At 38.3% G+C, this 72,089-nt stretch overlaps 2 protein-coding genes across 4 annotated transcripts in view; one reads left to right on the forward strand and one right to left on the reverse strand.

Annotated features, from left to right (window-relative positions):
- Positions 1-11,239: 11,239 nt before the first annotated feature.
- Positions 11,240-28,167, reverse strand: LOC133645072 (transmembrane protein 144-like). Its single transcript, XM_062039857.1, has 3 exons — positions 27,975-28,167; positions 27,756-27,899; positions 11,240-11,439 (listed from the first exon to the last, which is right to left on the reverse strand). Exons 1-3 carry the CDS (start codon positions 28,054-28,056, stop codon positions 11,240-11,242), a joined length of 426 nt encoding a protein of 141 aa, XP_061895841.1. The 5' UTR covers positions 28,057-28,167.
- Positions 28,168-72,021: 43,854 nt separating this feature from the next.
- Positions 72,022-72,089, forward strand: part of LOC133645195 (relaxin receptor 1-like) — a 152,799-nt gene continuing 152,731 nt past the window's right edge. For all 3 annotated transcript variants that reach the window (XM_062040058.1, XM_062040059.1, XM_062040060.1), the window contains exon 1: positions 72,022-72,089. This exon is cut by the window's right edge and continues 58 nt beyond it. In XM_062040058.1, the coding sequence (XP_061896042.1) occupies positions 72,027-72,089 (63 nt within the window). In that variant the 5' untranslated portion in view covers positions 72,022-72,026.

The raw sequence follows: 72,089 nt of genomic DNA on the forward strand, positions 1-72,089 counted from the left end.
AGACATACCATGTTCAACCCACCAAACTTGACTAACGAGTACAAGTGACAAGACATACCACGTTCAACCCACCAAACTTGACTAACGAGTACAAGTGACAAGACATACCACGTTCAACCCACCAAACTTGACTAACGAGTACAGTACAACACCGTTCAACCCACCAAACTTGACTAACGAGTACAAGTGACAAGACATACCATGTTCAACCCACCAAACTTGACTAACGAGTACAAGTGACAAGACATACCATGTTCAACCCACCAAACTTGACTAACGAGTACAAGTGACAAGACATACCATGTTCAACCCACCAAACTTGACTAACGAGTACAAGTGACAAGACATACCATGTTCAACCCACCAAACTTGACTAACGAGTACAAGTGACAAGACATACCATGTTCAACCCACCAAACTTGACTAACGAGTACAAGTGACAAGACATACACGTTCAACCCACCAAACTTGACTAACGAGTACAAGTGACAAGACATACCAAGTTCAACCCACCAAACTTGACTAACGAGTACAAGTGACAAGACATACCACGTTCAACCCACCAAACTTGACTAACGAGACAAGTACACTACAGTTCAACCCACCAAACTTGACTAACGAGTACAAGTGACAAGACATACCATGTTCAACCCACCAAACTTGACTAACGAGTACAAGTGACAAGATATACCACGTTCAACCCACCAAACTTGACTAACGAGTACAAGTGACAAGACATACCACGTTCAACCACCAAACTTGACTAACGAGTACAAGTGACAAGACATACCACGTTCAACCCACCAAACTTGACTAACGAGTACAAGTGACAAGACATACCACGTTCAACCCACCAAACTTGACTAACGAGTACAAGTGACAAGACATTACCATGTTCAACCCACCAAACTTGACTAACAGAGTACAAGTGACAAGACATACCATGTTCAACCCACCAAACTTGACTAACGAGTACAAGTGACAATACATACCACGTTCAACCCACCAAACTTGACTAACGAGTACAAGTGACAAGACATACCACGTTCAACCCACCAAACTTGACTAACGAGTACAAGTGACAAGACATACCATGTTCAACCCACCAAACTTGACTAACGAGTACAAGTGACAAGACATACCACGTTCAACCCACCAAACTTGACTAACGAGTACAAGTGACAAGACATACCACGTTCAACCCACCAAACTTGACTAACGAGTACAAGTGACAAGACATACCATGTTCAACCCACCAAACTTGAATAACGAGTACAAGTGACAAGACATACCACGTTCAACCCACCAAACTTGACTAACGAGTACAAGTGACAAGACATACCATGTTCAACCCACCAAACTTGACTAACGAGTACAAGTGACAAGACATACCATGTTCAACCCACCAAACTTGACTAACGAGTACAAGTGACAAGACATACCACGTTCAACCCACAAACTTGACTAACGAGTACAAGTGACAAGACATACCACGTTCAACCCACCAAACTTGACTAACGAGTACAAGTGACAAGACATACCACGTTCAACCCACCAAACTTGACTAACGAGTACAAGTGACAAGACATACCACGTTCAACCCACCAAACTTGACTAACGAGTACAAGTGACAAGACATACCATGTTCAACCCACCAAACTTGACTAATGAGTACAAGTGACAAGACATACCATGTTCAACCCACCAAACTTGACTAACGAGTACAAGTGACAAGACATACCACGTTCAACCCACCAAACTTGACTAACGAGTACAAGTGACAAGACATACCATGTTCAACCACCAAACTTGACTAACGAGTACAAGTGACAAGACATACCACGTTCAACCCACCAAACTTGACTAACGAGTACAAGTGACAAGACATACCACGTTCAACCCACCAAACTTGACTAATGAGACATACCACGTTCAACCCACCAAACTTGACTAACGAGTACAAGTGACAAGACATACCACGTTCAACCCACCAAACTTGACTAACGAGTACAAGTGACAAGACATACCACGTTCAACCCACCAAACTTGACTAACGAGTACAAGTGACAAGACATACCACGTTCAACCCACCAAACTTGACTAACGAGTACAAGTGACAAGACATACCATGTTCAACCCACCAAACTTGACTAATGAGTACAAGTGACAAGACATACCATGTTCAACCCACCAAACTTGACTAACGAGTACAAGTGACAAGACATACCATGTTCAACCCACCAAACTTGACTAACGAGTACAAGTGACAAGACAGACCACGTTCAACCCACCAAACTTGACTAACGAGTACAAGTGACAAGACATACCATGTTCAACCCACCAAACTTGACTAACGAGTACAAGTGACAAGACATACCATGTTCAACCCACCAAACTTGACTAACGAGTACAAGTGACAAGACATACCATGTTCAACCCACCAAACTTGACTAACGAGTACAAGTGACAAGACATACCACGTTCAACCCACCAAACTTGACTAACGAGTACAAGTGACAAGACATACCATGTTCAACCCACCAAACTTGACTAACGAGTACAAGTGACAAGACATACCATGTTCAACCCACCAAACTTGACTAACGAGTACAAGTGACAAGACATACCACGTTCAACCCACCAAACTTGACTAACGAGTACAAGTGACAAGACATACCACGTTCAACCCACCAAACTTGACTAACGAGTACAAGTGACAAGACATACCACGTTCAACCCACCAAACTTGACTAACGAGACATACCACGTTCAACCCACCAAACTTGACTAACGAGTACAAGTGACAAGACATACCATGTTCAACCCACCAAACTTGACTAACGAGTACAAGTGACAAGACATACCATGTTCAACCCACCAAACTTGACTAACGAGTACAAGTGACAAGACATACCATGTTCAACCCACCAAACTTGAGTAACGAGTACAAGTGACAAGACATACCATGTTCAACCCACCAAACTTGACTAACGAGTACAAGTGACAAGACATACCACGTTCAACCCACCAAACTTGACTAACGAGTACAAGTGACAAGACATACCACGTTCAACCCACCAAACTTGACTAACGAGACATACCACGTTCAACCCACCAAACTTGACTAACGAGTACAAGTGACAAGACATACCATGTTCAACCCACCAAACTTGACTAACGAGTACAAGTGACAAGACATACCATGTTCAACCCACCAAACTTGACTAACGAGTACAAGTGACAAGACATACCATGTTCAACCCACCAAACTTGACTAACGAGTACAAGTGACAAGACATACCATGTTCAACCCACCAAACTTGACTAACGAGTACAAGTGACAAGACATACCATGTTCAACCCACCAAACTTGACTAACGAGTACAAGTGACAAGACATACCACGTTCAACCCACCAAACTTGACTAACGAGTACAAGTGACAAGACATACCACGTTCAACCCACCAAACTTGACTAACGAGTACAAGTGACAAGACATACCACGTTCAACCCACCAAACTTGACTAACGAGACATACCACGTTCAACCCACCAAACTTGACTAACGAGTACAAGTGACAAGACATACCATGTTCAACCCACCAAACTTGACTAACGAGTACAAGTGACAAGATATACCACGTTCAACCCACCAAACTTGACTAACGAGTACAAGTGACAAGACATACCACGTTCAACCCACCAAACTTGACTAACGAGTACAAGTGACAAGACATACCACGTTCAACCCACCAAACTTGACTAACGAGTACAAGTGACAAGACATACCACGTTCAACCCACCAAACTTGACTAACGAGTACAAGTGACAAGACATACCATGTTCAACCCACCAAACTTGACTAACAAGTACAAGTGACAAGACATACCATGTTCAACCCACCAAACTTGACTAACGAGTACAAGTGACAAGACATACCACGTTCAACCCACCAAACTTGACTAACGAGTACAAGTGACAAGACATACCACGTTCAACCCACCAAACTTGACTAACGAGTACAAGTGACAAGACATACCATGTTCAACCCACCAAACTTGACTAACGAGTACAAGTGACAAGACATACCACGTTCAACCCACCAAACTTGACTAACGAGTACAAGTGACAAGACATACCACGTTCAACCCACCAAACTTGACTAACGAGTACAAGTGACAAGACATACCATGTTCAACCCACCAAACTTGACTAACGAGTACAAGTGACAAGACATACCACGTTCAACCCACCAAACTTGACTAACGAGTACAAGTGACAAGACATACCACGTTCAACCCACCAAACTTGACTAACGAGTACAAGTGACAAGACATACCACGTTCAACCCACCAAACTTGACTAACGAGTACAAGTGACAAGACATACCACGTTCAACCCACCAAACTTGACCAACGAGTACAAGTGACAGGACATACCATGTTCAACCCACCAAACTTGACTAACGAGTACAAGTGACAAGACATACCACGTTCAACCCACCAAACTTGACTAACGAGTACAAGTGACAAGACATACCACGTTCAACCCACCAAACTTGACTAACGAGTACAAGTGACAAGACATACCATGTTCAACCCACCAAACTTGACTAACGAGTACAAGTGACAAGACATACCATGTTCAACCCACCAAACTTGACTAACGAGTACAAGTGACAAGACATACCACGTTCAACCCACCAAACTTGACTAACGAGTACAAGTGACAAGACATACCACGTTCAACCCACCAAACTTGACTAACGAGTACAAGTGACAAGACATACCACGTTCAACCCACCAAACTTGACTAACGAGTACAAGTGACAAGACATACCATGTTCAACCCACCAAACTTGACTAACGAGTACAAGTGACAAGACATACCACGTTCAACCCACCAAACTTGACTAACGAGTACAAGTGACAAGACATACCATGTTCAACCCACCAAACTTGACTAACGAGTACAAGTGACAAGACATACCACTTTCAACCCACCAAACTTGACTAACGAGTACAAGTGACAAGACATACCACGTTCAACCCACCAAACTTGACTAACGAGTACAAGTGACAAGACATACCACGTTCAACCCACCAAACTTGACTAACGAGTACAAGTGACAAGACATACCACGTTCAACCCACCAAACTTGACTAACGAGTACAAGTGACAAGACATACCACGTTCAACCCACCAAACTTGACTAACAAGTACAAGTGACAAGACATACCACGTTCAACCCACCAAACTTGACTAACGAGTACAAGTGACAAGACATACCACGTTCAACCCACCAAACTTGACTAACGAGTACAAGTGACAAGACATACCACGTTCAACACACCAAACTTGACTAACGAGTACAAGTGACAAGACATACCATGTTCAACCCACCAAACTTGACTAACGAGTACAAGTGACAAGACATACCACGTTCAACCCACCAAACTTGACTAACGAGTACAAGTGACAAGACATACCACGTTCAACCCACCAAACTTGACTAACGAGTACAAGTGACAAGACATACCATGTTCAACCCACCAAACTTGACTAACGAGTACAAGTGACAAGACATACCACGTTCAACCCACCAAACTTGACTAACGAGTACAAGTGACAAGACATACCACGTTCAACCCACCAAACTTGACTAACGAGTACAAGTGACAAGACATACCACGTTCAACCCACCAAACTTGACTAACGAGTACAAGTGACAAGACATACCATGTTCAACCCACCAAACTTGACTAACAAGTACAAGTGACAAGACATACCACGTTCAACCCACCAAACTTGACTAACGAGTACAAGTGACAAGACATACCATGTTCAACCCACCAAACTTGACTAACGAGTACAAGTGACAAGACATACCATGTTCAACCCACCAAACTTGACTAACGAGTACAAGTGACAAGACATACCATGTTCAACCCACCAAACTTGACTAACGAGTACAAGTGACAAGACATACCACGTTCAACCCACCAAACTTGACTAACGAGTACAAGTGACAAGACATACCACGTTCAACCCACCAAACTTGACTAACGAGTACAAGTGACAAGACATACCATGTTCAACCCACCAAACTTGACTAACGAGTACAAGTGACAAGACATACCATGTTCAACCCACCAAACTTGACTAACGAGTACAAGTGACAAGACATACCATCTCCGACCGGAACTCTCTAATAACTAAAGTTCCTTGGGTGAATAATGTAAAGTCACTACACCGGTATGTTTTAGTGCTTTCATGGTGAGTTTACTGACAGATATAAGTAAGAACTTTACACTACTTTATATTAGAAATGGCAACAGTGGAGGATGAATGTCACATAACAAGAAGGTAGAGAAAAAGAAGAAGCGTATCCACTACAAAGGCGGACCCGCACAGTTTTTCCTCGACTTATGCAGATCCCAAATACAGATCAGCAGGTACCAGAAGGTAAGAAAAGTTGCTTTTGCGTAATATTGCAAAACAAAACGGCACATAATACGTCTTACCTTATAAACACACCATAATAATACTCCCATGTTGAAGCACAGTACAATCCATCAAGTGGTGTGGCTTCATAGCTTACCAAAGTCCTACTAAAACATGTTGATACATTTTTGAGCACCCTGTGTAATGTTCTATATTTTCCAATGGAACATATTGTCATGTCTGTTGATCATGTTTTTGTTTTAGTCTTGTTCGGTTTTGTTTTTGGACTCTTTGTGCACTCTGGTTTGTTTTGTCACCATAGCAACCCATTAGTTGTCACCTGTCATGTCACGCACCTGTCTCACGCGTTGCACTCGCACACCTGTCACTAATCATGTCACTGCCTGTCTGTTGATCGTCCTGGTGACATTATCTATCCTATAGCTACTTCTGACACCCCTGCTACCTCGTTTTGTCTTCATGCTACCAGAGTTCCATGCCAAGTAAGTTTTTGTTTATTGTTCATAGTTTCTGCCTTTGTGCAAGTTTTGTTTCATTAGTCAAGTTTGTTCTCCGCCATTGTGCGAGCCTTTTGTTTGCTTCCTTTTTTGTAGTCTGTTAGTGTTTACCATAAAAGATGTACTTACATTCACGCCTTGCCCGCGCCAACTTACCTTTGCATGCAGGGAAAACAAAACAACCAAAGGTCCACAAATTGACACATAAAATGTTGGTGTTGTTTACTTGAGTCATATTGCCATCATAGTGCAGCCTACACCTATCTCTTATGTTTGACAGCCATCTACTGGTCACACTTATCATTACACCATATACCAAATAAAATTGCTTCTGAGGAGGGTAAGTTAAACCAAACTCTTTCCTTACATTAGACACACCGGGTTATAAGGCGCACTGTTGAGTTTTGAGGAAGAAAAATGATTTTAAGTGCGCCTTATAGTGCGTAAGATATGCTATTTTAAATCACTAAGGCTGTCAAAGTTATTGCAACAGCGCGTTAACTATAAATTACGTTAACAGCACCCTCACACACACCGTAGTGTGGAGTAAGGTATTGTAGATAAGTTAACGAGTTACAGATGAGCCACAAGCAGGAAAATAGCGAACAGTAAAGCATAAAGGGTACATTTTTTGAAAGCCCAGGTCCAAGGCCGTGGCAAGTCGTTCTCCCGACAAGACAAAACCTTTTTTGTTTTTCCAACGATCGCCGTGAAGCAACTTCAAGCTGCCGCGCTTGCATTCAGACAGGTAGGTGTAGCTTCACGTCCGTGTTTCAATGAGTTTAGTGCATTGATAAGAACAAATGTACAAACCCCGTTTCCATATGAGTTGGGAAATGGTGTTAGATGTAAATATAAACGGAATACAATGATTTACAAATCCTTTTCAAGCCATATTCAGTTGAATATGCTACAAAGACAACATATTTCATGTTCAAACTCATAAACATCTTTTTTTTTGGCAAATAATCATTAACTTTAGAATTTTATGGCAGCAACACGTGACAAAGAAGTTGGGAAAGATGGCAATAAATACTGATAAAGTTGAGGAATGCTCATCAAACACTTACTGTAATTTCCGGACTATAAGCCGCACCTGACTATAAGCCGCACCAGCTAAATTTAGGGGAAAATACAGATTGCTCCATATATAAGCCGCACCCGACTATAAGCTGCAGGGTTTTGATGTGTAATTAGCGTAGTATATAGTGTAATTAGCGTAGTCTATAGTGTAATTAGCGTAGTATATAGTGTAATTAGCGTAGTATATAGTGTAATTAGCGTAGTATATAGTGTAATTAGCGTAGTATATAGTGTAATTAGCGTAGTATGTAGTGTAATTAGCGTAGTATATAGTGTAATTAGCGTAGTATATAGGGGTTCCTGCTACCACGGAGGGGATTGTCGGGACAGAGATGACTGTTTGGGAACGCAAAGCGTCCCATTTATTAACAATAAATCTTTCAATCAAACTTTCACATCTTTGACATGGCGAACAGCATTCGTGCAGAGTACAAATAATACAACGGTGCAAAGTAATACAAAGTGCTCGCCTGTACGTTATCAAAATAAGCAGCCTACCGGTATATGAAAAGTCAGTCTTTAATCATTGTGTCATCGTCTTCCTCCTGCGTACTAAAACCACCCAAATCCTCTTCGTCGGTGTCGGAGAAGAACAGGCCGTATATAAGCCGCACCCTTGTATAAGCCGCAGGGACCAGAACGAGGAGGCAAAAGTAGCGGCTTATAGTCCGGAAATTACGGTACTTGGAACATCCCACAGGTGAGCAGGCAAATTGGGAACAGGTGGGTGCCATGATTGGTTATAAAAACAGCTTCCCAAAAAATGCTCAGTCATTCACAAGAAAGGATGGTGCGAGGTACACCACTTTGTCCACAACTGCCTGAGCAAATAGTCAAACAGTTTAAGAACAACCTTTCTCAAAGTGCAATTGCAAGGAATTTAGGGATTTCAACATCTACGCTCCATAATATCATCAAAAGGTTCAGAGAATCTGGAGAAATCACTCCACGTAAGCAGCATGGCCGGAAACCAACATTGAATGAGCGTGACCTTCCATCCCTCAGACGGCACTGTATCAAAAACCGACATCAATCTCTAAAGGAGATCACCACATGGGCTCAGGAACACTTCAGAAAACCACTGTCACTAAATACAGTTTGTCGCTACATCTGTAAGTGCAAGTTAAAACTCTACTGTGCAAAGCGAAAGCCATTTATCAACAACACCCAGAAACGACGCCGGCTTCTCTGGGCCCGAGATCATCTAGGATGGACTCATGCAAAGTGGAAAAGTGTTCTGTGGTTTGACGAGTCCACATTTCAAATTGTTTTTGGAATTATTCGACATTGTGTCATCCGGACCAAAGGGGAAGCGAACCATCCAGACTGTTATCGACGCAAAGTTCAAAAGGCAGCATGTGTGATGGTATGGGGGTGTATTAGTGGCCAAGACAATTTGTCCTCTGCATTTGAACCATCCCCTTGTTTACCCCCTGGGAACATCTATACCTGAACAACCAGCAGAGGGCACTGCAGCCAGAGCCACACATTGCACTGATAAGAGATGAGTATCTGCATCGGGACAAGGTCAGTAAACGGCATTGATACCATAAAATAAGTAGCTAGCACGGTCTTTCAGATAAACCGGATACATTAGCATTAGCTAATACAACGCTGACATTAGCTAGCTCAGGCTCGTTGTGCGTTCTCTTTGTAAAGACATGGATTGTTTTTGTGCAGAGAACTCCGGGCATTTTGCATATAATGCAATATAATGCTCTGTGACCCAGACCGCTCTGGCTGCAGTGCCCTCTGCTGGTTGTTCAGGGCAGTGTGTAGGTCACATTTATTCGTGCATCTGGTTTGTGGGAGGAATGTCTCATCGACACAAAATCAAAAAAGCGATCCACATATGCAAATTCAATACAAAAACAAATACAAAATCAAGCATATTTATATTCAAATCTCAAAAATATATTTATAAATACACATTTATTCATAAAAATTCTTGATTTATTTTTATGTCACATTTTTATATTTATATACATTTTATTTGTATATATTTTCAAATATCAAAAATATATTTATAAATATGCGTTTATTTATACAAATTATGTATTTATTTGTATATCACGTTTGTATATTTGTAAATATATGCATATGTATTAATATCATATTGATATATACAAGTTGATGTGAGACAATTCTACTTCCATAAATGAGCGGTCCTGATCAACATTTTTGGCCTCCAAATTGACCTAAACTTCGAGTCCCGATCCGATACTTCAACAGTAGTTTATAGAACTGAAAATGCTTTGGAGAAAGTAACTAAAAAGTTATATATTTTAGAAAGCGCATACTATTACATTTATAAGTTGCTAGTATTGTTGTGAATCAGATTATGTATTAAATGTGTGGTATTAAATGCTACTTACCGTATTTTCCGGACTATAAGGCGCACTTAAAATCTTTTTTTTCTTCTCAAAACTCGACAGTGCGCCTTATAACCCGGTGCGCCTGATGTACGGAATAATTCTGGTTTTGCTTACCGATAGGGCTGCAACAACTAATCCATTAAATCGATTATAAAAATAGTTGGCGATTAATTTAGTCATCGATTCGTTGGATCTATGCTATGCGCATGCGCAGAGGCTACTTTTTATTTATTTTATTTTTTTAATAAAACTATTTATAAACTGCAACATTTACAAACAGCTGAGAAACAATAATCAAAATAAGTATGGTGCCAGTATGCTGTTTTTTTTTTCAATAAAATACCGGAAAGGATAGAAATGTAGTTGTCTCTTTTATCTGATTATTAATCGATTAATCGAAGTAAAAATCGACAGATTAATCGATTATCAAATTAGTTGTTAGTTGCAGCCCTACTTACCTTTATTTGGTACATGGTGAAATGATAAGTGTGACCAGTAGATGGCAGTCACACATAAGAGATACGTGTAGACTGCAATATGATGGCAGTCACACATAAGAGATACATGTAGACTGCAATATGACTCAATTAAACGACACCAACATTTTATATGTCCCATTGAAAAGATAGAACATTACACACGGCACTCAAATCTATCAAAATGTTTTAGCGGGACTTTGGGCAAATTCCAGCATCAACTCATTTCCCCAGACAAACGTTTTGTATCATCACGATGACAGCATATCAATCATTTATGTCAGTCATTTATGTACTCCATTGCGTTTTTTATGGCCAATTCCATGATTCTATCGCCGCTTCTGTTAACGGGGAAATGACGGGTCCCCGGCTAAGTAGTCCGCGAAAATGACAACATTCAGCATGGGAGTTAGTGCAGTACCTGTAGTCCAGATGACACCTCCAAGCATGGCAAAGGGATGGAACTTTGGAGAGTGCAGCATCAGGTCTCCCAACATGGACACCACCCATATGGCCGCACAGTTCACCCACTGGAAAAACATGCCTGCCCAGACAACACAAACTGTTACTCCAAAAAGGTACACCGTCTATTCCTGTCCCTTTATGGACTATTAACACTAAAGTCAACCACAAAATAATTTTTTTTAAATAATTGATCAGACAACATTTGACGGCAAACCCCTTAACACTTAAAAAACAGGAAATTAATTTGCCTTAGCATGAAAAGTAATATAAAACATACACACATATAAATACATATACCGTATTTCCTTGAATAGCCGCAGGGGCGCTAATGAATTTAAAACCTCCTGTCACTCTGGCGCTTACCAGAAGCCTGCGAGATGGCCATGCATGCGCTAATTATTTTAAAACCTCTTCTCCCTCCGGCGCTTACCTTATCACGAAAAGCACATTTAATAAAAAAAACGTTATTATGGTCTTACCTTAAGGTATAAATGAGTCCATGCCAGCTCCTTTTGAAGAAAAGCATCGATATAGACGTCTTCCTTATCTTTCTTCAGTTTTAAAAGTCTCTCTGTCTCAATGGAGATCTTCCTTTTAAGTATTACCTCCTGCTTCGATTGAAAGTCCAGTTTAGAAAACTGTTTTATTTTAGATATGTAATCCTCCATGGTAAAAACAATGGCTGCGCACTCTTGCTGCGTGTTGTCTTCTTCTGCAGCACAGGTCTTCTGCAGTACCAGCAGTCGCAAGAAGGATCTCAAGCGTCCTCTACCACCAGGAGGCGGGAGTCATTTAGTGACTCATATTTGACCCGGCGGAAGTGCCAAGCATGCGCTAATTATTTTGCGAAACGAGTTTGACCCAGCTGTAATTCTAGGCATGCGAATACCATATTCCCGGCGCCAATTCAAGGAAATACGGTAAATGGACTTCGTAATAGCAGTTGCAATAAATAAAATATGTGCATGATGATTTTGGAGGCTAAAAACCATTAGAAGTAGCCATAGAGCACCACAATGAACGTGTTTTGCTAAGAATACTTGCCAGGGGTGCCGAGTGGGGGCCACGGGCCATTTTTAGCTCACAGCATGTTTTTTATGTGCTTGGCACACTCTGAAAATGTAAATGAATTCATCATTAATAAGATACACTATTACATAGAACATTGCGAAACAGCGGAGGAGTCCGTTTGGATTTTGTTATACCCAAGCACAGTAAAGTGAGGATTTATTTTGCTATTTATAAAAATTAAAAAAGAAGAAAGAAACGGACGTATCAATTCATTGATAGTGGCAAAATTATTGAGTTCAATATCATTTATTCATTTATTGTTTGAGTCACACATTAAGAGTGTTACTAAAACGGCCTTCTTTCATCTCCATAATATCGCTAAAATTCGTTCCATTTTGTCCACCAGCGACGCTGAGATCATTATTCATGCGTTTGTTACGTCTCGTCTCGATTACTCTAACGTATTATTTTGGGGTCTCCCTATGTCTAGCATAAAAAGATTACAGTTGGTACAAAATGTGGCTGCTAGACTTTTGACAAGAACAAGAAAGTTTGATCATATTACGCCTATACTGTATATACCTTTATATACATATATACATATATATATATAACTATACTGTATATACCTTTATATACTTATATACATATATATATATATATATATATACCTATACTGGCTCACCTGCACTGGCTTCCTGTGCACTTAAGATGTGACTTTAAGGTTTTACTACTTACGTATAAAATACTACACGGTCTAGCTCCATCCTATCTTGCTGATTGTATTGTACCATATGTCCCAGCAAGAAATCTGCGTTCAAAGAACTCCGGCTTATTAGTGATTCCCAGAGCCCAAAGAAAGTCTGCAGGGTATAGAGCGTTTTCTATTGGGGCTCCAGTACTCTGGAATGTTCTAGCAGTAACAGTTAGAGATGCTACTTCAGTAGAAGCATTTAAGTCTCATCTTAAAACTCATTTGTATACTCTAGCCTTTAAATAGACCCCCTTTTTAGACCAGTTGATCTGCCGTTTCTTTTCTTTTCTCTTCTCCTCTGCCCCCCTCTCCCTTGTGGAGAGGGGGGGGGGGGCACAGGTCCATTGGCCATAGATGAAATGCTGGCTGTCCAGAGTCGGGACTCGGGGTGGACCGCTCGCCTGTGCATCGGTTGGGGACATTCTCTGCGCTGCTGACCCGTCTCCACTCGGGATGGTCTCCTGCTGGCCCCACTATGGACTGGACTCTCACTATTATGTTAGATCCACTATGGACTGGACTCTCACTATTATGTTAGATCCACTATGGACTGGACTCTCACACTACTATGTTAGATCCACTATGGACTGGACTCTCACACTATTATGTTAGATCCACTATGGACTGGACTCTCACTATTATGTTAGATCCACTATGGACTGGACTCTCACACTATTATGTTAGATCCACTATGGACTGGACTCTCACTATTATGTTAGATCCACTATGGACTGGACTCTCACACTATTATGTTAGATCCACTATGGACTGGACTCTCACTATTATGTTAGATCCACTATGGACTGGACTCTCACACTATTATGTTAGATCCACTATGGACTGGACTCTCACTATTATGTTAGATCCACTATGGACTGGACTCTCACTATTATGTTAGATCCACTATGGACTGGACTCTCACAATATTATGTTAGATCCACTATGGACTGGACTCTCACTATTATGTTAGATCCACTATGGACTGGAATCTCTCACTATTATGCTAGATCCACTATGGACTGGACTCTCACACTATTATGTTAGATCCACTATGGACTGGACTCTCGCACTATTATGTTAGATCCACTATGGACTGGACTCTCACTATTATGTTAGATCCACTATGGACTGGACTCTCACACTATTATGTTAGATCCACTATGGACTGGACTCTCGCACTATTATGTTAGATCCACTATGGACTGGACCCTATGGTGTCGCTATGTGGCTCTAGAACTGCGGGTTGCTGAGCCCCGGTTTAGTGCATGTTAAAATTCCAAGTGTGTGTATGGGGCGGTGATATTGGGTTCAAGGTAGGGTGGGGGGGCCAGGAGTCTTGTTTCCGGGTGCTACGCCCCTGCTGAGAACTGTTTGCTTTGACCCAAATCTTCTTCAAACAGCTTAGCACGGGTATGTCAAGGTGGTTGTCATTGAGGGCCACATGGCAGTTATGGCTGCTTGTATCAGCCAATAATGTATGAATTTGCCTCTGGATTTCATTATTAATTAAATACATTGTTTTAAGTAGACTGTTGATTTTACAGTTATGGAAAAAACTGGTAGCTTAGTTTCCAGAATGTTTGTGTTAAATTGACACGGGTTTTTACAACTTGATATTGTTCATGGAAGAACAGTACAGGTTATTTTTTTTAATAATAATAATAGATTTTATTTGTATAAAGCACTTTATATTGAGTAAACAATCTCAAAGTGCTACAGTGTATTAACAAAAAAATAAAATAAATAAAAAAAAGATAATAAAGAAATAAATAAAAATAAAAACTAGAACAGCCAAATAGTTATAGCTAGTATGCACATATCTAAAAAAAAAAGGCTTTTTAAAAAGAAGGGCATCCACAGTCTGTGGTGCCCTCAGGTGGTCAGGGAGAGTGTTCCACAGACTGGGAGCGGCGGAGCAGAATGCCCGGTCCCCCATTGTTTGTAGCTTTGTCCTCGGAGGTTGGAGGAGGTTAGCCTGTCTGATCCGGCAATTTACCTGCCAGTTTTTCTACCGTAAAAACAAACGTACCGTCTTTCCATTTACAGCAATACACCGTTAATAACAACAACTGTAGATTTTACAGTCAAAAACTGGCAGCTCAGTCAACAGAATTTTCACGCAAAATACTGTAGTAGTTTTTTTCAATGGACAGTAATATGCTGTAAAGAAGAACACACAATATACTGTCATTTGTATTCATTTAATGGGTAGTTTGCTATAAAGTTACGTATTTTATGTATTTTTTATTTAGACAAAAACATGTTTGGAATGTATGATAATATTCTGTAATATTTGTTGCAATAATTGAGTTTATTTGGAACATGCATGACACATCACAATTTCCAGTTTCTCAATTCAACATTACCTTTACGTAGCAGTTGCTAAACCTTTTGCAATGTTGACACAAAGCTGCCATGCAGGCTGGTTTTTTTTTATTTTGTCTATCTTTATTTTTCTTTTTTTTGCCATTGCTCAAAAAAATGAATTATTGACCTATTCAAGGCTCCAGTTTTTTCAAATATTTCACTTTTAAATGTTTTATGTGGAAAATATTGCATATATTGTGTGGTTGCCATACAAAAACATCAACGTTTTCTTTGACAAAAGAGCATAAAACAAACAAAGTAATAGTTCAAAGGTAAAATGGACAGATATAACTGAAGTTGATCTCGTAACTTAAGTGTGGAAAGTAACCTAATAAAAAGGTATCACTTTATGAATGGGGGACATTTTGGATCCCAAATATATTTAATGGGATTTTATTGATCTTTGCACTGTGATTACTCAAAAATATTAAATAATTAAAATCAATGGTGTCCTGAATTATGAATTATTGATCTTTTTAAGGCTTTAATTACTTCACATCAAAAATTGCTTACTGAATGTTTCGGGCAGTGGGAGAAATACTGCATATTTCACTTTTACTATAAAAAAAAGTTGTCTTTGACAGAAAAGGCATAAAACCTCTTTGTTTTTTTAACTTTATGTCAACCTGAAGTTGATATACTGTAGAGATTTACTGTAAGTGTTAAATAAAAAATAAAAAAATAATAATTTGACTTGTTTTTAACATTTTAATGACTTGGAGCCTTTATGGTCCCCGGGAGCCCTAAGGGTAAAAAACAAAGAAAAATCCATATATTTTGTTATGGTTTGAAAAGGAAAAATATCAAAATGGCCCCCACAGGATGAACTCTAATATTGTAATAGATGGAAAGTCTTTCTTTTGGAAAAATATGTTTGAAAGAGGAATAATTTTTGTCAATGACATTATCAATGAGAATGGTAAAATTATGAAATATGATGAATTTAGAGCTATGTATGGTGATGTTTGCTCAAGCTTTTCATTTCTTCAACTAACTGGAGTCATTGGGAAAAGATGGAAACAAATTAATTATGGAACTACTAAATTATTAGTTTGTAAACCCTTAATAAGAAATTCTAGTTGGCAAAAAGGAACTAAAATAAATAGAAAAATATATAATTTTTATTTAATAAAGAAATCTTTGAAGGCTGTCTCATACAACACAAATGGAAAATGGGAGGACTTTTTTGACTGCCCGTTGCCGTGGGATGCTATATTCAAACTAATCTACAAAACTACTATCGATGTGCAAAATCGTTATTTTCAAATTAAAATTATTTATAACTTCTTACCCACAGGGAAAAATGTTAAAATGATGGAATATGACAGAGTCAGATGATTGCCGATTTTGTTGTCAGGAGCCTGAATCCACCCTGCATTTGTTTTGGTATTGTCATATTGTGTCTTTGTTTTGGGTGGAAGTTGAAAAAATGTGTTTAAGGATTGGTTTGTTTATGAAGCTTAATGTGGTTTCTGTTATTTTAGGAGAGTTCATTGACAATCATGATTTAGTCAATTTAATTATAGTACTCGGTAAAATGTTTATTTTTAAGGCCAAAAACAGATATTCACTTAGTATTACTTTCTTTAAAACATTTATTCAGTATTTTTTAACTTTAGAAAATTATATGGTTGAAAACGATAATGATGCCAAAAAACATGAACAAAAGATGGGAAGTCCTCAAAGGCTTATTTTGAAAGTATAATTATGTTTATAGATCATATGATATCTGTTGTTGTGTTCCCTATTTGAAGTGTACATAAATGAAGGTGTGTGTTGATGAGTTCGACTTGGATGTGATCTGGGGCCGTACTTATCAAGCTTCTTAGAGTGCCATTTTACACTTAAGTCCTGAGAATTTGCGAAATTTAGTCCTACTCTCAAACTTAAGAATAAAAGCTTTTTATCAACGTTCTTAAGTCTAAGAATCACTCCTACTCTCCACGATATTTAAGAGACCTTCAGAGGTGTCTTAAGTGGTTAGGAGTTGCCAGCAGGGGATGGCACTGAGGCGAGAGAGACGTGCGCGAACGTTCAGGGAGCGGAAGGATGTCCTGGCTTTGTTTGATGACGAGCAGCTGATCAAACGGTATCGTTTAGACAGAGCGGATATTATTTTTGTCACAGATTTAATACTTTTCGATTCCTTGTTGATTTCTGCATGTGTCTGCAGTGGGCTAGTATATATAGAGCCACCCACACCAGTTTCAAATGAGTTGCCTAATTAATGAATTGGAAAGAAAATGTTATGACACTAGCGTATGTGTGTGGCCGTGAGGTGAGTGACGTCAGTGAGTGTGTGGGCGAGAGAAGAGAGGGAGCGGTAGCGTGAGTGTCGGCGGGGACTAGTTTGTTTTGTATTATTTTGTAGTTTATTGTCAAAATATACACTCCCATTGTCCACTTAAATATTTCCAAGATATTTCTTTATTCTTAGACAAGGGATTCCCTTCCGTGATTGGTCATTTCTATGGACACAGAAATTACGTCACCTAAAATTGCGTTTACGGCACATAGTAATGTCGTAATTCAGCTCTGAGTGTGACACTTAAGATTCAGTCCTACACTTCGCTGAAAGTGTGAGTAAGACGCTTGATAACTAACTTTTAAGTGCAACTTTCAGCCAAGAATTTATTTACTCTTAAGTCAACTCTTAGCAGACTTCTTAGGAGTCATTCTGAGAAGCTTGATAAGTACGGCCCCTGGACAGTACATGGGTGCTTCATTTGAAAATGTATTTTTGTTTGTGGATTGTATGCAACCTGTTGTGTTCCCTGGTTTTTGGTGTACATGGGTGAAGGTGTGTTGTTGCTAAGCCCGATCTGGACGTCATCTGAACTGGACCTGGTTTTAAGAACCCTTTTGAACAATCTGACTTCATTGACAACCTGGTCTGGTGAAGTTAAAGTCCTTTGTTTGTTTTGTTTGAAAGTAAAGCAATTTAAAAACAATGACATAAAAATAGTAATTAATGAACATGTTAGTGGACCAGCAGCACGCACAATCATGTGTGCTCTAAAGACCGTGTCCCTTGCAGACTGTATTATTCTATATTGTAGGAAGCAGAAGTGTTTTAATAACAGAAAGAGACAGCCCCTTTTGTGTGGATGAGTGTGAATGGGGGAGGGAGGGTTTTCTTGGGTTGATGCACTAATGGTAAGTGTATCTTGTGTCTTTTTTTATGTTGTTTAAAATAAAATAAAATACAAATAAAATAAAAAATGGCCCCCACATGCTTTAATTTTTCCGTGTGCAGCCCTCAGTGGAAAAAGTTTGGACACCCCTGGTGGAGAACATGTTTTGCTTTATTCATTATTGATGTGTTTCTTGCTACTTTATGTGTATGTTTTATACATGAGATTTCCAATTCAATTTATCATCAATCTTTATACCTAGAAATGTGGTTTCATTTACTCTTTCAATTTATATTCCGTCTATTTGTATTTGTGTTTGACTTTCCCTTCTACTGTTACCAAATAGCATTATTTTACTTTTACTGTGATTTAAAGATAGTCTGTTTTTTGTCAAAACATCTTTTTATTTTGTTAATTTCTTCTGTTACCGTATTTTTTGGAGTATAAGTCGCTCCGGAGTATAAGCCGCACCGGCCGAAAATGCATAATAAAGAATGAAAAAAACATATATAAGTCGCACTGGAGTATAAGTTGCATTTTTTGGGTAAATGTATTTGATAAAAGTCAACAGCAAGAATAGACATTTGAAAGGCAATTTAAAATGTGTAAAGAATAGTGAACAACAGGCTGAATAAGTGTACGTTATATGAGGCATAAATAACCAACTGCTATGTTAACCTCACATATTATGGTAAGAGTCATTCAAATAACTATAACATATAGAACATGCTATATGTTTACCAAACTATCTGTCACTCCTAATCGCTAAATCCCATCAAATCTTATACGTCTAGTCTCTTACGTGAATGACATCAATAATATTATTTATACGTCTAGTCTCTTACGTGAATGACATCAATAATATTATTTATACATCTTTTCTCTTACATGAATGACATCAATACTATTATTTATACATCTAGTCTCTTACGTCAATGACATCAATAATATTATTTATACGTCTAGTCTCTTACGTCAATGACATCAATAATATTATTTATACGTCTAGTCTCTTACGTGAATGACATCAATAATATTATTTATACATCTTTTCTCTTACGTGAATGACATCAATAATATTACTTATACGTCTAGTCTCTTACATGAATGACATCAATAATATTATTTATACGTCTAGTCTCTTACGTCAATGACATCAATATTATTTATACATCTAGTCTCTTACGTCAATGACATCAATAATATTATTTATACGTCTAGTCTCTTACGTGAATGACATCAATAATATTATTTATACGTCTAGTCTCTTACGTCAATGACATCAATAATATTATTTATACGTCTAGTCTGTTACGTGAATGACATCAATAATATTACTTATACGTCTAGTCTCTTACGTCAATGACATCAATAATATTATTTATACGTCTAGTCTCTTACGTGAATGACATCAATAATATTATTTATACGTCTAGTCTCTTACGTCAATGACATCAATAATATTATTTATACGTCTAGTCTCTTACGTCAATGACATCAATAATATTACTTATACGTCTAGTCTCTTACGTGAATGACATCAATAATATTACTTATACGTCTAGTCTCTTACGTCAATGATATCAATATTATTATTTATACGTCTAGTCTCTTACGTCAATGACATCAATAATATTATTTATACGTTTTGTCTCTTATGTCAATGACATCAATAATATTATTTATACGTCTAGTCTCTTACGTCAATGACATCAATAATATTATTTATACATCTAGTCTCTTACGTCAATGACATCAATAATATTATTTATACGTCTAGTCTCTTACGTGAATGACATCAATAATATCATTTATAAGTCTAGTCTCTTACGTCAATGACATCAATAATATTATTTTTACGTCTAGTCTCTTACGTCAATGACATCAATAATATTACTTATACATCTAGTCTCTTACGTGAATGACATCAATAATATTATTTATACGTCTAGTCTCTTACGTGAATGACATCAATAATATCATTTATACGTCTAGTCTCTTACGTCAATGACATCAATAATATTATTTATACGTCTAGTCTCTTACGTCAATGACATCAATAATATTACTTATACGTCTAGTCTCTTACGTGAATAAGATCAATAATATTACTTATACGTCTAGGCTCTTACATGAATGACATCAATAATATTATTTATACGTCTAGTCTCTTACGTCAATGACATCAATAATATTACTTATACGTCTAGTCTATTACGTCAATGACATCAATAATATCATTTATACGTCTAGTCTCTTACGTCAATGTCATCAATAATATTACTTATACGTCTAGTCTCTTACGTCAATGACATCAATAATATCATTTATACGTCTAGTCTCTTACGTTAATGACATCAATACTATTATTTATACGTCTAGTCTCTTACGTGAATGACATCAATAATATTATTTATACGTCTAGTCTCTTACGTCAATGACATCAATAATATTACTTATACGTCTAGTCTCTTACGTGAATAAGATCAATAATATTACTTATACGTCTAGGCTCTTACATGAATGACATCAATAATATTATTTATACGTCTAGTCTCTTACGTCAATGACATCAATAATATTACTTATACGTCTAGTCTATTACGTCAATGACATCAATAATATCATTTATACGTCTAGTCTCTTACGTCAATGTCATCAATAATATTACTTATACGTCTAGTCTCTTACGTCAATGACATCAATAATATCATTTATACGTCTAGTCTCTTACGTTAATGACATCAATACTATTATTTATACGTCTAGTCTCTTACGTGAATGACATCAATAATATTATTTATACGTCTAGTCTCTTACGTCAATGACATCAATAATATTATTTATACGTCTAGTCTCTTACGTCAATGACATCAATAATATTACTTATACGTCTAGTCTCTTACGTGAATGACATCAATAATATTATTTATACGTCTAGTCTCTTACGTCAATGTCATCAATAATATTACTTATACGTCTAGTCTCTTACGTCAATGACATCAATAATATCATTTATACGTCTAGTCTCTTACGTGAATGACATCAATACTATTATTTATACGTCTAGTCTCTTACGTGAATGACATCAATAATATTATTTATACGTCTAGTCTCTTACGTCAATGACATCAATAATATTACTTATACGTCTAGTCTCTTACGTGAATGACATCAATAATATTATTCATACGTCTAGTCTCTTACGTCAATGACATCAATAATATTACTTATACGTCTAGTCTCTTACGTGAATGACATCAATACTATTATTTATACGTCTAGTCTCTTACGTCAATGTCATCAATAATATTACTTATACGTCTAGTCTCTTACGTCAATGACATCAATAATATTATTTATACGTCTAGTCTCTTACGTGAATGACATCAATAATATCATTTATACGTCTAGTCTCTTACGTGAATGACATCAATAATATTATTTATACGTCTAGTCTCTTACGTCAATGACATCAATAATATTATTTATACATCTAGTCTCTTACGTAAATGACATCAATAATATTATTTATACGTCTAGTCTCTTACGTCAATGACATCAATAATATTATTTATACATCTAGTCTCTTACGTGAATGACATCAATAATATTATTTATACGTCTAGTCTCTTACGTGAATGACATCAATAATATCATTTATACGTCTAGTCTCTTACGTGAATGACATCAATAATATTATTTATACGTCTAGTCTCTTACGTCAATGACATCAATAATATTACTTATACGTCTAGTCTCTTACGTCAATGACATCAATAATATTATTTATACGTCTAGTCTCTTACGTGAATGACATCAATAATATCATTTATACGTCTAGTCTCTTACGTGAATGACATCAATAATATTATTTATACGTCTAGTCTCTTACGTCAATGACATCAATAATATTACTTATACGTCTAGTCTCTTACGTGAATGACATCAATACTATTATTTATACGTCTAGTCTCTTACGTCAATGTCATCAATAATATTACTTATACGTCTAGTCTCTTACGTCAATGACATCAATAATATTATTTATACGTCTAGTCTCTTACGTGAATGACATCAATAATATCATTTATACGTCTAGTCTCTTACGTGAATGACATCAATAATATTATTTATACGTCTAGTCTCTTACGTGAATGACATCAATAATATTATTTATACATCTAGTCTCTTACGTAAATGACATCAATAATATTATTTATACGTCTAGTCTCTTACGTCAATGACATCAATAATATTATTTATACATCTAGTCTCTTACGTGAATGACATCAATAATATTATTTATACGTCTAGTCTCTTACGTCAATGACATCAATAATATTATTTATACGTCTAGTCTCTTACGTGAATGACATCAATAATATCATTTATACGTCTAGTCTCTTACGTGAATGACATCAATAATATTATTTATACGTCTAGTCTCTTACGTGAATGACATCAATAATATTATTTATACGTCTAGTCTCTTACGTCAATGACATCAATAATATTATTTATACATCTAGTCTCTTACGTGAATGACATCAATAATATTATTTATACGTCTAGTCTCTTACGTGAATGACATCAATAATATTATTTATACATCTAGTCTCTTACGTCAATGACATCAATAATATTATTTATACGTCTAGTCTCTTACGTGAATGACATCAATAATATCATTTATACGTCTAGTCTCTTACGTGAATGACATCAATAATATTATTTATACGTCTAGTCTCTTACGTGGATGAGATCAATAATATTATTTCATATTTTACGCTAATGTGTTCATCATTTCACACATAAGTCGCTCCTGAGTATAAGTCGCACCCCCGGCCAAACTATGAAAAAAACTGCCACTTATAGTCCGAAAAATACGGTATTTGTTTTAGCTTCTGCGTGTTCTCTCCTGAACAGAACGCCGTTGTATCATCTGCGAATAATACTAACTTTACATCTTTTGTAACTTTACAAATGTCATTTATACAGAGATTGAACAATTTTGGTCCTATTATTAGGGATGTCCGACAATATCGGGCTGCCGATATTATCGGCCGACAAATGCTTTAAAATGTAATATCGGAAATGATCGGTATGGGTTTCAAAAAGTAAAATGTAAGACTTTGTAAAAGGCCGCTGTGTACACGGCCGTAGGGAGAAGTACAGAGCGCCAATAAACCTTAAAGGTACTGCCTTTGCGTGCCGGCCCAATCACATAATATCTACGGCTTTTCACACACACAAGTGAATGCATCATACTTGGTCAACAGCCATACAGGCCACACTGAGGGTGGCCATATAAACAAGTTTAACACTGTTACAAATATGCGCCACACTGTGAATCCACACCAAACAAGAATGACAAACACATTTTGGGAGAACATCCGCACCGTAACACAACATAAACAAAACACAACAAATACCCAGAACCCCTTGCAGCACTAACTCTTCCGGGACGCTACAATATACACCCCCCCTCAACCCCGCCCACCTCAACCTCCTCATGCTCTCTCAGGGAGAGCATGTCCCAAATACCAAGCTGCTGTTTTGAGGCATGTTTAAAAAAAGAATGCACTTTGTGACTTCAATAATAAATATGGCAGTGCCATGTTGGCATTTTTTTGCATAACTTGAGTTGGTTTATTTTGGAAAACCTTGTTACATTGTTTAATGCATGGGTGTCAAACTCTGGCCTGCGGGCCAAAATTGGCCCGCCGTGTAATTTCACTTGGCCCTTGAGGCGATATCAAACTAACTCTAGAGCTGGCCCGCCGGTGCCGCAGTAACACCGCATTCACCGCTAATTGTCATACTTGCCAACCCTCCCGGGAGACTCCCAAATTTCAGTGGCCCTCCCGGAAATCGTCACGTCCGCTTTTCATCCAGTCCAACGAGTGCTGGCCCAGTCACATAATATATGCGGCTACTGCACACACACAAGTGAATGCAAGGCATACTTGATCAACAGCAATACAGGTTACACTAAGGGTGGCCGTATAAACAACTTTAACACTGTTACAAATACACGCCACACTGTGAACCCACACCAAACAAGAATGACAAACACATTTCGGGAGAACACCCACACCGTAACACAACATAAACACAACAGAACAAATACCCAGAATCCTTTGCAGCACTAAATCTTCCGGGACGCTACAAAATACACCCCCGCTACCACCAACCCCCCCCCCACACACACACATTGTAGCGTCCAGGAATAGTTAGTGCTACAAAGGATTCTGGGTATTTGTTCTGTTGTGTTTATATTGTGTTGCGGTGCGGATGTTCTCCCGAAATGTGTTTGTCATTCTTGTTTGGTGTGGGTTCACAATGTGGCGTATATTTGTAACCGTGTTAAAGTTGTTTATACGGCTACCCTCAGTGTCACCTGTATTACTGTTGTTTAAGTATGCTTGCATTCACGTGTGTGTGTGTATAGAAGCCGCACATAACTTGTGACTGGGCCGGCACGTTGTTAGAATGGATGAAAAGCGGACGTGACGACAGCTCGTAGAGGACGTTAAAGGCAGTGCCTTTAAGGCACGCCCCCAAGACTGTGGTCCCGGCGGACTACGCGATATAATGACTGATGAACACCTTGGTTGGATAATGAAGGTTGCCTCAGCTCAAAGCCTGAGCCCCGACATGAATGAGCTAGCATCCCAGAAAAGATGTCAGGTATCTGGCTTGGGCACATCAGATTAGATCAGTGTGTTGCAAACTGAGCACTTTAAAGTCCTGAATGGTTGTTTTATTCATTGTTATTTTATTTTCTAATTTATTAGCCTGTGGAAAAAGTTAATGTTGATATTTACCTCAGAAGGCTGCAAATAGAAAAGAGGCATTCCATTTTTATTTAAATTGTATTTGATATGCCATTGATATTTTTATTATTATTATTATTATTATTATTGGAAACTGGATTTTGCATGTCACTATAAAGTTTTATAAGCCTTGCTTGTTCAATATTCAATGCAAAACTTGTTTGGGTGCCTATTAAAAGGTTCATTTGTTCAGTTTTAAATTTTGGCCCACTCTGTATTTGAGTTTGACACCCCTGCTTTAATGCATCCAGCGGGGCATCACAACTAAGTTAGGCATAATAATGTGTTAGTTCCACCACTGTATATATCGCTATCGCTTGATATCGGAATCGGTAATTAAGAGTTGGACAATATCTGAATATCGGCATTAAAGCCATTATCGGACATCTCTACCTATTATTGATCCCTGAGGTACACCACATAATATATTTAGTGTTGTAGACGTGTGTTCACCTCGCTTCAGGTATCGTTTCCTGTTTGTTAAATAACTTCTAATCCAGTTTAAGACCAACCCTCTGATGCCATACTGTTCTAGTTTAGTTTAGTTCTAGTTTAAGACCAACCCTCTGATGCCATACTGTTCTGGTTTAGTTTAGTTCTAGTTTAAGACCAACCCTCTGATGCCATACTGTTCTAGTTTAGTTTAGTTCTAGTTTAAGACCAACCCTCTGATGCCATACTGTTCTAGTTTAGTTTAGTTCTAGTTTAAGACCAACCCTCTGATGCCATACTGTTCTAGTTTAGTTTAGTTCTAGTTTAAGACCAACCCTCTGATGCCATACTGTTCTAGTTTAGTTTAGTTCTAGTTTAAGACCAACCCTCTGATGCCATACTGTTCTAGTTTAGTTTAGTTCTAGTTTAAGACCAACCCTCTGATGCCATACTGTTCTAGTTATTGCGACTCATTTTGTCAAATGTTTTAGTAAGATCCATCAACACCGCTGCCGGATACTATAATGGATACTATTACAATTTAAAAGGTATGCAATTTCAAAATGTCAAAATGAAAAAAAAAAAAATTTACATTTAATGAGAAAATGTGAAGTACTTTATTGACACATCATTTCCAGGCCAGATAAAATGATGTGGCGGGCCAGGCGTGGCCCCCGGGCCTTGACTTTGACACCTTTGGCTTAGCATCTCCTACTAAATGTTTAAAAATGGCTGTTGCCATTTTTAACATTTCCCCGCGACCCTGAAGGGAATAAGTCAGGGGTGTCCAAACTTTTTCCACTGAGGGCCGCTCACAGAAAAATGAAAGCATGTGGGGGCCATTTTGATATTTTTCATTTTCAAACCATTACAAAATATTTTTTATTTATTTTACCTTTAGGGATCCCGATTTAACGCTTACAGTAAATCTCTATATCAACTTCAAGTTGATATAAAGTAATTCAAATTAAAAAAAATGTTTTATGGCTTTTCTGTCAAAAACAACTTAGTTTTTTTCATAGTAAAACTGAAATATGCAGTATTTAGTAATAAGAGCCCTAAAAGATCAATAATGCAGGACACCATTGATTTTAATTATTTCATATTTTTGAGTCATCACAGTGAAAAGATAAATAAAAAATCACTAAATATATTTGGGATCCAAAAGGTGCCCCACTCATAAAGTGATACATTTTTATTAGGTTTTTCTTTTACTTTCAACACTTAAGTTACGAGATCAACTTCAGATAAATCTGTCCATTTTACGTTTGAACTATTATTTTGTTTGTTTTATGCGCTTTTGTCAAAGAAAACTTTGATGTTTTTATATGGCTACTACACCATTTTTGCAATATTTACCACATAAAACATTTTAAAGTCAAATATTTGAAGTAATTGGAGCCCTGGAAATACTTCATTACATCATGGATTTTTTGTCATTATTTTTTTTTTTTTTTGAGCAATGGCAAAAAAAAGAAAAATGAAGACAAAAGAGAAAAAAAAAACAGCCTGCATGGCAGCTTTTGTGTCAACATTGCAACTTTTTCTCGTTAGATTTCACCTCATTCCACTTTTTTTAATGTTTTTTTTAAATTTTTACAATAGTATTTCCAGAATGTGTGGCGGGCCGGTAAACAATTAGCTGCGGGCCGCAAATGGCCCCCGGGCCGCACTTTGGACACCCCTGGAATAAGCGGTATAAAATGGCTGGATGGACGTAAGCCTCAATGTGATGGAGCCATACTACTGCACTGGAGCTGGTACAACTTCTTGTACTCCTGACATTTGTTCACTTGGATTCCAAAGTCATTCTTCAAAAAGGACGTTGTGAAAAATGAATCCCAGAAACGTCACTCACCATCTCCCGTCTCGATTCTTTTGACGGGAACAAAGTTGCTGCCGTACAGCAGCACCGCGGCCACGTTGGCAGCTATGCCGTACGCAAAGCGCGTCATGTTGGTAGAGTTCCTACTCGGCGTGTCGTCTTCCGTCCCTTCGTGGCCTTCGTGAGGGGGGTAAAAATGACACTTGTCAAATGTTGCCGTGAACGACCATGAAGCTGCCGCTCTCTGCTAACCTGGCCTTGGCCTCCTTTCGTTGCCATGGCAGCCGGCCAGCAACAGTGCAATTGCGGATAAAAGACACTTTGCAAGCAGCATGTTCGAGTTAGAATCCACACATCCACGGCAGGCAGACGTGGAGGGGAGCCGGGGCCACACAGGTGCTGTCAATCATACCAATCACTGCACATGTGCAGCCAGGAGGGGGCGGGGTTCTAACTCAGTGGTTCTTAACCTTGTTGGAGGTACCGAACCCCACCAGTTTCAAATGTGCATTCACCCAACCCTTCTTTAGTGAAAAATAATGTTTTTTTTTTTTTTGTCAAATTCAAGTTAAGTTAAGTTAAAGTACCAATGATTGTCACACACACAGTAGGTGTGGTGAAATTTGCCTTCTGCATTTGACCCATCCCCTTGTTCACCCCCTGGGAGGTGAGGGGAGCAGTGGGCAGCAGCGGTGCCGTGCCCGGGAATCATTTTTGGTGATTCAACCCCCAATTCCAACCCTTGATCCAAATTCCCCCCCCCCCCCGTCTGTTGCGAGTTGTTGTGATTATATGTAACATGTTTATGTGTGCTATGCTAAATGAGTTTTTATCCCTTGGACTCAGTCTGGACCCCCTCCCGAGGGTCCAGCCTGTTGCGTTCACCAGCTCTTCCTCCAATGGGAATTCAAATTGCTATTCACTCCCAAGTTCTTTTTATGGCACGTAAGCTGAAGTTTAAATTGATCACCAGGCAGTAGTTGGTATTTTGTGGTTCATTCTCAAAGCTTTGAAAACAAACGTGAGACCAATCCAGTACAGAAGCGTTTCTTAGCCCAGCCAAGATCGATCTCCCTCCAAAACCCAAGGAAGTGCTGTGTTCTTCAATCCGCCCCTCGCTCCCACCCCCCAGAGACGTTCTGTTCTACCCCTTCTTCCCCTCCCTCCTCCCCACCTGTTGTCTCCTAGCCCAGCACCGCTTTGTCCTCTTATCTTAAGAATGTGATGGGAGTCTCAACAGAGAGAATATTCAACGCTCTGACTCTCTCCGCAAGGACACTCATAATGCAAGCACTTTGTACCAGATGAAACATTACCTGATTAAAATATGACTATAGGAGATACAAAAGAAGTAACTATTAAATATGGATATATGTAATTATCCACTTCCGTCAAGCCTTAGACTGATATTTTTTACTCCTCCCCCCTTTCCCAATATCACCCTTTTCCCACCTTTTTTAAGGAGCGCCGTAAGTGGCTGATCCGTTTGCGGTCCCGTCTTGTCTCCCTGTAACGTATGTCTGCTCTTAGTGGGACTGTGCCCAAAATGAAATGTCAGTTCTTATGTGTCTTGGACATGTTAAAGAATGGACAATAATAAAGCATCCTGAATCCTGACCTTGATGCTGAGTGCCAAGCAGGGAGGTAATGGCTCCCATTTTTATAGTCTTTGGCATGACTCGGCCGGGGTTTGAACTCACAACCTACCGATCTGAGGGCGGACACTCTAACCACTAGGCCACTGAGTAGGTCAAGACAGAGTTATATGTTTGTTTTACTGGTGCACAAAATGAAGCGTGCATGAACATCACCTTGTTCAATGAACAAAACCAACACAGTGCATGAAGTCACAACAAATGACACACCTGCACATCAGATGGAAAATTAGAAGGAATATAGTTTGGGGGTATCCATAATATACCGATAGGGAGAAGTTTGTATTTACACGATGAGTCGGGTGTGTTTTGACCTCTGCCAAACCCCTGAGGCCGACTCACCGAACCCTTAGGGTTCGATCGAACCCAGGTTAAGAACCACTGCTCTAACTAGATGAGGTCATTCCTTCATGTGAATGCTCCAGTGCTGATAGAAAATGTGGGAATTGTGGCACTTAGAAGAATGTCTCATTGATTTCAATTGGAATAGCCCAAAGAATTGGGGAATTTCGGGAGAAGGGGGAATTTTTGGGAAAATGGTAAAAAACTTGAATGGTCTGAATGAGTTGAAATCATACTTGCCAACCTTGAGACCTCCGAATTCGGGAGTTGGGGGAGTGGTGGGGGTGGTGTGTGGTCGGGGTGGGCGCGGCCAGGGGGCGGGGTTAAGGGGGGAGGAGTATATTTATAGCTAGAATTCACTGAAATTCTAGTATTTCTTATATATATATATATATAGTACAGTACACAGTAATGAAAACACAGTTGTTCTACTAACTGTACTGTACTTGCTGCTTACTAACTTACCTTTCACTATTTGAGTAGCCTTTGTTCTGCCGTTTGAGTACGGGCGAGCGATCTCTGAATCCGGGAACATATCCTTCACGGATTTATTGACAACATCTGCAAATGAGAACGGGATGTTTCTTGCAGCTATCAGCATAGCCATCTTTGTCTCGGCATACACCCTCTGGTCTCCATTTAGCAAGGTGGCCCATAATACTGCGTTGCCGCCGCCTTGTGCTTCTATGACCGTTCATGAGTGACTATATCCATTCGGCCACCGTGTTATGGGTTATAGATAAACTTATGGATAACGGAGACATATATAATAGTCTTCTTTTCAGGTGAGAGAGGACGCTAAAGGCAGTGCCTTTAAGGCACGCTGCCAATAACGTTGTCCGGCTGGAAATCGGGAGAAACTCGGGAGAATAGTTGTCCCGGTAGATTTTCGCGAGAGGCACTGAAATTCGGGAGTCTCCCTGAAAATTCGGGAGGGTTGGCAAGTATGGTTGAAATGGTTGGTGTTGGAACTTATCAAATTGGTCGAGAAATGTTGAAGTAGTAACATTTTTAGTTGAGAAATGGTATTAAAGAATTCCTGGAATTTCGGGAAAACCGGAAATTTTTCCAGTTCGAAAAAACAACTTCATTTTTGTCCTGATTAAGAGGAATATTTAGACGGTGAAACGATTGAAGTGGGTTGAAAAACGTGGAAGGAGTAGTCGCCAGAATAAAGGGTCAAAAAAGGGTTTGAAAAAACGGGAATTCTGGCAATTCCTAGAAATTTGTTGAACTTTGATGAATGATCATTTGAATTTCCAGGATGGGGGAATGTGTTGAAGGTGTAATGGTTTGAATCGGTTGAAAAATGTGGAAATGGTGAAAGTTAGAAAAATGACCAATTCATTTTTAATGGGAAAAATGTCCCGGAAATCTGGGAATTTTTGGAAGTTGTTACGATTCCCGAATAGGCTGAACAGTTTGAAGTTGGAACGGTTGGTTATCGGGTGAAAAATGTGGAAGGTAGAGAGCGCCAAAATCTGGAGAAGAAGAATAAGTTTAACGAGAACAGGCAATTCCTGAAGGAATTGCCTGTGAATGCTCCAATGCTGGAGTTGAAGTGAAATGCTGACAGAATGTAGTATGAATGCAAGAATAATTTCAATGTTGGAATGGTTTGAATGTTGGAATGGTTTGAATGTTGAAAAGCTGACGCTCAACTGAAATGCTAATGGAACGTAGGACGAATATAGTCATGTTTTAAATGTTGAAATTGTTTAAACGCTGAAATGGTTTGAATGTTGGAATGGTTTGAATGTTGAAGAGTTTGAATTTCCAGGGAAACCGGAATTTGGTTTGGAACTTGGGAAAGTGTTGGTTTGAATGTCCAAGATGAGAGGAATGTGTTGATGTTGGGATGGTTTGAATAGGTTGACAAATGTGGGAATTGTGCAATTTGGAAAAATGTCCCATTCATTTCAATGGGAACTTCCTGGAAATTTGGGAATTTTGGGAAAAGCAGGATTTTTTTGAAAATGATTAGGATCATGAATGTCCTGATTGGTTGGTGTTGGAATTGTTTAAATCGGTCAAGAAATGTTGAATTAGTAATAGTTTTTAATTGAGAAATTCCTGGAATTTTGGGAAAACAGGGAATTTGTGTAGTTCTTTAAGTTCTTTAAGAATTTGTGTAGTTCTTTTTGTCCTGAATATGAGGAGTGTTTTGACAGTGGAATGGTTGAAATGGGTTGAAAAATGTGAAAGGAGTAGTCAAACTTAAGAAGGGTGGAAAGAGGTTACCAAAAAATGTGAATTCCTGGAAATTTGTTGAATGTGGAAATATGGTAGCTTCAATTTACAAGATGAGTTGAATGTGTTGAAGGTGGAATGTTTTCAATCGGTTGAAGAATGTGGGAATTGTGGAAGTTTGCAAAATTGCCATTTCATTTTTAATGGGGAAAATGCCCACCAAAAAGGAACTATGGGAAATCCGGGAATTTTTTTTTCGAATTGTTGAAGTAGAGCACACAATTCCTGAACAGGCTGAATATTTTGAAGTTGGAACATTTTGAATCAGATGAAAAATGTGGGAATTGTGGATCTTGGAAGAATGTCCCATTGATTTCAATAGGAATTTCAGAAAAAATGGGTATTTCGGGAAAAGCGGGAATTTCTTTGAAAATAGTAAACAACTTGAATAGTCTGAATTAATTGAAATGGTTGGTGTTGAAATTGCTCAAATTGGTCGAGAAACTTTGAAGTAGTAACATGTTTAAATGAGAAATGGTATTACGGAATTCCTGGAATTTCGGGAAATCCGGGAATTTTTCCAGTTAAAAAAAACAACTTTTTTTTTTGTCCTAATCAAGAGACATTTTTTTACATTGGAACTGATGAAGTGGGTTGAAAAATGTGGGAGGAAGAGTCGCCAGAAAAAAGGGTGGAAATAAGGCTTTGGAAAACTAGGAATTCTGGAAAATCCTGGAATTTTTTTGAACTTGGAAAAGGGGTAGTTTAAATTTCCAGGATGGTGGAATATATTGAAGAAAGAATTGTTTGAATGGGTTGAAAAATGTGGAAATGGTGCAAGTTTGAAAAATTATCAATTCATTTTGAAAGGGAAAAATGTCCCGGAAAACATGAAATTCTGGGAAATCTCGGAATTTTTGGAATTTGTCAAGGGAAAACCCGCATGATAATATATCATATTGTAGGTGTTTATTACACTTTGCATTCATATTTTGCTGTTTTTTTTACATTTTTGTTGTGTTTTGCTTGGTCTGAGAAGTAAAAGATGTTGTTAATATTCAGTGTTTTATTGTTCATAGTTAATATTGTAAATCCCATGTTCATTATTTTCATGTACATTTTGGGTGTCCCATTCAGTAAAAAATTATAAAATTCCATTCCGTTTTTTTTAGGTAGTCTGTCAAAGATCCTTCATATGACAGGAGCATCTTGCTGTTTTACGTAACTGCTGCTGTAAAAATAAAAAAATAAAACTGCTAGTCAAAGATCCTCCACCTGACAAGAGTGTTTTGCTGTTTTTAAGGTTCTGCTGCTGTGAAAATAAAAATGCTAGTCAAAGATCCTCCATATGATACAAGTGTTTTGTTGTTTTTAAGAATCAGATGCTGTAAAAAATTAAAAATAAAACGCTAGTCAAAGATCTTCCATATTTTTGTTGTGTTTGTTTGGTCCGAGAAGTAAAAGAGAACTCCAAAACGCTCCTGTCATCTAGAGGATCTTTGACGAGCATTTTTATTTATTTCATTTTGACAGCAGCAGATCCTTAATCAGAATCAGAAATACTTTAATAATCCCCGAGGGGAAATTAAGATTGTCAGCATAATCCCATTCAAAACCAGACAAACATTACAGGGTGACAGAACAGGATCAAACATTACAGGGTGACAGAACAGGATCAAACATTACAGGGAGACAGAACAGGATCAAACATTACAGGGAGACAGAACAGGATCAAACATTACAGGGTGACAGAACAGGATCAAACATTACATGGAGACAGAACAGGATCGCTGACGGGTCTGCCAACTTCCAGCGGCCCTTACAAAAAAGGTGAGAAACAGCTAAAAATTGGGGGGGGGGGGGGGGGGGGGGGGGGGGCTGAGAAAATAAAAAAATGGGTCTAAGCCTGGGCCCCTGGGAAAAAACAACTCATAGCCAACGTTCCCTCCAAGGTGCGCGCCTGTGCAACTGCGCACTGCTCAAGCGTCCTCTGCGCACGGCAAATCTATGCCACGCACAAAATCAAATACAAAAATGAGCGCATAACAATTTTCGACACACGGACACGACAGAGAAAACAGTTTTCGTCATCATTGTTCAAATATTGTAACGTCTGTCGAGACGCTTTGAGGACATGAATTCCATTCATCACTTTACTGAGCAAAACTCTTTATTGTCGGCCATAAACACATCACCAAAACATTAGTAAAAAAAATTATATCCAGCAAAAGTGGTCATTTTCTGCAGTACAAACCAGACCAAAAGCAACTTTGTTATATCAACAGCACCCGCTCGCTCTTTCTCACTTGCGCCAACACATGCACATATGGCACTTGGCCAGTGATGCGTTTACAGACACACAAAAAGTGGGACAACTCCAACACCACACATAAAGTGTCATTCCAGGTGGTTACACTATGATTTACCAATCAAATGTGTGCTTATTCTAGTGTCAGAATTTATTTATTATTTTTTTTTTTATGAAATCAACATAAAAAACACAATATATACATTATATATCAATATAGATCAATACAGTCTGCAGGGATACAGTCCGTAAGCACACATGATTGCATTAATTTATGTAAAAAAAAAAATAAATAAAAAAAATAAAATAAAAATAAAATTAAATACACACCCCCCCCCTTCCCCTCCACCGGTCCGTGGGACACATTTTCAAGCGTTGACCGGTCCGCAGCGACAAAAAGGTTGGGGACCACTGATGTAGACCACAAGGAAGTCTTTTACACTTACAAATTAATAATAATAATATGACTCCTTTAATGTGCCCTATAATCTGGTGCGCCTTATGTATGAAAAAGATCAAAAATAGACCATTTGTCGGCAGTGGGCCTTATAATCCAGTGCGCCCTATGGTCCGGAAAATACGATATGTGTATTCTCTTTTCATTTACCATTTACACAACATGCCAACTTCACTGGTTTTGGGTTTTGGCAATCAATTGTGTACAGACAAAGTTGTTTTGAGTAAGAGATGTCTCTTACCTACTGACAATTTTGGCTGACAGTTCAGGCCAGGCCAGATTTTTTTTTTTAGACCCATCATACCAGGAAGCTACAACAGCTCTGACTTAGGCAGCCAGCCAAAACTGTCAGCAAGTAAGCGACATCCTTTAGGTAAAAAACTGTATTTGGTTGCAAACAATAATCTTGTACTTGTGTTTTTAACTATGCTTACAATTTTGGAAGACAACAGTTTGGCGTTTAGTCTGTGGCGTAGAATGCTAATGCTGAAAACAATACTACAAACAAGTGACTTCTAAAAAGTTGTACTGGGTTCAAGTCATACGGTATATTCCGTCCTTAATAGGGGAAAACAATTTAGGTCACCTTTGCAGAATAGATTGTTCATTAAAGTCCTACTGAAAGCCACTACTAGCGACCACGCAGTCTGATAGTTTATATATCAATGATGACATCTTAACATTGCAACACATGCCAATACGGCCGGGTTAACTTATAAAGTGACATTTTTTAAATTTCCCGCTAAACTTCCGCTTGAAAACGTCTATGTATGATGACGTATGCGCGTGACGTCACGGAGGCAACGGAAGTATTGGTACACCAATGTGTCACCATACAAACTGCTCTGTTTTCATCTCAACATTCCACAGTATTGTGGACATCTGTGTTGGTGAATCTTTTGCAATTTGTTTAATGAACAATGAAGACTGCAAAGAAGAAAGCTGTAGGTGGGATCGGTGTATTAGCGGCTGGCTGCAGCAACACAACCAGGAGGACTTTGAGATGGATAGCAGACGCGCTACCGTGAGTACAGTCAATGGCGTCTTTAGCAACAGCATTGTTAAGCTTCGCCAGGCTGGAAATTATTAACCGTGTAGTTACATGTCCATGGTTTAATAGTATTGTTGATCTTCTGTCTATCCTTCCAGTCAGGGGTTTATTTATTTTGTTTCTATCTGCATTTGAGCCCGATGCTATCACGTTAGCTCCGTAGCTAAAGTGCTTCGCCGATGTATTGTCGTGGAGATAAAAGTCACTGTGAATGGCCATTTGGCGTTCTGGACTCTCATTTTCAAGAGGATATAGTATCCCAGGTGGTTTAAATTACAAATCCGTGATCCACAATAGAAAAAGGAGAAAGTGTGGAATCCAATGAGCCAGCTTGTACCTAAGTTACGGTCAGAGTGAAAAAAGATACGTCCTGCCCTGCACTCTAGTCCTTTACTCTCACGTTCCTCATTCACGAATCTTTCATCCTCGCTCAAATTAATGGGGTAATCGTCGCTTTCTCGGTCCGAATCTCTCTTGCTGCTGGTGTAATCAACAGGAAAATGTGAGCAGCCCTTCCTCCTGTGACGTCACGCTACTTCCGCTACAGGCAAGGCTTTTTTTTATCAGCGAGCAAAAGTTGCAAACTTTATCGTCGATGTTCTCTACTAAATCCTTTCAGCAAAAATATGGCAATATCGCGAAATGATCAAGTATGACACATAGAATGGATCTGCTATCCCCGTTTGAATAAACAAATGTCATTTCAGTAGGCCTTTAAGCATAACTCACAAAATCCTAACTAATCATCCTCACCACCAAGGTCAAGTAGACTACAACTTTCATTATGGAGACTTACAATATCTTAAGACATTTCCTCTAAATTGCATGACCACAATCCAAACATTGATGGATTAGAAGAATTATGAGATGCAAGTAGGCCGTCAACTTCTCTCTTTTACTCTCTCAATTTGCTTTGACAGACTGTGAAAGGAGTGTCTCATCTTGTATCGCAGACTCGGGGGCGATAAACAAAGGGACTAAGATTTAGAGAATCATCAGAGGAAAGCCAAAGCTTTTAGCGACATGGGCGGAGGATAAAGACTAATCGAAAGAGCCAACAGCAAGTATCGAAATGTACCAGGCTCGGCTCATCCCGACCCGACACTGAAAGAAACGTTGCCCACGGCCGGAACATGAGCCTAAGTATTTAATTGTCTTTGATGGATGACTCTGGAATGTGCTGACTTCACAGTTTTGAATGTGATGGAACACACAATGACTTCATTGACACTTTAACTTTATGAGTGTTGTAACATTGAAAACACAAGTTTGTTCTCAACATTGAAGTCAATTAAGTCTTCCCTGGACGTAAGACATTAAAGACAGAGTCAGGCTAACATATTATTTGTTTCTATCTTAACTGGACCTAACATACATGGTTTTGTAAACACTGAAAATAAGGAAAGTGATACATAATGTTTTAGTAAAAGCTAACATCTTCAATGAAATAGCAATCATGTAAGACAATTTATGTCATGATCCGTTGCCCGGATCATGTTTTGTTTAGTTAGAGACTACCTTAGTTCTGTTTCAGCAGAAGAAGTGACAACACGCAGCAACAGTTAGCAGCGATCGTTTATTTTTTCCTCTCGCTTGCACTTTTAACATGGAGGATTACATACCGCTATCTAAAATAAAACAGTTTTCTAAACTGGACTTTCAATGGAAGCAGGAGGTAATAATTAAAGGAAGATCTCCATCGAGACAGAGAGACTTTTAAAACTGAAGAAAGATAAGGAAGACTTCTTTAAACAAGTTGCGCATGGACTTCATTTATAAGTAAAGGTAAGACCGTAATAACGTTTTTTTTTTTCTTAAATGTGCTTGTCATAATGGTATCCTTACATCACACTCAAATTTATAAGCGCAGGCCTAAATTTACAGCATGCCTTTGGTAAGCGCCGGAGTGAGAAGGGGGGGGGGGGGGGGGATTTAAAATAATTAGCGCATGCTTACATTTACCGCATGCCTTTGGTAAGCACCAGAGTGAGAAGAGGTTTTAAATGAATTACCGCCCCGGTGCTAATTCAAGCGTTATTGACTTGTTGGAGTGCTAATCAGGCATATTTGGTCAGTGCGTGACTAATGCTATTTAGGCTAGCATCATTATGCCTTGTTTGTACGTATATTTGAGCTCTAAATGTATTTTACTTATGTCCTCTGTGTATTTAATGTATATTTGCATGTCTCATGACACATTATCTGTATGTAATATTGGCTGCATTTCTGACAGTTGTTTGTGTGCAGTTATAGACCACAGCAAACATTACACAGCTTGCAAAGATTGTAATAAATCCATTAGAAGAAGACAGCCTGCTGTTTCCTTTAACTTGAAAACAAACATCTATAAATCATTCTAAGCCAGTAACTTCCAGGAGTTATCTCACCCTTCTGAGAAGACTCTGATTTACTAATGTTTTCTAATGTTGTAAAAATGTGTAGAATAAATATTACATTTCAACATTTCTGCCAATTAATATTTGCGTCATCCTGTGACAAAAAGTCATTTTGATAGTAGGCTAATATAACTAATATAGACACTTACATCATGTGTTGTCTTCATTATAACACTTATATAAAACTTTTAGTCATTTTGATAGTAGGCTAATATAACTAATATAGATAGACATTTACATAATGTGTTGTCTTCATTAGAACGTTTATATAAGGTGTTTAGTTTTGTGGGGCTCCGAACACATTTGTCTTTTATATTTTTGGTCCAATATGGATCTTTCAACATGTTGGGTTTGCCCGACCCCTGACCTAAACCAATATGTTTTTTTTTCTTATTTTAGAGTTGACAATTGACATGCATGATGTTGTCAACATAAAAATGAATGCAATCATCAAATATGTAAGTTTGTGTAGCCATCACGTTCAATGTCATTCTTCTGTAAACCAATTGAAGGCAGTAAGTGAACAATCGATACGTGGCGAACTTTAACAACCAAACAAGTTCCTGGAAACAATGAGGAGTCTTCATTGTTTGTTAAGGTGAAAAAAAATTGTGACTTAATGTACAAACCCCGTTTCCATATGAGTTGGGAAATGGTGTTAGATGTAAATATAAACGGAATACAATGATTTGCAAATCATTTTCAAGCCATATTCAGTTGAATATGCTACAAAGACAACATATTTCATGTTCAAACTCATAAACTTTATTTTCTTTTTTTGCAAAAAATAATTAACTAAGAATTTCATGGCTGCAACACGTGCCAAAGAAGTTGTGAAAGGGCATGTTCACCACTGTGTTACATGGCCTTTCCTTTGAACAACACTCAGTAAAGGTTTGGGAAGTGAGGAGACACATTTTTGAAGTGGAATTCTTTCCCATTCTTGCTTGATGTACAGCTTAAGTTGTTCAACAGTCCGGGGGTCTCCCTTCTCACATTGCAGGTGCCACACATTTTCAATGTCTGGACTACAGGCAGGCCAGTCTAGTACCCACACTCTTTTACTACGTTGATGTAACACGTGGCTTGGCATTGTCTTGCTGAAATAAGCAGGGGCGTCCATGGTAACGTTGCTTGGATGGCAACATATGTTGCTCCAAAAGCTGTATGTACCTTTCAGCATTAATGGTGCCTTCACAGATGTGTAAGTTACCCATGTCTTGGCCACTAATACACCCCCATACCATCACACATGCTGCCTTTTACACTTTCACCCTAGAACAATCCGGATGGTTCTTTTCCTCTTTGGTCCGGAGGACACGACGTCCACAGTTTCCAAAAACAATTTGAAATGTGGACTCGTCAGACCACAGAACACTTTTCCACTTTGTATCAGTCCATCTTAGATGAGCTCAGGCCCAGCGAAGCCGACGGCATTTCTGGGTGTTGTTGATCAAATGTTTTTGCCTTGCATAGGAGAGTTTTAACTTGCACTTACAGATGTAGCGACCAACTGTAGTTACTGACAGTGGGTTTCTGAAGTGTTCCATGTGGGGATATCCTTTACACACTGATGTGGCTTGTTGATGCAGTACAGCCTGAGGGATGGAAGGTCACGGGCTTAGCTGCTTACCTGCAGTGATTTCTCCACATTCTCTGAACCCTTTGATGATATTACGGAGCGTAGATGGTGAAATCCCTCAATTCCTTGCAATAGCTGCTTGAGAAAGGTTGTTCTTAAACTGTTCAACAATTTGCTCAGGCATTTCTTGACAAAGTGGTGACCCTCGCCCCATCCTTGTTTGTGAATGACTGAGCATTTCATGGAATCTACTTTTATACCCAATCATGGCACCCACCTGTTCCCAATTAGCCTGCACACCTGTGGGATGTTCCAAATAAGTGTTTGATGAGCATTCCTCAACTTTATCACTATTTATTGCCACCTTTCCCAACTTCTTTGTCACGTGTTGCTGCCATCAAATTCTAAAGTTAATGATTATTTGCCAAAAAAGAAAAAGTTTATGAGTTTGAACATGAAATATGTTGTCTTTGTAGCATATTCAACTGAATATGGCTTGAAAAAGATTCACAAATCATTGTATTCCGTTTATATTTACATCTAACACCATTTCCCAACTCATATGGAAACGGGGTTTGTAGATCCAATATTGAAAGACATCAAGGTTGGAGGCTGCAGTTTTCCTCAATGATGCTTGTAACTCCTCCTCCTCCTCCTCAGCATCCTCCCCGAGTGCGCTCCTCTCTTGCGTCATGGCTCCATGCTCCATTCCATCCTTTTCAGCACTCCTCTCATCGCAGGATGCTCACAGTGAGGAGCTTACTGTGCCGCAGCCGGAGCTTTCCAGCCAGCCCAGAACCGGAGGAGTCCCCACTCTCACGCCTTTGGACCCCCCTTTTTTTTCTTTCTTCTTTTTTGACAATGTCCCGCCTGAGCACTTTTGCCACGGTGGTGTGGCAAGTTTACATGGTGGTCATGTTGGTCTGCAGGGCTTCAGGTAAGCGCGTGCACCTTTTAATGAATATCACCACCACTTTTCCCCCACAGATTGGTTTCTCTAAACCTGCACAAAATGTATTCCTTGAAGATATGTTATTCTCTCCCATTCTTATACCTCATCCAAAGAAATTATTCACAGCTGGATTAGTTGTGAGTAACGCCACTTAAGAGTCACTTTAATTGGTTAAGATGTTTAAAATAACAACTTTCCTTATTGAAGACCTGTTGACTTTGAATACAGATTAGTGATTTTAGGAATACTGCATTTATTATTCATGAATATCGCTGGTTGATCATGAATATACTGCAGTTGATATATTATAGAGGTCCTTTCAACACTAAGAAGACTGAATGTAGTTTCCAGTAGCACATGAACACCTCCTTACAAGTTCATGTGACAGCTGCATTGTCTTATAAGAAATCATAGGAATAATAATACTCTGCAATTACATGTGTTACTTTAAGTTACATTGCAATTGTAATCAATTTGTGATAATTATGCACAGATTTCTGGCAACATGCGGAGGATCTTTGACTTGTTTTCTCTCTCTCTGTCATCTTTGACTCGCCTTTTTTGTGGTATGTCCATGAACATAGCAGCGGACTCCTGTCGTATTTAGGATCTTTGATCCATGTTTTGGCAGTGGAGATGGACAAGCAACATACCGTATTTTCCGTGACTATAAGGCGCACTTAAAATGTTCCCAAAACTCAACAGTGCGCCTAATAACCCGGTGTGCCTAATGTACGGAATAATTCTGGTTTTGCTTACCGACCTCGAAGCAATTTTTTTGGTACATGGTGTAATGATAAGTGTGACCAGTAGATGGCAGTCACACATAAGAGATACGTGTAGACTGCAATATGATGGCAGTCACACATAAGAGATACGTGTAGACTGCAATATGATGGCAGTCACACATAAGAGATACGTGTAGACTGCAATATGATGGCAGTCACACATAAGAGATAAGTGTGGACTGCAATATGATGGCAGTCACACATAATAGAAACGTGTAGACTGCAATATGATGGCAGTCACACATAAGAGATAAGTGTAGACTGCAATATGATGGCAGTCACACATAATAGAAACGTGTAGACTGCAATATGATGGCAGTCACACATAAGAGATATGTGTAGACTGCAATATGATGGCAGTCACACATAAGAGATACGTGTAGACTGCAATATGATGGCAGTCACACATAAGAGATACGTGTAGACTGCAGTATGATGGCAGTCACACATAAGAGATACGTGTAGACTGCAATATGATGGCAGTCACACATAAGAGATATGTGTAGACTGCAATATGATGGCAGTCACACATAAGAGATACGTGTAGACTGCAGTATGATGGCAGTCACACATAAGAGATACGTGTAGACTGCAGGATGATGGCAATCACACATAAGAGATATGTGTAGACTGCAATATGATGGCAGTCACACATAAGAGATACGTGTAGACTGCAGTATGATGGCAGTCACACATAAGAGATAAGTGTAGACTGCAATATGATGGCAGTCACACATAAGAGATAAGCGTAGACTGCAATATGATGGCAGTCACACATAAGAGATACGTGTAGACTGCAATATGATGGCAGTCACACATAAGAGATACATGTAGACTGCAATAGAATGGCAGTCACACATAAGAGATACGTGTAGACTGCAATATGATGGCAGTCACACATAAGAGATACGTGTAGACTGCAATATGATGGCAGTCACACATAATAGAAACGTGTAGACTGCAATATGATGGCAGTCACACATAAGAGATATGTGTAGACTGCAATATGATGGCAGTCACACATAAGAGATACGTGTGGACTGCAATATGATGGCAGTCACACATAAGAGATAAGTGTAGACTGCAATATGATGGCAGTCACACATAAGAGATACGTGTAGACTGCAATATGATGGCAGTCACACATAAGAGATACATGTAGACTGCAATATGATGGCAGTCACACATAAGAGATACGTTTAGACTGCAATATGATGGCAGTCACACATAAGAGATACGTGTAGACTGCAATATGATGGCAGTCACACATAAGAGATACGTGTAGACTGCAATATGATGGCAGTCACACATAATAGAAACGTGTAGACTGCAATATGATGGCAGTCACACATAAGAGATACATGTAGACTGCAATATGATGGCAGTCACACATAAGAGATACGTGTAGACTGCAATATGATGGCAGTCACACATAAGAGATACGCGTAGACTGCAATATGATGGCAGTCACACATAAGAGATACGTGTAGACTGCAATATGATGGCAGTCACACATAAGAGATACGCGTAGACTGCAATATGATGGCAGTCACACATAAGAGATACGTGTAGACTGCAATATGATGGCAGTCACACATAAGAGATACGTGTAGACTGCAATATGATGGCAGTCACACATAAGAGATAAGTGTAGACTGCAATATGATGGCAGTCACACTTAAGGGATACATGTAGACTGCAATATGATGGCAGTCACACATAAGAGATACATGTAGACTGCAATATGATGGCAGTCACACATAAGAGATACGCGTAGACTGCAATATGATGGCAGTCACACATAATAGATACATGTAGACTGCAATATGATGGCAGTCACACATAAGAGATACGTGTAGACTGCAATATGATGGCAGTCACACATAAGAGATACGTGTAGACTGCAATATGATGGCAGTCACACATAATAGAAACGTGTAGACTGCAATATGATGGCAGTCACACATAAGAGATATGTGTAGACTGCAATATGATGGCAGTCACACATAAGAGATACGTGTGGACTGCAATATGATGGCAGTCACACATAAGAGATAAGTGTAGACTGCAATATGATGGCAGTCACACATAAGAGATAAGTGTAGACTGCAATATGATGGCAGTCACACATAATAGAAACGTGTAGACTGCAATATGATGGCAGTCACACATAAGAGATACGTGTAGACTGCCATATGATGGCAGTCACACATAAGAGATAAGTGTAGACTGCAATATGATGGCAGTCACACATAAGAGATACGTGTAGACTGCAATATGATGGCAGTCACACATAAGAGATAAGTGTAGACTGCAATATGATGGCAGTCACACATAAGAGATAAGTGTAGACTGCGATATGATGGCAGTCACACATAATAGAAACGTGTAGACTGCAATATGATGGCAGTCACACATAAGAGATACGTGTAGACTGCAATATGATGGCAGTCACACATAAGAGATACGTGTAGACTGCAATATGATGGCAGTCACACATAAGAGATACGTGTAGACTGCAATATGATGGCAGTCACACATAAGAGATATGTGTAGACTGCAGTGTGATGGCAGTCACACACAAGAGATAAGTGTAGACTGCAATATGATGGCAGTCACACATAAGAGATATGTGTAGACTGCAATATGATGGCAGTCACACATAAGAGATACGTGTAGACTGCAATATGATGGCAGTCACACATAAGAGATACGTGTAGACTGCAGTATGATGGCAGTCACACATAAGAGATACGTGTAGACTGCAATATGATGGCAGTCACACATAAGAGATATGTGTAGACTGCAATATGATGGCAGTCACACATAAGAGATACGTGTAGACTGCAGTATGATGGCAGTCACACATAAGAGATACGTGTAGACTGCAGGATGATGGCAATCACACATAAGAGATATGTGTAGACTGCAATATGATGGCAGTCACACATAAGAGATATGTGTAGACTGCAATATGATGGCAGTCACACATAAGAGATACGTGTAGACTGCAATATGATGGCAGTCACACATAAGAGATACGTGTAGACTGCAATATGATGGCAGTCACACATAAGAGAAACGTGTAGACTGCAATATGATGGCAGTCACACATAAGAGATAAGTGTAGACTGCAATATGATGGCAGTCACACATAATAGAAACGTGTAGACTGCAATATGATGGCAGTCACACATAAGAGATATGTGTAGACTGCAATATGATGGCAGTCACACATAAGAGATACGTGTAGACTGCAATATGATGGCAGTCACACATAAGAGATACGTGTAGACTGCAGTATGATGGCAGTCACACATAAGAGATACGTGTAGACTGCAATATGATGGCAGTCACACATAAGAGATATGTGTAGACTGCAATATGATGGCAGTCACACATAAGAGATACGTGTAGACTGCAGTATGATGGCAGTCACACATAAGAGATACGTGTAGACTGCAGGATGATGGCGATCACACATAAGAGATACGTGTAGACTGCAATATGATGGCAGTCACACATAAGAGATACGTGTAGACTGCAGTATGATGGCAGTCACACATAAGAGATAAGTGTAGACTGCAATATGATGGCAGTCACACATAAGAGATAAGCGTAGACTGCAATATGATGGCAGTCACACATAAGAGATACGTGTAGACTGCAATATGATGGCAGTCACACATAAGAGATACATGTAGACTGCAATAGAATGGCAGTCACACATAAGAGATACGTGTAGACTGCAATATGATGGCAGTCACACATAAGAGATACGTGTAGACTGCAATATGATGGCAGTCACACATAATAGAAACGTGTAGACTGCAATATGATGGCAGTCACACATAAGAGATATGTGTAGACTGCAATATGATGGCAGTCACACATAAGAGATACGTGTGGACTGCAATATGATGGCAGTCACACATAAGAGATAAGTGTAGACTGCAATATGATGGCAGTCACACATAAGAGATACGTGTAGACTGCAATATGATGGCAGTCACACATAAGAGATACATGTAGACTGCAATATGATGGCAGTCACACATAAGAGATACGTTTAGACTGCAATATGATGGCAGTCACACATAAGAGATACGTGTAGACTGCAATATGATGGCAGTCACACATAAGAGATACGTGTAGACTGCAATATGATGGCAGTCACACATAATAGAAACGTGTAGACTGCAATATGATGGCAGTCACACATAAGAGATACATGTAGACTGCAATATGATGGCAGTCACACATAAGAGATACGTGTAGACTGCAATATGATGGCAGTCACACATAAGAGATACGCGTAGACTGCAATATGATGGCAGTCACACATAAGAGATACGTGTAGACTGCAATATGATGGCAGTCACACATAAGAGATACGCGTAGACTGCAATATGATGGCAGTCACACATAAGAGATACGTGTAGACTGCAATATGATGGCAGTCACACATAAGAGATACGTGTAGACTGCAATATGATGGCAGTCACACATAAGAGATAAGTGTAGACTGCAATATGATGGCAGTCACACTTAAGGGATACATGTAGACTGCAATATGATGGCAGTCACACATAAGAGATACATGTAGACTGCAATATGATGGCAGTCACACATAAGAGATACGCGTAGACTGCAATATGATGGCAGTCACACATAAGAGATACATGTAGACTGCAATATGATGGCAGTCACACATAAGAGATACGTGTAGACTGCAATATGATGGCAGTCACACATAAGAGATACGTGTAGACTGCAATATGATGGCAGTCACACATAATAGAAACGTGTAGACTGCAATATGATGGCAGTCACACATAAGAGATATGTGTAGACTGCAATATGATGGCAGTCACACATAAGAGATACGTGTGGACTGCAATATGATGGCAGTCACACATAAGAGATAAGTGTAGACTGCAATATGATGGCAGTCACACATAAGAGATAAGTGTAGACTGCAATATGATGGCAGTCACACATAATAGAAACGTGTAGACTGCAATATGATGGCAGTCACACATAAGAGATACGTGTAGACTGCCATATGATGGCAGTCACACATAAGAGATAAGTGTAGACTGCAATATGATGGCAGTCACACATAAGAGATACGTGTAGACTGCAATATGATGGCAGTCACACATAAGAGATAAGTGTAGACTGCAATATGATGGCAGTCACACATAAGAGATAAGTGTAGACTGCGATATGATGGCAGTCACACATAATAGAAACGTGTAGACTGCAATATGATGGCAGTCACACATAAGAGATACGTGTAGACTGCAATATGATGGCAGTCACACATAAGAGATACGTGTAGACTGCAATATGATGGCAGTCACACATAAGAGATACGTGTAGACTGCAATATGATGGCAGTCACACATAAGAGATATGTGTAGACTGCAGTGTGATGGCAGTCACACACAAGAGATAAGTGTAGACTGCAATATGATGGCAGTCACACATAAGAGATAAGTGTAGACTGCAATATGATGGCAGTCACACATAATAGAAACGTGTAGACTGCAATATGATGGCAGTCACACATAAGAGATACGTGTAGACTGCAATATGATGGCAGTCACACATAAGAGATACGTGTAGACTGCAATATGATGGCAGTCACACATAAGAGATACGTGTAGACTGCAATATGATGGCAGTCACACATAAGAGATATGTGTAGACTGCAGTGTGATGGCAGTCACACACAAGAGATACGTGTAGACTGCAATATGATGGCAGTCACACATAAGAGATACGTGTAGACTGCAATATGATGGCAGTCACACTTAAGGGATATATGTAGACTGCAATATTATGGCAGTCACACATAAGAGATACATGTAGACTGCAATATGATGGCAGTCTCACATAAGAGATACGTGTAGACTGCAATATGATGGCAGTCACACATAAGAGATACGTGTAGACTGCAATATGATGGCAGTCACACATAAGAGATACGCGTAGACTGCAATATGATGGCAATCACACATAAGAAATACGCGTAGACTGCAATACGATGGCAGTCACACATAAGAGATACGCGTAGACTGCAATATGATGGCAGTCTCACATAAGAGATACGCCTAGACTGCAATATGATGGCAGTCACACATAAGAGATACGTGTAGACTGCAATATGATGGCAGTCACACATAAGAGATACGTGTGGACTGCAATATGACTCAAGTAAACGACACCAAAATTGTATATGTTCCATTGAAAATATAGAAAATTACACATGGCACTTAAAAATCTATCAAAATGTTTTAGTAGGACTTTGGTAAGCTATGAAGCCACACCACTTGATGAATTGTACTGTGCTTCAACATAGGTGTCAGGTTTGTCACTGACAGTTTACTTATGTTTTGAGTTTTTCCTCTGTTTGTCTTTATTTCCTGTCTGCAATGTTCCCTCCAATTGTGTCTGAGCAAACACAAAAACTCCCTGAGCACATGTGAGCAACATCACACGTGGCAATACCAGCAGCACACCTGTCTCAAACCAATCTTTTATTATAACACTCAAATGAGGTGTCATTTTCATGAGATTATTTTGGAATATTAGTGATTTGGCCCACTTGTAATGAAAATAAAAGAAATCTTGTTTTTCACAAGCTATGGATTAGTATTGTACAATATGTCTGGGTGGGGGTCCTGCTTTGGAAATCATGTGTACCGCTTTCAGAGATCACATTTAGTTGCCCTTAAACATCCTCATGTTGCACAATGAAATGTAAGCATAGGATGAAGTGTGCATTCCTGTAACTTTCTCTAGTAACAGCATTCCATGATTAATATCAATAAATTAACATTAATAATAAATGACAGTAGAATAAGCACACGTATGACTGAGGAGTCATAGTGTAACTTTGTGTGGTGTTTGAGTTGTCCGACTTTTTGTGTGGCCATAAACGCACCAGTGGCTTAGTGCTATGCGTGTTGGTGACAGATGACAAGTTGCTTTTGGCCTGGTTTGTACGGCAGAAAATGACTAGTTTTTCGAGATAGAAGTTTTTTACTCATGTTTTTGGTGTGGTTATGGCCGAATATAAACAGTTTTGCTCAATTAAGTGATCGATATAATTCCTGTCCTCGAAGCATCTCGATAGACGTTACAATAATTGAACGGTGTTCAATTGAACGGTGTTGACGAACACCGTTAGGGCCGCTTGTTGTCACTGTCACTCAAAGTTGCATTGCAAAATTACACACAATAAATATGTTTATTTTGTTTAGAATTCAGATGGGATTTGATTTGGTGCGCGGCATATATTTGCTGCGCGCAGAGGACGCTTGAGCAGTGCGCAATTGCGCAGGCGCGCACCTTAGAGGGAACGTTGCCTGTCGGCGCTCTTATTTTGGTTATTTCCTACTTGTCTCCCTGAGTACTGGGTCCCCTCAGCTGTGGCTGATTGGCACCTGGCCACACCTGGTGTCAATCAGCCAGCTGCTATTTAGACCTGCTTTTCCCTCCAGTCAGTGCTGGAGTATTGTCAATGTCGCTAATGATTGTCGAGGTCAGTGTCATTTATACTTGTCGTTGTAGCTCGGTCTACTTCTGCTCATGTCATAGTTCATCCTGCTCGTTTCTTGCCACGTGAGTTTTGTTTATTCGTGTCACAGTAAGTGTTTTTTGTTTCTTGTCCATAGTTTAGCCTTTGTGCTAGTTTCTGTTCATAGCCAAGTTTGTTCTCTGCCTTGTGCGCGCCTTTTGTTTGTACCCTTTTGTTTGTTTCTTGTTATAATGTAATGCTCCTGTTATGTGGAGGATCTTTAACTTTTTGCAGCAATGGTAAATGGGTGATATTTGTACAGCGCTGGTCTACCTTTAAGGTACTCACTTTCCACATTCACCCATTCACACACTGATGGCAGGAGCTGCCATGGAGGGTTAAGCAAGAGATAAGTGTCTTGCTCAAGGACGGGCGTGACTAGAATGGCAGAAGCTGGGGATCGAACCAGGAACCTTAGGTTGCTGGCACGGCCGCTCTACCAATAGAGCCACGCTGTCCCGCTGTTAAAAAATGCAAAATGTAAAAGCGTTGGTACCCAAAGGGAGGTCTGTGAAATTTTTGGCTGATTAGACTATTTATACACCCCCTGCAGTTTTTCATGAATGTATTTAGATAGAGCTGCACCACACCATTCCATTTGAGTCTTCGGGGTAACGAATCGATTCTTGATTCCAAAGCAGTACTTTTTTTTTTAATAACATTAGGTGCCAGTTGTCATGACATGGACTTTGGGGCAGTTTCCTGCGTGGATTGCTTTCCCAAGATGCAAACAAACTGGACCGGACATGGCGTGAAATGAAAGGCCTACTGAAATGAAATTGTTTTATTTAAACGGGGATAGCAGATCCATTCTATGTGTCATACTTGATCATTTTGCGATATTGCCATATTTTTGCTGAAAGGATTTAGTAGAGAACATCGACGATAAAGTTCGCAACTTTTGGTCGCTGATTAAAAAAAAGCCTTGCCTGTAGCGGAAGTAGCGTGACGTCACAGGTTGAAAGGCTCCTCACATCTGCACATTGTTTACGCCAGCAGCGAGAGAGATTCGGACAGAGAAAGCGACGATTACCCCATTAATTTGAGCCAGGATGAAAGATTTGTGGATGAGGAACGTGAGAGTGAAGGACTAGAGTGCAGTGCAGGACGCGTCTTTTTTCGCTCTGACCGTAACTTAGGTACAAGCTGGCTCATTGGATTCCACACTCTCTCCTTTTTCTATTGTGGATCACGGATTTGTATTTTAAACCACCTGGGATACTATATCCTCTTGAAAATGAGAGTCCAGAACGCAAAATGGACATTCACAGTGACTTTTATCTCCACGACAATACATCGGCGAAGCTCTTTAGCTACGGAGCTAACGTGATAGCATCAGGCTTAAATGCAGATAGAAACAAAAGAAATAAACCCCTGACTGGAAGGATAGACAGAAGATCAACAATACTATTAAACCATGGACATGTAACTACACGGTTAATGCTTTCCGGCCTGGCGAAGCTTAACAATGCTGTTGCTAACGACACCATTGAAACTAACTTAGCTACGGGACCTCACAGAGCTATGCTAAAAACATTAGCTATCCACCTACGCCAGCCAGCCCTCATCTGCTCATCAACACCCGTGCTCACCTGCGTTCCAGCGATCGACGGAGCGACGAAGGACTTCACCCGATCATCGATGCAGTCGGCGGCTAGCGTCGGCTAGCGTCGGCTGGCGCGTCTGCTATCCAAGTCAAAGTCCTCCTGGTTGTGTTGCTGCAGCCAGCCGCTAATACACCGATCCCACCTACAACTTTCTTCTTTGCAGTCTTCATTGTTCATTAAACAAATTGCAAAAGATTCACCAACACAGATGTCCAGAATACTGTGGAATTTTGAGATGAAAACAGAGCTTTTTTGTATTGGATTCAATGGGGTACCAATACTTCCGCTTCAACCATTGACGTCACGCGCATACGTCATCATACATACACCTTTTCAAGCGGAAGTTTAGCGGGAAATGTAAAATGTCACTTTATAAGTTAACCCGGCCGTATTGGCATGTGTTGCAATGTTAAGATTTCATCATTGATATATAAACTATCAGACTGCGTGGTCGCTAGTAGTGGCTTTCAGTAGGCCTTTAATTAATACTATAAACTACAAAAAGGGTACCAAAAAAAGGCGCGCACAAGGCGGAGAACAAACTTGGCTATGAAAACAAAAGAACTAACACAAAGGCAAAACTATGGACATGAAACAAATAAACAGCTACAGTGACCAGAAAGAACGGCATGAACTCTGATATCAGGTAACATGAGTAGCATGGTATCATCAGACAAACAGGGGTAGTGTCGCCAGGCCGACCAACAGAAAAAGACAGGCTTAAATAACATTGACATGATGAACGCAGGTGCGTGTGTCCAAATGAGCAGCAGGTGAAACGAATGGGTAACCATGGAAACAAAACAAGGCAGTGAAAACGCAGGAACTAAGTGTCAAAAAGCAAACAGCACATGGCCAAACAAACACATGACACCAGTTTGATGATGAACTACATATTTCCATGAAGCACTTCTGATACATTTCTATATTACTTATAGGAAAACTGGTTTTGGTTAATACAAACATTTAATAAAGAACAGGACAAAGATATTTTTTTTGGGGGGGGGAGTTAAATTATAAAAAATTTTTTTATCGATTTTTGATCATTTTTTTTAATCGATTGAGAACTGTTACGCACAAGAATTGAGATCAATATGAAAATATTTCTTTTTTTACAACACACTGTAGTGAACATGCATGAAGGCAGCAGATGTCTTCAATGCACACATACTGTATTTTTCGGACCATAGGGCGAACCGGATTATAAGGCGCTCTGCTGATGAATGGTCTATTCAGGTCTTTTTTCATATATAAGGCGCACCGGATTATAAGACGCATTAAAGGAGTCATATTATTATTATTGTTTTCTAAGTGTAAAAGACTTCCTTGTGGTCTACATAACATGTAATGCTGCTTCTTTGCTCAAAATGTTGCATAGATGATGTTTTACTCATCATCTTCAACTCACTTTCTGACTCAACTCACTATACCGGTATGTTTTCCGACCGGAACTCTCTAATAACTAAAGTTACTTGGGTGAATAATGTCAACTCACTACACCGGTATGTTTTCCGACTGGAACTCTCTAATAACTAAAGTTCCTTGGGTGAATAATGTAAACTCACTATACCGGTATGTTTTCCGACCGGAACTCTCTAATAACTAAAGTTACTTGGGTGAATAATGTCAACTCACTACACCGGTATGTTTTCCGACTGGAACTCTCTAATAACTAAAGTTCCTTGGGTGAATAATGTAAACTCACTACACCGGTATGTTTTAGTGCTTTCATGGCGAGTTTACTGACAGATATAAGTAAGAACTTTACACTACTTTATATTAGAAATGGCAACAGTGGAGGATGAATGTCACATAACAATAAGATAGAGAAAAAGAAGAAGATTATCGACTACGGTGTCGACACAAACTACGAAGGCGGAAACGCGCACATTTTCAGAAATTATGCAGATCCCAAATACAGATCAGCAGGTACCAGAAGGTCAAAAAAGTTGCTTTTGCATAATATTGTGAAACAAAACGCCAGATGGTGTCTTACCTCATACACACACCATAATAATACTCCTATGTTGAAGCACAGTACAATCCATCAAGCGGTGTGGCTTCATAGCTTACCAAAGTCCTGCTAAAAACAACACATTTTTGAGCACCGTGTGTAATGTACTATATACTCAATGGAACATTTAAAGTTTTGGTGTTGTTTACTGCCGTCATATGGTAGTCTACACGTATCTCTTATGTTTGACTGCCATCATATTGCAGTCTAAACATAATTCTTATTTGTGACTGCCATCATATTGCATTCTACACGTATCTCTTATGTGTGACTGCCATCTACTGGTTACACTTGTCATTACACCATGTACCAAAAAAAATGGCTTTGAGGTCAGTAAGCGCAACAAGAATTAGGCCGTCCATTAGGCGCATCGGGTTATAAGCCGCACTGTCGATTTTTGAGAAAATGAAAGAATTTTAAGTGCACCTTATAGTTAGAGAAATATACAGTACATAGATACATATATCATTATTAAAGGTATTGTGAGGTGCCAGCCTGTAGACAGAGTGAAGGAGGGGAATGTCAAGTTAACTTTCAATTTCAATTCCTGCCAATTCGATGCAACCTGTGTGATGCAATTGTTCAGGATTATTTACAGGTTATTACCCGCAAAAGTTCACGAATAATACCGGGTTTTTACTTGCGATTATTCATGAGTAATAACAGGTTATTACTTGCAATTGTTCACGATTTAATACAGGTTATTACTCACAATAATTAATGAAAAATACCAGGTTTTTACTTACGGTTTTACACGATTAATCACATGTTATTAATCGCGATTTTTCACGATTTTTTACAGGATATTTATTACTCACAATACTTAATGAAAAATACCAGGTTTTTACTTGCGGTTTCACACGATTAATCACAGATTTTTACTTGCGAGTATTCATGATTAATCAAAGGATATTACTCATGATTGGTGAGAATTTATCACAGGTTATTACTCGCGATTATTCACAAATAATAACAGGTTTCCGAATCGCAATTATTCACAATTAATCACAGGTTATTACTGGCAATTATTACATTTTAATAACAGGTTATTACTCGCGATTGTTCATGATTATTCACAGGTTATTACCCAAAATTAATCACGAATAATCACAGGTTTTTTACTCGCAATATATTCATGATTAGTCACGGGATATTACTCATGATTGGTCACAATACATCACAGATTATTACTCGCGATTATTCACAAATAATAAGACGTTTCCGACTCGCGGTTATTCACAATTAATTACATGTTATTACTCGCAATTTTTTTCCGATTGATCACATGTTATTACTCGCAATTGTTCAGGATAAATCACAGGTTATTACCCGCGAAAGTTCACGAATAATACCAGGTTTTTACTTGCAGTAATGATTAATCAGAGTTTATTATTTGTGATTATTTATATATAATAACAGGTTATTACTCCCGATTGTTCACGATTTATTACAGGTTATTACTCACAATAATTAATGAAAAATATCAGGTTTTTACTTGCGGTTTTACACGATTAATCACAGATTATTACTCGCGAGTATTCATGATTAATCACAGGATATTACTCATGATTGGTCACAATTCATCACAGGTTATTATTGGCAATTATACAATTTAATTAACAGGTTATTACTTGCGATTGTTCATGATTAATCACAGGTTATTACCCGCGATTAATCACAAATAATTACAGGTTTTTAACTCGCAATATATGCATGATTAATCGCGGGATATTACTCATGATTGGTCTCGATTTATCACAGGTTATTACTCTCGATTATTCCCAAATAATAACAAGTTTCCGACTTGCGGTTATTCACAACTAATCACAGGTTATTACTGGCAATTATTCACTTTTAATAACAGGTTGATCATGATTAATCACAGGTTATTACCTGGAAAAGTTCACGAATAACACAAGGTTTTTACTTGCGGTTGTTCATGATTAATAACAGGTTATTACTCGTGATTGTTCACAATTTATTACAGGTTATTACTCACAATAATTAATGAAAAATACCAGGTTTTTAGTTGCGGTAATACATGATTAATCACAGATCATAACTAGCGATTATTCATGATTAATCGTGGGATATTACTCATGGTTGGTCACAATTAATCACAGGTTATTACTCACGATTATTCATGATTAATCACAGGATATTACTCGTGATTGGTCACGATTTATCACAGGTTATTACATGCAATTATTCACAGATAATAACAGGCTTCCGACTCGCGGTTATTCACAATTTATCACATGTTATTACTCACAAATTTTCACAATTTATCACATGTTATTACTCGCAATTGTTCATGATTAATCACAGTTTATTACCTGCAAAAGTTCACAAACAATACCAGGTTTTAACTCGTGGTTGTTTATGATTAGTCATAAGTTATTACTTGGGATTGTTCACGATTCATTGCAGTATATTACTCACAATTATTAATTAAAAATACCAGGTTTTTACTTGTGGTTTTAATTAATCACAGGTTATTACTTCTAATATATTCATGATTAATCATGGGATATTACTCATGATTGGTCACAATTTATCACAGATTATTACTCGCAATGATTTACAAAGAACAGGTTTCCGACTCGCGGTATTCACAACTAATCACATGTTATTACTTGCCATTGTTCATGATTAATCACAGGTTATTACCCGCAAAAGTTCATGAATAATACCAAATTTTTACTTGCGGTCGTTCATGATTAATCAGAGGTTATTACTTGCGATTATTCATGATTAATAATAAGTTATTACTCGTGATTGTTCACTATTTATTACAGGTTATTACTCACAATAATTAATGAAAATAACCAGGTTTTTACTTGTGGTTTTACACGATTATTTACAGGTTATTACTTACAATTATTCATGATTTGTGGCTTCCTGGTGACAACATGCTTCAACATAAACTGTCATGGCCGCTTTTGCTCCTGCAGACATGCAGCAAATTTGTTACAGTTTGGATTGAAAAGTCAGAGCGCTCGTTCTCACCTCCAGTGATCACACCAACGCTTTGAAGTGGACTAAATAAAAAAAACACCAATCTTTTATCCAGCAATGTTCTGCTTTTTTTTTTTTTTTTCCATTTGTGCATTCAGTATAGGAGTCGAGTATTGAAGCGGTGGTTAGTGGGATGCCGTCAAGCCTTATTGTTGGTGGCTGTTGTGCACAAGAGACAGACTGCTGCTGTGAGGTCTGTCTGGGATAGTTTGCACCTGAAAGACTGACCCAGGACTTGTTGGGTGTGCACAGGAGTAGGCTAATGGTGCACAGGAGTATGTTAATGGTGCACAGGAGTATGTTAATGGTGCACAGGAGTATGTTAATGGTGCACAGGAGTATGTTAATGGTGCACAGGAGTAGGCTAATGGTGCACAGGAGTATGTTAATGGTGCACAGGAGTAGGCTAATGGTGCACAGGAGTATGTTAATGGTGCACAGGAGTGTGTTAGTGGTGCACAGGAGTATGTTAATGGTGCACAGGAGTATGTTAATGGTGCACAGGAGTATGTTAATGTGCAAAGGAGTATGTTAATGGTGCACAGGAGTATGTTAATGGTGCACAGGAGTGTGTTAGTGGTGCACAGGAGTATGTTAATGGTGCACAGGAGTATGTTAATGGTGCACAGGAGTATGTTAATGGTGCACAGGAGTTTGTTAATGGTGCACAGGAGTATGTTAATGGTGCACAGGAGTATGTTAATGGTGCACAGGAGTGTGTTAGTGGTGCACAGGAGTATGTTAATGGTGCACAGGAGTATGTTAATGGTGCACAGGAGTAGGCTAATGGTGCACAGGAGTATGTTAAAGGTGCACAGGAGTATGTTAATGGTGCACAGGAGTATGTTAAAGGTGCACAGGAGTAGGCTAATAGTGCACAGGAGTATGTTAATGGTGCACAGGAGTATGTTAATGGTGCACATGAGTATGTTAATGGTGCACAGGAGTATGTTAATGGTGCACATGAGTATGTTAAAGGTGCACAGGAGTATGTTAATGGTGCACAGGAGTATGTTAATGGTGCACAGGAGTATGTTAATGGTGCACAGGAGTATGTTAATGGTGCACAGGAGTATGTTAATGGTGCACAGGAGTATGTTAATAGTGCACAGGAGTATGTTAATGGTGCACAGGAGTATGTTAACGGTGCACAGGAGTATGTTAATGGTGCACAGGTGGTCTTGTTAGGCGGCTGCCCTTCAATGGCTTTGCTTTCTTATTGAAAATATGTTCTAATTTCAGGTTTTTATGTCAAATATTCCAAACAAATATGACAAAACCTCCACCAAAGAGCGGACAAAAAAATCGTTTTTCTGAGCTCTCAGCCTATTGATTTTGAACAATACACGAGCCAAGCTTGAAACGGAAAGGTCATACAATGCATTTGTGTGTGTGTGTGTGTGTATACATATTAGTGTTGTACGGTATACCGGTACTTGTACAGTATCGCGGAAATAATGAATCAAAAATGGTACTATACCCTTTTTGAAAAGTACCGGTTCCCAACAGGAATGACGGCCCGCTATCACGTCGTGACATTGCTGGTTTACCAGCAGAGGAGCACGTTCGGCAGCGCGCACACACAGAGTACTTACAAGCAGACACAGTGTGTAGACAGAAAAGGGAGAATGGACGCATTTTGGTGTAAAAAGCAAAGATAAAGGTGAAGTTATAACACTGAAACACCCTCAGGAAGAGCTGCTTTAACACATGGCTAGCTAGCTAACAGCTAACATCCATCCACAGTGTTTTACCTACTTCTAAATCACTAATCCTCGTCTCCATGGCGACAAATAAAGTATGTTTCTAACAAGTACATTATCACTGGAGGACGAGGAATAGCTAAACATGCTTCACTACACACCGTAGGAGGATACAATATATCACCGGCCTCACCGCTAATGAAAGATAGCGCTCCTCAATGTAAACAAATGCAATGAGTAGATCTACACCTGACATCCACTGTAATGATACCAAGTACAATAGTGCGTCTAGTCGTTACTACCATGTGTGACAGACTCTTGCCGTCGTGCGGGTTCCCAGCACCACCAAGGAAGGACATTGTTGCGTGCGTCGTCGTCTTCCTTTTGCTCTCTCTCTCGCTCTCGCTCGGCATCGGCTTCTCTCTTGCTCCGTTTCCTGTCTCCGCCCCTCTCCCTGACGTTTACGGCTGCCGCCCTTTTATGCGGTGCGAGAGGATAATTAAATTGTGCCAAGCTGGGCGATCCACGCACCTTATAATAATTGCGGCGTCGATCCCGGCGCGCCTCGCCTCGCTGCTTGCTCGCCGTCCACGCCTCCTCGCCGCCATCTTGGAGCGGGCTCCGGTGTGCCCTGCCTCGCTGTCGGACTGCCGGCCCCGCCTCTCCACACCATGATACTACCATTGATCATTTTTATCGTCACATTTTTTCTCCTTTAAAAAAAAATCATACTATGTTTATAAAGTCAGTAAATATGTCCCTGGACACATGAGGACTTTGAATATCACCAATGTATGATCCTGTAACTACTTGGTATCGAATTGATACTTACATTTTACACAGTGACGTGCGGTGAGGTTCATGGCTGGTGAGGCACTGACTTCATCACAGTCAGATTTACAAACATATGAACCGTAAAGAGTATCTTATTCACCATTTGATTGGCAGCAGTTAATGGGTTATGTTTAAAAGCTCATACCAGCATTCTTCCCTGCTTGGCACTCAGCATCAAGGGTTGCAATTAGGGGTTGAATCACCAAAAATAGACCGATGTGGAGAGATTTTGAGAAGGTAAGGGGGCTGCGCCTAAATAATAAAACGTTAATGAAATTAAAACTATAATAGTACAAATGTTTTTGTTTTTTTTTACAACACAAACCAGCACAAATGTAGCACAAACGTTTAAGACCATTTTGGAGAGATTTTGAGAAGGTAAGGGGGCTGCGCCTAAATAATAAAACGTTAATGAAATTAAAACCATAATAGTACAAATGTTTTGTTTTTTTACAACACAAACCAGCACAAATTTAGCACAAATGTTTAAGACCATTTTGGAGAGATATTGACAAGGCAAAGGGGGCTGCGTATGAATAATAAAATGTTAATAAGAACAACATATATTAAAATGTTATTTATTTGACAGCTCAAACCAGCACAAATAAAATAATAAATTGGCACACAAGTTTGGGGAGATTTGGAAAAGATGGGCGGGCTGCGGGAATACTAATAAAACATTCAAACTATATTAGTTCAAATGGTGTTAATATTTTTTGGCAGCACAAATGTAGCACAAACGTTTAGGACAAGTTTGTAGAGATGTTGACAAGGTGTGGGGGCTGCGTATGAATAATAAAACGTCAATAAAATTACAACTTTAAAAGTTTAAAAAAATGCACAACCAGCACAAATGTTGCACAAAGGTTTAAGATACTTTTGCCGGAAATTTTAAAAGGTCGGCGGTCTGTGTATAAATAATACAACGTTAATCAAATTTAAACTATATTAGTACAAATGTTGTTGTTTTTTTACAGCACAAACGTTTAAGACCATTCTGGAGAGATTTTGACAAGGTAAGGGGGCTGCGTATGAATAATAAAACGTTAATAATAATAAAATTAAAGTAATTAAAATGTGTTTTTTTGACAGCTCAAACCAGCACAAATGTAGCAAAAATCTTTGGGACAAATTGGGGGAGATTTGGACAAGGTATAAATAATAAAAAGTTAATAAAACTATATTAGTTTCATTTTTTTGGGGACAGCACAAACGTAGCACAAACGTTTAAGACCATTTTGGAGAGATTTTGAGAAGGTAAGGGGGATGCGCCTAAATAATAAAACGTTAATGAAATTAAAACCATAATAGTACAAATGTTTTGTTTTTTTACAACACAAACCAGCACAAATTTAGCACAAATGTTTAAGACCATTTTGGAGAGATATTGACAAGGCAAAGGGGGCTGCGTATGGATAATAAAACGTTAATAAGAACAACATATATTAAAATGTTATTTATTTGACAGCTCAAACCAGCACAAATAAAATAATAAATTGGCACACACGTTTGGGGAGATTTGGAAAAGATGGGCGAGCTGCGTATTAATAATAAAACATTCAAACTATATTAGTTCAAATGGTGTTAATATTTTTTGGCAGCACAAATGTAGCACAAACGTTTAGGACAAGTTTGTAGAGATGTTGACAAGGTGTGGGGGCTGCGTATGAATAATAAAACGTCAATAAAATTACAACTTTAAAAGTTTAAAAAAATGCACAACCAGCACAAATGTTGCACAAAGGTTTAAGATACTTTTGCCGGAAATTTTAAAAGGTTGGCGGGCTGTGTATAAATAATAAAACATTAATCAAATTTAAACTATATTAGCACAAATGTTTTTTTTTTTTTTACAGCACAAACATTTAAGACCATTCTGGAGAGATTTTGACAAGGTAAGGGGGCTGCGTATGAATAATAAAACGTTAATAATAATACAATTAAAGTAATTAAAATGTGTTTTTTTGACAGCTCAAACCAGCACAAATGTAGCAAAAATCTTTGGGACAAATTGGGGGAGATTTGGACAAGGTATAAATAATAAAAAGTTAATAAAACTATATTAGTTTCATTTTTTTTTGGGACAGCACAAACGTAGCACAAACGTTTAAGACCATTTTGGGGAGATTTTGAGAAGGTAAGGGGGATGCGCCTAAATAATAAAACGTTAATGAAATTAAAACCATAATAGTACAAATGTTTTGTTTTTTTACAACACAAACCAGCACAAATTTAGCACAAATGTTTAAGACCATTTTGGAGAGATATTGACAAGGCAAAGGGGGCTGCGTATGGATAATAAAACGTTAATAAGAACAACATATATTAAAATGTTATTTATTTGACAGCTCAAACCAGCACAAATAAAATAATAAATTGGCACACACGTTTGGGGAGATTTGGAAAAGATGGGCGAGCTGCGTATTAATAATAAAACATTCAAACTATATTAGTTCAAATGGTGTTAATATTTTTTGGCAGCACAAATGTAGCACAAACGTTTAGGACAAGTTTGTAGAGATGTTGACAAGGTGTGGGGGCTGCGTATGAATAATAAAACGTCAATAAAATTACAACTTTAAAAGTTTAAAAAAATGCACAACCAGCACAAATGTTGCACAAAGGTTTAAGATACTTTTGCCGGAAATTTTAAAAGGTCGGCGGGCTGTGTATAAATAATAAAACGTTAATCAAATTTAAACTATAATAGTACAAATGTTTTTTTTTTTTTACAGCACAAACGTTTAAGACCATTCTGGAGAGATTTTGACAGGGTAAGGGGGCTGCGTATGAATAATAAAACGTTAATAATAATACAATTAAAGTAATTAAAATGTGTTTTTAAATATTGAAACTGTCAGAGAGATGTTGACGAGGTGTAAGGGGTTGGATGACATCACTCGTCAGAAAATGTATTTCAGAGTATCGTATTTTCCGGACCATAGGGCGCACTGAATTATAAGGTGCACTGCCAATGAATGGCCTATATTTTGTTCATATATAAGGCGCACTGGATTATAAGGCACATTAAAGGGGTCATATTATTATTATTTTTTTTCTAAATGTAAAAGACTTCCTTGTGGTCTACATAACATGTAATGCTGCTTCTTTGCTCTAAATGTTGCATAGATGATGTTTTACACATCATCTTCAAGTCGCTTTCTTCAGGATGCGCCGTTTTGTGGGCGGTCTTATTTACGTGCCTCCACTTGGACAGCGTCTTCTCCCCGTCATCTTTGTTGTAGCGGTGTGTAACCGTTTTAATGACATTCAGACTTTACTTAAAACAATAACGGAGCAGCATCTCCTCATCCGCCGGAAATGTGTCCCGTGAAAAACCGTCCGACCGGAACTGTCTAATAACTAAAGTTCCTTGGGTGAATAATGTAAACTCACTACACCGGTATGTTTTAGTGCTTTCATGGTGAGTTTACTGACAGATATAAGTAAGAACTTTACACTACTTTATATTAGAAATGGCAACAGTGGAGGATGAATGTCTCATAACAAGAAGATAGAGAAAAAGAAGAAGCTTATCCACTACAGTCTCGGCACGGACTACAAAGGCGAACACGCGCAAATTTTCAGGCTTTATGCAGATCCCAAATACAGATCAGCAGGTACTAGAAAGTAAGAAAAGTTACTTTTGCTAAATATTGCGAAACAAAACACCAGATAATATGTCTTACCTTATACATCCATCCATCCATCCATTTTCTACCGCTTATTCCCTTCGGGGTCGCGGGGGGCGCTGGAGCCTATCTCAGCTACAATCGGGCGGAAGGCGGGGTACACCCTGGACAAGTCACCACCTCATCGCAGGGCCAACACAGATAGACAGACAACATTCACACTCTCATTCACACACTAGGGTCAATTTAGTGTTGCCAATCAACCTATCCCCAGGTGCATGTCTTTGGAGGTGGGAGGGGCCTATCTCCAGGTGCATGTCTTTGGAGGTAGGAGGAAGCCGGAGTACCCGGAGGGAACCCACGCAGTCACGGGGAGAACATGCAAACTCCACACAGAAAGATCCCGAGGCCGGGATTGAACTCACGACTACTCAGGACCTTCGTATTGTGAGGCAGACGCACTAACCCCTCTTCCACCGTGCTGCCTACCTTATACACATACCATAATAATACTCCTATGTTGAAGCACAGTACAATCCATCATCTAGTTTACCAAAGTCGTACTAAAACATTTTGCGAGATTTTTGAGTACTCTGTGTCTAATGTTCTATAGTTTCAATGGAACATAGAAAGTGTTGGTGTTGTTTCCTTGAGTCATATTGCCATTATAGTGCAGCCTACACGTATCTATTATGTGTGACTGCTATCTACTGGTCACACTTATCATTGCACCATGTACCAAATAATATAGCTTTGAGGTCGGTAAGGAAAACCAGAATTATTCCGTACATTAGGCACACCGGGTTATAAATTGAGTTTTGAGGAAAAAAAAAAATTTTTAAGTGCGCCTTATGGTCCGTAAAATACGGTAATTTGAAAATATTAACTGAAAAATTGTACAGCACAAACGAAACCAAAGTCCAAAAGTTAGGGAGGGTGGAGGGAGGACTTGGCGGAGGGTCGCCAAGCCAAGTGTCCCCGCAACCAGCGAGGGAGAGTCAGGTGGCGGCGACGCGTTGAACGCTGCTGCAATTAAAATATTTACAATGATAAGGGGGACCAACTTCACACAGATGCCAGTATGATGTCATCAGTTGAATAGTAAACGCTTCCTCTCAGTCATCTATAGTCTCCGGGTGCGTGTTCTTGAAATAATCATACAATTAACGACATTGTTTATCATACGCGCCTGCTGGTGGCACTTTGGGCTTCCGTTTAGAAGCCTTTTGTGTGCGAGGATCCTTGCAAGGCAGAATGCTTCAACTCGTGCTGGTCTGGTGGTGCTGACATGTATGTGGCTCACACCATGAAAAGGACTGTTCTAATGCCAGTTCTAAGTGGGTCAGCCCAGCATGTAGTATGCCCTTTGAAAATACAAATAAAAACGTTGATATGATAAATATTGTATGTAAAACAGTACACTAGAATGTAGTACTAACCACTGCAGGGGTTTGATAAAGTGATGTAATAATAGCCCTCAGTGATGTCCTACACTGCAAAAAGTGAAATCTAAGTAAGAGGAAATATCTCAAATAAGGGTGATATTTGCTTATTTTCTGTCTGATAAGATACTTCTTCTCACTAAGCAGATTTTATGTTAGAGTGTTTTACTTGTTTTAAGTGTTTTGGTCCTAAATGATGCCAGTAAGATATTACAGCTTGTTGCTGAGATTTGATGAGCTATATTGAGTAAAACATGCTTGAAACTAGAATATCAACTGTTGTGTCATCAACACTCACAAGTAGAAAACTGCTTTTTTAAAGTCATCATTTCTTATTTTAAGCATGAAATAAAAAATCATGATTTTGACACAATTGTGTCTCATAATTAAAACAGATGACAGCCAAATGGACTTTGCTGTTTTATTTTCAATGAAACAATAGAAAACATGTACTCATATAGTAGTACAGTTGGCACAGTACAGTAAACTGACAGTTAATATTTAAACATTTAACATTTCAAACAATTTTGAACAGAAATAGTTCATGCACATGCAGATCAATTCCTCCAAATTATAATTTAAAAAATTTTGGCCGTGGGCCGGGCTGTATATATGCACGCTAATTGACTGAAAGAGCACGCACTTGGCGCGATGATTACGGATGATGTTTGATAAGAAATTATTGAGTTCGAGCCCATTATCGAATCCTCTTATCGAACCGATTCCTTATCGATTCTCTTATTGAATCCAGATAGGTTGTTGTATATGGAAAAAAACACAATATTTGGTTTAACAAAAGCTCACTGTTATTTTATAAGAAAAAAATAAAATAAAATAAATAACTAAATATTGACTGTTACCCCCCTAAAATAAATAAATAAATAAATAAATAAATATTGACTGTTGTTACTCAAAGTATATTAAGTGGGATTTTTCAGAAAAACAAATATATACAGTAAAACAAAAACAACCTGTCTCTGTGATCACTATAGGTGTATAAATAATAAGATAGTGTTAAATAAAATCAGTCCCTTGGGCACAAAACTGAAAATAATACAGATCTCCAAAAAGTGCACTTCTGCTGCTATTGGAACATACTAACTACACACACAGGCAGACAGCTAACAAACAACCCAAGACGTCCAAAGCAGATTAATCCATTTAGGCTCTTTATTGTTGTTGATTTTGCTTTGTCTTTTCCTATCTTTACTTTTGTCTTGCACTGGACTGTTATTTTTTATTTTTTTAAACTGAAATACACACAATGACAAATGTATAAGCTACGTGATTCAATTAACATACTGAAATGTAATACACTATATGTAAATATTAGCTTCACACAAATATACAGTACTATCATCAAACAAATACTTCTGAGTGTTGAAACTATTTCGATGGTGGAAATACACGACTGGCAGCCATTTTGAGTCCTCAAATCATCCATTGAAACAGTGCACAAAAATCGTTTTTCAATAAACATCTTACCATCAAATGTAACCACTTTCCACCTTAATATTGAGTTACATAAACAAGTTAAACAGTTTACTTGCAGACTTATCTTTTCCAATGCTTGTAAGAGCTAACACAACTTGTCTACTTCTCAATAGTCTCATGAACTGAACTGACATCGTCAACCCGGAAGTACCCAAACTAATGACGCGTAGTATTTTCATACCGCCACAAGGTGTCAGTAAGAGTCTACAATCAAATGGACATAACATTGCGTCCCACAGGGCATTTCCCACAGGGAAGGGATTTGTTCTCAGGGATTCGAATAAAGAACCAACTCTTTTTCTTTACTATAGTGGTCTCGATAACGGGTACCGGTTCTCAAAAAGGGATTCCGAGAACTCGGTTCTTTTCTTATTGAACAACCGGGAAAACCGGTTTCGAGCATCATCCCTAGCGATGATGTCATGTTATCGATGGAAAAATGCATTTTTAGACCATATGATTTGCCTGAGAGTAACAAGCGGTTTCCTTGTTGCCTTTCCATTAAAAACAATACATTAGTTTTTAGTATAAGTTTGCTGGTTTGAAGAAATGTAATGCCGAGTGCATATCATTATGTCAAGATAATGGCACTAGCATTTACTTCATTTAAGAATATTTTTCAACATATTCAGCAAAAAGGTCTCTTTTTTTTTTTTTTCTATCAAGAAAAGTGCACTTGTTATTAGTGAGAATATACTTATTTTAAGCTATTTTGGGGTTCATTGAGGTTAGCTAATTTGACTTGTTTTGGAAAGTCTTGACAAGCAAAATGTTCTTGTTCTATTGGCAGATAATTTTGCTTAGTTCAAATAAAATACCCCTAATTTTTTATTAATTTTTTTCTTGATTTTGAACACTGACTTTTTGCAGTGTACTTAGTCCGACTTCTCCTCTCAAAATAGCGTAATTGATGTCACCACATGGACACGACTGGAGACACTATACAGAAACACACGTGCACGCTACTCAGTGTTGAATCCCTTCAACAGTGTACAAAAGGGTCTACTTTTCCGCGCGTTGAACATTCAATAAACCCGCTTCAGCAATTAAAACATGTGGTACTGAATAAAGAAATAAAATATTTGAACTCACAATTTGTAGCGCCCATCCGACGCCGTACAAGCCAGTGGTACCGCTCGTAGTAGTCGGTTGATTCGTGTGAAACCATTCCGCCGCCGGTGTTCTGCCAAAATGTGATTGCCTGCCAAAAATGGATTTCCTTCGCTGGAGCGCGCACCGCTCGCTAAACCTGCATTGCTTGGCGTCGTCTGTCCACAGCGGACTACTAAGTGTGAGACAAACACTTTGTCTTCCTGGTTATTGTAACGGTGACTTTTCTATGGCTCATATGGTTCCGGTCCCCCGTCCTGTTTTCGCAACTTGTGATTGGATACTCACTTGGGAGTCCCACACTGCAAAAAGTCAGTGTTCAAAAACAAGAAAGAAAAATACAAAAATGAGGGATATTTTATTTGAACTAAGCAAAAATATCTGCCAATAGAACAAGAAAATGTGGCTTGTCAAGACTTTCCAAAACAAGTAAAATTAGCTAACTTCAATGAACCCCAAAATAGCTTAAAATAAGTATATTCTCACTAATAACAAGTGCACTTTTCTTGGTAGTAAAAAAAAAAGAGACCTTTTTGCTCAATTTGTTGAAAAATATTCTTAAATGAAGTAAATGCTAGTGCCATTATCTTGACATAATGATATCCACTCGGCATTACATTTCTTGAAACCAGCAAACTTATACTAAAAACTAATGTATTGTTCTTAAAGTCCTACTGAAAGCCACTACTAGCGACCACGCAGTCTGATAGTTTATATATCAATGATGACATCTTAACATTGCAACACATGCCAATACGGCCGGGTTAACTTATAAAGTGACATTTTAAATTTCCCACTAAACTTCCGGTTCAAAACGTCTATGTATGATGACGTATGCGCGTGACGTCAATGGTTGATACAGAAGTATTGGGACACATTGAATCCAATACAAAAAAGCTCTGTTTTCATCTCATAATTCCACAGTATTCTGGACATCTGTGTTGGTGAATCTTTTGCAATTTGTTTAATGAACAATGAAGACTGCAAAGAAAGTTGTAGGTGGGATCGGTGTATTAGCAGCTGGCTGCAGCAACACAACCAGGAGGACTTTGAGATGGATAGCAGACGCGCTATCCGACGCTAGCCGCCGACCGCACGGATGATCGGGTGAAGTCCTTCGTCGCTCCGCCGATCGCTGGAACGCAGGTAAACACGGGTGTTGATGAGCAGATGAGGGCTGGCTGGCGTAGGTGGATAGCTAATGTTTTTAGCATAGCTCTGTGAGGTCCCGTTGCTAAGTTAGCTTCAATGGTGTCGTTAGCAACAGCATTGTTCATCAACACCGTTCAGTGTTTCCCATAAACTGCCAAGATACCGGTGGGGGAGTGGCTATGGGCGTGGTCACCATGACATCATCGAGTAATTTGCATAATTTACTACAATGATTTGATTTTCTCTAAAAAGGCTCAACAAATGTATACTTACTAATTAATAATAACAGTTTTGTTTTAAAGGTCAATCCATCCATTTTACAATATAATTACAACACTTTATGTACATATTTATATACAGATTTGAACAATAAGTTATTCACTGAAATATATTTATTAATTGTGGTTCTTACAAAAAATATATCTTATAAAATAGAAAAGCTAAAATGTCTCTTAAAGCTCTGCCCCTTTAATTAGTGCATACTAAATAATTGAACTTTTGCCTACTACTACAACCATATTATTTACCAGCAACATAAAGTGAAACAGAGGCAGAGGTGTCCTGCCACAGTCAGTAACAAATAAACAGTAGTGGTGGTAGATAGACACAGAGCTTCATCAAACATCTGATCCACTGAACAAAAAAATCTTGAACTTTAGACTGCCATCAGTTTTACTCCCTACACTTAACCATGTGTTTCCTACTGCCTGCAGACTTTGCACCCTTTGTTATATACACATGTTGTGTTTCTAATAGAAATACATTTAATAAAGTCAAATACAAACAAGGCAACAAGAGAAGTATCCTACACTTCTCTTTTGTAAAGTAAATCTGAACAGCCGATATGGGCATCTACATCAACTATATGATTTGCCTGACAAGCTGGAGAGGACAGAAAAAAAATAAATATATATATATATATATATATATATATATATGTATATATATATATATTTTTTTTGTAATTTTTTTATTTGTATTTTTTATTTTATTTGTGGTGGACGTAATTCTTTCGTGGCGGGCCGCCACAAATAAATGAATGTGTGGGAAACCCTGCCGTTCAATTATTGTAACGTCTATCGAAATGCTTCGAGGACAGGAATTATATCCATCACTTAATTGAGCAAAACTGTTTATATTCGGCCATAACCACACCAAAAACATGAGTAAAAAACTTCTATCTCGAAAAACTAGTCCTTTTCTGCTGTACAAACCAGGCCAAAACCAACCTGTCATCTGTCACCAACACGCATACCACTAAGCCACTGGTGCGTTTATGGCCACACAAAAAGTCGGACAACTCAAACACCACACAAAGTTACACTATGACTCCTCAGTCATACGTGTGCTTATGTTACTGTCATTTATTATTAATGTTAATTTATTGATATTAATCATGGAATGCTGTTACTAGAGAAAGTTACAGGAATGCACACTTCATCCTATGCTTACATTTCATTGTGCAACATGAGGATGTTTAAGGGGAACTAGATGTGATCTCTGAAAGCGGTACACATGATTTCCAAAGCAGTGCTTTTGGTATAAAGTTAAGTTAGGTTAAATGAAAGTATTATTATTTATTATTATTATTATTATTTATCTTACGGTACCCTGCCCCAAGTGGAGGAGTTCAAGTACCTAGGAGTCTTGTTCACGAGTGAGGGAAAAGTGGATCGTGAGATCGACAGGCGGTTTGGTGCGGCATCTTCAGTAATGCGGATGCTGTATCGGTCCGTTATGGTGAAGAAGGAGCTGAGCCGGAAGGCAAAGCTCTCAATTTACCGGTCGATCTACATTCCCATCCTCACCTATGGTCATGAGCGAAAAAAGATATGTCTTGCACTGCACTCTAGTCCTTCACTCTCACGTTCCTCATCCACAAATCTTTCATCCTGGCTCAAATTAATGGGGAAATCGTCGCTTTCTCGGTCCGAATCACTCTAGCTGCGTTGAAAACAATAGGAAAATATGAGGAGGCGAACAACTGACTACGTCACGCTACTTCCGGTACAGGCAAGGCTTTTTTTTTATCAGCGACCAAAAGTTGCAACTTTATCGTCGTTGTTCTCTACTAAATCCTTTCAGCAAAAATATGGCAATATCGCGAAATGATCAAGTATGACACATAGAATGGATCTGCTATCCCCGTTTAAATAAAAATATATATTTTCAGTAAGCCTTTAAGTACTTATTAATGCCTAATTCGGCATGGCCTTATTATAACCCTAACCCTCTAACCCTGACCCTAACCCTCTAACCCTGACCCTAACCCTCTAACCCTGACCCTAACCCTCTAACCCTGACCCTAACCCTCTAACCCTAACCAAATAACTCTAAATTAAGTCTTTGTTACTTAGAATATGTTCCCCATACTAAAGTGTTACCAAAAACATATAACTTTGTCTTGAATTTGAAGAAAAAAAAATTGTATTTTTCACAAAAGAAGGGTTGGGTGAATGCGCATATGAAACTGTTGGGGTTTGGTACCTCCAACAAGGTTAAGAACCACTACTCCAGAGCATGATTGAAGTTAAATGTTGTAAAACACAAGCTTTAAAATGTGGGGAACAATCTTCAATCATGGCGTGCCTATGACTACCAGCCTGCGCTCCTCGGTGGTGGCGATGATTATAAGATCCATCAACAATTACATCAATCAATCTGCAATGCAAATGTTCTCTCCAGGGTCACCATGATTGCTCTTTGTCACAAACATGTTCCATTCATGTCCCATCTGATTGTCATTTGCATCATCGGAACACTAATTGGCCTTTTGATGGCCTTCATCGTGTCTTGCCATGTTATAAAGACTCACACATAAAACACTTGGATTATTGCACACATGCTGGAATATTTTCCTTTTATACAGGACACCTCCCATTTTAACCAATGCATGTGATTTGTACAAATATGCCTTAGCAACTTCCACTGAAGCTGTCAACAATTAATGGAACTCCACAAGAAGTGATTGATTGACTGATTGAAACTTGTATTAGTAGATTGAATCATTGCTACTTTAACTTAACTTTAACTTTACACATACAAACTGTAGCACACAAAAAAGCACATTTAATTAAAAAAACGTTATTATGGTCTTACCTTTACTTATAAATGAAGTCCATGCGCCGCTGTTATGCTGGATTAATATCTATCTATCTGTATGCCAATACTGCTGTCTTTTCATAGCGTACAATTTCTAAGGGAAACGACATCTGATGTCAAAGTATGTGATGTTGAATATTGGGATTGATGTTAACGGTGTTGTATGAATAACACACGTTGAGTTGTTCATTAACCACACAAGGGAAGAGAATATTCCATATAAAACCAGCACGTTTATGTATTTTCCATTGTATTCATTTTTACAATCCCAATCCCGGTGGAGATTAATATTTCATGCTATTGTTTGAGTTTGAGTTTGAGTTTATTTCGAACATGCAAGCATACAACATGATACATCACAATTTCCAGTTTCTTTTCAACATGTTCGAAAAGGAGTAGGAAGAAGCAGAGCTTATTTAATCCTTGTGTTTTGTGTGATACAATTTATTGCATTTTTGTTGTATTTTATACAATTTAAGTTAACTTTTTCAATTACAATTTGATTTTTTATTCAGTTTCATTTAATGAAATTCTATTTTATATCATGCATTTTTCTGTCATGCAATTATTTCATGCAGTTTTATTTAACTTCATTAGATGCAACTTTATTTAAATTCATTAAATTCTATTTTACTTAATTCAACATTAGTTAATGCTATCTTTATGTTTTATGCAAATTTTTGTAACTTTATTAATTACAATTTTACTTCATGCCGTTTTATTTTATGCAAATTTAATGCAATTATATGTTATGCAATTGTATTTTATTTTATGCAATGCTATTTAATTTTACTAAATGCATTTTATTTTAATGTTGCAAGCAACGTTCTGTCATGCAATTTTTCAATGCAATTTTATTGTATGCAATTTTAATTTAATTTAATATTATTAATTGTTCATGAATGCAATTTATGTTATGCAAATAATTTAACTGTATTAAATTACATTTTATTTTATGGAATTTTACTTTATTTTATGCATTTTTATTTTATGTTATGGCATTGAATATTTTTGTGCGTATCTATAAAAACAGTTCTGTTGTTTTATTTCATACAATTTTATTTAACTTAAATTTTTCTTCATTCAACATTATTTTATGCAAATTGTCTTTATGTCGTATTTCATGCAATTTTATTTTAATGTAAACTTCATACCATTTTATGTTATGCAATTGTATTTAATTAAACTATATTGTATTTTATTTTAAGCAAATGTATTTAACTTTATTATTTTAATGTAATTGTAATAATATTTATTAAATGCAATTTCTTTTATTTCATGCAACTAATGTAACTGTATGAAATTACATTTAATTGTATGCAATTTTACTTTATATTATACGTTTTCATCTTTTGTTATGCCATTGAATGTTTTTGTGCGTGTCTATAAAAAACAGATGTGTTGTTTTATTTCATGCAATTTTATTTCATTCAAACTTCATACCATTTTATATTATGCAATTGTTGTTAAATAAACGTTATTGTATTTTATTTTAAGCAATTGTATTTAACTTTACTAAATGCAATTGAATTTAATGTTTAATGTAATTTTTTCTCCCCCGGGAAGAGCTGGACGAAGTGGCTGGGGAGAGGGAAGTCTGGGCTTCCCTGCTTAGGCTGCTGCCCCCGCGACCCGACCTCGGATAAGCGGAGGAAGACGGATGGATGGATTTTATTTCATGCCATTTTTTAATTTTAATGTCATTTTATACATTTTTATTAAATGCAATTTATTGTATTTAATGCAACTAATGTAACTGTATTAAATGACATTTTATTTTATGCTATTTCTGTCATGATCCGTGGTCCGGATCATGTTTTGTGTTTTCTGGTTTTTTTTGGACTCCTCATTTCCTGTTTGTGCACCTCCTGAGTTTGTTTAGTCACCATGGTTACGTATTATTTTCACCTGCCTCCTGTGTTCGAGACGCTCACCTGTTTCCAATCAGAG

The sequence above is a fragment of the Entelurus aequoreus genome, linkage group LG28 (assembly GCF_033978785.1).
Source record: "Entelurus aequoreus isolate RoL-2023_Sb linkage group LG28, RoL_Eaeq_v1.1, whole genome shotgun sequence".
NCBI classification, from domain to species: domain Eukaryota; kingdom Metazoa; phylum Chordata; class Actinopteri; order Syngnathiformes; family Syngnathidae; genus Entelurus; species Entelurus aequoreus.

What these genes read in the sequence shown, in the direction of transcription:
- LOC133645072 (XM_062039857.1), bottom strand. Translation starts at nt 28,056, where the DNA reads ATGCTGCTTGCAAAGTGTCTTTTATCCGCAATTGCACTGTTGCTGGCC. An exon ending in CGAAAGGAGGCCAAGGCCAG is followed by an intron (nt 27,900 to 27,974) that starts GTTAGCAGAGAG and finishes CCCCTCACGAAG; the next exon opens with GCCACGAAGGGACGGAAGAC. An exon ending in AAGAATCGAGACGGGAGATG is followed by an intron (nt 11,440 to 27,755) that starts GTGAGTGACGTT and finishes TTGTCTGGGCAG; the next exon opens with GCATGTTTTTCCAGTGGGTG.